At 39.3% G+C, this 60948-nt stretch overlaps 1 protein-coding gene across 1 annotated transcript; it reads left to right on the forward strand.

Moving 5' to 3' along the window:
- Positions 1–33614: 33614 nt before the first annotated feature.
- On the forward strand, positions 33615–49272 carry shisal1b (shisa like 1b; the record flags this gene model as incomplete). Its single annotated transcript, XM_083917513.1, has 4 exons — positions 33615–33681; positions 37337–37550; positions 41059–41361; positions 49003–49272. Coding segments are annotated over 4 exons (585 nt in total). The 3' UTR covers positions 49004–49272.
- Positions 49273–60948: the final 11676 nt, after the last annotated feature.

Genomic DNA, 60948 nt, shown 5'->3' on the forward strand with positions numbered 1-60948 from the left:
TGTACAATGTGCACAGGGGCCTCACCAGATACAGAGGGACATTAGCATTCACTTGGGGTCCTGCTTCGGGCCTCCTGGTAAATGTAAGTCCAATAGTCCTCCAACTCCTGAGGGAAATATCTGGCCCTTTAGCTGCTTAATGCTTCACAATATTCACAAGCTTGTTGCCAACTTTTGTCTGAACCGGTAGTGTACAATACATGAGAGCCAGAAAGTTGTTGGCTTGAAAATCAAAACAACAAAACTGAAAGATGCTGTAAAGCTCCGTAAAAGTAAGGGTAGCTGCAGATAGGGGAGATAATTGTGTTTTGGTTAATCACTACGACAAAGTTATTTGATCCATTTTTATTGTGAAAATATTTATTATATTTACTTTAAAGTAACTTTCGGTTGTGTTTATTTTTCTTTGTAGGATAGGATTTACAGCCAACCGACCCTGTTGAATCTCAGAAAGAGAGTCCAGTCCCTGCTGTGGAGATTTATTGCAGAGACAGCACAGTGCACAATGGAAAGCTCAAGTCTTTGCACATTGTTCGTACTGCTCAACTTCCTGCACAAGCTTTGGCACTCTGACATTCCCTCTCCTCGTGGGTGAAAAGGCATCAACAAGACAGATCTATGTTGTGTGCTCAGGTTGAGCCCGGCCAAGTTCAACGTTCAAGATTAAAGTATCTTTATTGTCCCTTACAGTGAAATTGCTGTGCAGCCAGGAGTCATACAAAACAAAACAACAACAACGAACAACAGGACAAATCTTAGCAACCAAGCACTGTGGGTCCAAGCCTGGCCACCTCCCCCAGGCCTGGCTTCAGAGAGGGACTTTGCTAACCAAAAATCTGTCCTCTTTTGGCCACTTTGCCTGAGACTTTGAATTATTTTTCATATGGCTTCTTGCCTGGGTCCAATTTGACATGGGAGACACATCAGTAGCTACTGGCCCCAATTACAATGGCTTATAAGGTCATGGAGACATTTAGAGCCCTCTGTTATAAGGTTCTGGATTCCCAAAGAAATTGGTGTCTTATGGTCTAAAGCTCCTAAAATAAATAAAAACAATTGAGTAGAAAATAAATTCCACAGAATTAATAACATACTTGAAATTCTTAGTGTAGAGTCTAATAAAAATAAGATAGACTCAACCAAATTCTCATCACAGTGGTACAATCTTATCCACAATCTACCTGAAATCACATTTCTTTCCGCATTTGACGTCAACTGTTAGATTACATCCATTCATGCTATTTGTCACTCTTCAATGATCCTTAATGTCTTTAGCAAAGTTCGCTGCATGCACAGGATTTCTCAGAAAATGATTAAATGATTAATGATAGAGACGGTGAAGAGAAATTGCACTGGTGTGTTATATCACCCACCTCTCAACAAGCCTAATGGATAGCACTTATGACTAAAGAATTTACTTCAATAAAAGAAAGTTGTTTTTCAGTGAGTAAAATGCTTTTATATAAAATAACTTTCTATTTGTGATCTACCTGGCTGCTTGTATTCTGTGAAGCTCAAGGCAGCTGCCAGTGTTTATCCATTTGCTGTCAGCACTCATCTGCCATCAGCCCTACACCATTCAGGTGCATCCGTGCATGCCTGTCAAGGTGTGTTTACCTAATAATACAGTAAAGAATCGGGCTGTTGCCAAGTCCTCCTACTGATCAGTATATGAGATTGGATGAGCTCACAAGGAAGTAGAGATGTAATGTTAAAATGTCCATCCCAGTCCAATGTGATGTCTTCTCAGGAACACTGCACACTGATCAACATTGTGTGCCAATGTTAGCCAAAAGGCTAATTCAGATTGTATATTGGGTTCCCCATTAGTTGTTGCCTTGGTAACAATTAAAACTTAATTTAAATAGATAAAGATAGATATATAATAGCAAAATCAGTTCATCTAAACACTTATATGTTGCAAAAAAGAAACTAACTGTTTGTTAAAACCATTTGTTAAAAAGCAAACTGTTCCGATTAGATACGGCTTTCTGTATTACTGTTTTTCATCGCATTGGTTTTTGGTTGTGGTAGAATAATCTGTATATTGTGTAAATATATTGATTATATATTCTGCCACGTTTTCATTGACTCAAAACAAACCAATGGTTACTGCGCCTGCATCTGGGAGAGTGTTGCTAACTTTGGCTGATGCTGGACAGTATTTACTGTGAGTTTTTAAAATAATAGTAAGTAATACTAACCATTTTTCATTACAGTTTATCATTAAACCGGTAACATCTCTACTTGCCAGAGTAGCAGGCAGTGAAAACAGTTCATTTCAGACCCTGTATACTTAAATATGTATCTGGCACATAAAATTTCATCTGTAGCCACTAAAGAAAAGACGTATCACTCTGTTTGAGCTGTTGGAACTACAATTTTATTTATGTGCAGTGGTGTTACAGAGTAATGCTGCTTGTTGCTAATTAATATGCGTCTGTCATTGTAACTGGCGAGGATGACAGTCAGCGCCGGCCAAACTTGAGAAGTTGCTAGCCGAATGTTCTGTTCTTTGCTAATAGGAAAGGAGAGATGCCAGATTTGTGTTGCAGTTCAGCAAATCTGCAAATTTTTTCCAACATCTGTGTCTGAACTCGGAGTCAAATTTTCACAAGCAAAATGTCTCTCACATATGCAGTGAAAGTTGAACCAACATAGAATAAGCACCAGCAGTGTCAGCATGCTGCTCTCTGTATGCAGTGTTTGTCCATAGCCTGTGCGTCTGTCTTGTGTCATGTTGATTTAATGTTATGTGATTCATGACAAATCAAATTGAAATCACCTTGTCTGCTTTTCCAAGATCTCAGAGAGGGCGAAAGAGTCTGTCTGTCTCTTTCTTCTTCCAGTAGTCCCATAACGACGGACACACACACACACAGACACACACACAGACAAAACACAGACCCTGAGGTGCATTAAGTCTGAAGAATTGACAGATGGAATCAAACAGTGAGAACAGATGAAAGACAAGACACAATATGTCTGTTTGCATCAGCGTGCGTGTGTATACGATCAAAGCTAATTTCACTTTTCCTCAAGGCGATACCAAAAAAATTGTTTCTCTGTTGGCTCAGCAGAGCTTTGAGTGCGAATACGTTGTTGTGATGAGATTTCCAGTACTCTTCAGATCCCAGGGAAAAGCATGATGCACAGCACTCCCAGTCCAAAACATTAAAGGAAATGTCTCATGCTGAATAGATATTGCATTTAAAAAATCAGATTTATGTGATAATAAGGATGTTTACAGAAAAGTCAAACGGACACCTTCACATGCTTGATTTTGACATAAAAACTTAATTCTTGCCACAGTTGTGAAATTTCATCATTTCACTGCGTCGTTTCACAGCTTTCATAAAGCATTTATCACGTAAATAAATGAACAGGATATAATGTATTTGCAAATTAGAATTCCGTTTACCCCCCTCTCAACCATGTAGAGTAATCTCAGGACGTCCCACAGGTGATTCAGGACCAAGGTTGAGGACTCTCGAGCTGTAACGCGTGCGCATGAATGTTACATTTACAGCATAAAAGGAATGGGAAAAGAGGATTGATAATTGCCGTGACTTTACACCGGGCTTATATCATGTCTACGTTTTTGACATTTTTCAGTTAATGACGTGTTGCAGGTCTGCTGAGATCTATACTGCCAATAAATCTCTCGCCCATCTTTCTTCCTCGTTGGTGGTTTCAGAGATACTGGGTTCTTTGCGTTAACAGGTGATTTCCTGAAAAGCAATAAAGTACAGGAGGGAAGACTTAAGATACCAGTGTGTGAGTAGCATACAAGAATTCCTTTAAATCCTTTTTTGATATGATAAGTCATCGTCGTGCCATTTTAACACCCTTTAATTGCTTTTTTCTTTACTCTGTGTTCTCTCTGTGAGCTACTGTAATTACAGACGAAACTGCTAAACTCATGTTTCATCTATTTTGGCAGATATATCTGGTTCCTCTTCCATACAGACAGATTTCGAGCGGCTTGACATTGCACAGACCAATCAACTGTTTATCCCATGCTGTGTGGGCATGATAACTGACAGCGTCACTGTCCAGTCTGCAGGTCCGTTCCGTTTTTCAGGCTCACAAAGCTCAATTCAACATGACTCATTCTGTTACTGTATTGCCTATTTCTCACATAAAATGTTTTCAGCAACAAATTTTAGTGTATAATAGTTTGTGACCTGGCCGTCATTGTTTTTTCACAGAGTCAGCACAGCCGTTTTGTTGCTGTGATTGGTTGTAGGTCTATCCAGTTGCGTCCAGAGGCATTTTGCTCTACACCGCTGATATCTCACCTTGGAAATAGAAAATGAACAGGGAGAATGCCTTAACTAATATGCATTTGCGATTAGTCTGATGATGCCAGGCTACTATAACTATAATGTTGGTTTCAGAAATGGTCCTCAGGCTAATGATTCATTCTCGGATGATGTGACAGCTTTGTCTTGTGTAGCCAAACCCAAACACTGGATGAAATAACAAAGGTACATGATATATATTGATTGTATTTATTTATTTACAAGACTTTAGGCTGGCTACCAAAAAAACTAGAGCTGCACGATCCATTTTTTCCCGATCTAATCCGATACTGATACCTGGGCTGAGCGTATCGGCCGATACCTGATACCGATCCATAACTACTGTTGATTGAATGAACCGTATAGTACCTTGCCAAGTGAGTGAAGGTATCAGGCTTGACATAAACATCTAGCCTTGTTAAAAAAGGTAAAAAAAATTAACACAGATATAAATGTACAGAACAAAGTGTATATTTCTCTAAAAAACCTCTAAAAAAAACTTTACAGTGATCCAGGAATAAGCTAGCAGGCCAAATATCAGTGTCAGGGCAGTTTTTCTCTCTTTCCTGTGGTACTAAATGCTTTTCTGTGAAAGCATATTGATCCTCCCCAATAAGAAATTTTCACTCCCCTGAAATTCAGAAACTCTGGACCTGTAGGGGTGTTTTCCTCGAGGATGCTTCAGGAGAGCAAATGCTTTCTTTAGAAATATAAATATAAAAAGAATTCTTCCATTACATTTATGTTACAATTGTAGTTACCCATTAATATTTAAATATGTGATAATTAGGAAAAAAGAAAAACTACGTTAAGATTTAAAAAAAGATGATCATCAATCAATATGACGCAGTAGATTAAAACAGATTAAAACCATTCTGTTCCAGGAGTGATTTAACTTGTGTTACTTAAAGTACATTTTGCAGATAAATGCAACGTTTACTTGAGCCACTTGCCCACAGGCAAAACTCCTTGGCTAGTGTGCCAGTTTCACCAGTGAGAACTAACTGGTAATGTAGCATGAAGTAGAAGTACTGTTGCTATGGTTACCTGCATTTTAATATACCTCATGAACTGAAAAGTACAGTGGTTAAAGTGCTGACTAAAACTATATTTGAGGGTCTCTTGCTAATAAGAGACACCTGTTACTCAAACAGAAATAAGTATTATTGTGTAGTTGGTGAAAAATTGTCCTAACATTTTATTAAATAGGCTTAAAGGGGTAATTGAATGTCCTTTTATGGGTTTTAATATGTCAGACAAGGTGATTGGATAGCAATTAAATTATCTTATATTTCATTTATCCAAGGTCTTGTCAGCATTACCTCCCATGAGTCACTCTGAAAATTGTCACTCTAATCATGCTGGCTATGATTGACAATCACACACATACACAGACACACACACTCTCACACACTCACACACTACATCTGCAGCGTTTGTCCGCTGTTATCAAAGCTGCTTTGAGATGTCTCAATTTAGCTACTTATAGGGCCTGATAGTTCTAATTAAAGCAGAACAAGGAGTACCTGTTCAAAGACTCGCCCCAGAAGTGCCAATAGTTTTCTAATGCTATCCACTTCTTTTTACAAATTGAGCAGAACCGTTTTTGAAACACCAGAACGTACCATCATTTATCTAATTGGAGCTTGGGAAAAATATATAGGTGTCAGATTTATTGGATCAGGGCAGTGTGCTATTACCTTGAGGTTTAAGTGTGTGAACAGCCTCCATATAGGCAAAGGGATCTTGCAATGCCGTCACACACACAAAGGTCAGAGGTCAACTCATCAGTCATGAGGAGCGTGCTCCAAAGAGCCTCACTAACATTGCCAGGTCATCTGATTTCATGCAGCCAGGCACATACTTACAGACACAGACACACACACACACACAAGGGGCTGTTGAATACGACTGAATAGCTGTCTAACGACCTGGTGCAATCACATCAAAAGGCTCTTATGCTCATTGACTTTTAAAGTGATAATCACCATTCCTCCTCTAATCAACAACAATTTCAGAAACAAGAACTTTGCCACAGGTGTCTACTCTTTGCTGATCTTTTCTTCTAAATGTAACCTGCTTGTAAAAACCTAAAACTACAAAATGCCATTTCAATCAATATTAATAAATAAATACATGAATGACCATGCCTAAGAATGAAATAGATATGGCTATGAAATAAATCCTAAAATAAATAAATGAGGCGATAAATATACCAATGAATAAATACATATACAAATAAATATTTAAATGACTCAATATAGTAAAATAAATAAAGGACCTTCAGTTCTCTTTATACACCAGTGTGGTTAAATTCTACTGGTAATAATACTAATAAAATGGGGTATAGTACCCTTTTTAACAGCGCGGTATTGCAATACCTTTTTAGTATCTGTATACGATGTAACACTATTTGTAGCCTAATGCACTGTATTTTCTTGTTCTCTTTATTAGTATCTAATTATCTAATCACTTATTGTGATCAGCTCTCCATCTAGCATGATTTTACACTATGAATTAAAGGATCTAGGCTGGGATCTAATGATGTGCTCGTAGCTCTCCAGCAGGGTTGGACACCCCCGTGGACCTGCCTGATTACAATTGCTCTGCTATGATTGGACAATAACTGTTCAGGGACGGTATAAATAGACGGAATATTTTAAAACAAACAGCTTCAAAAATAGAGGGGTATACTACACTATACACAACCCACTTTTAATATCCGGAGGGTAAGACTTCACAGTGTAAGGAGGCTGGTGGCAATGTTGTGTTTTACAAGTTACCATTATCTATAAATCTGTCCAGGAAAGACTGCAGTGTGGTGACAGTGTTGTAGTTACAGAGGAAGTTTGAGAGATTTGGTCCAGCAACTGAGCATCCTGTGGCTGTTTCCTTTAGCTATTACATACCGACTAATTTTAAGCTTGTCTGGATAAGTATGTCTCTAAAAGCTTCAAATGTAAACATTATATAAATAGTACTTTGCAGTCTTTGTGTGCCCCTGTGGGATTAAGGACTGGTGGTCAGACATAAGCCTGTATCATTGAACAGATCTGCACTGTTCTCCTGAAACAGGAGTGTAGTGGAGTGATGGCGTATAGTTTAGTTAGCTCTTCAGTAAATACTACCTAAGTTATCATTTTTATATAGCCTTCGGGTTTACGTCGGCAACTTTAGTGTTATGTGCCATCTAAGCATTTTCAATAGTGGTAGCCTTTTAAGTTACGATTGTAATCAAATTTGGTACAGAACTTCATGTCTACCTTAGGATGAATTATAATAACTTTGGAGATCCCTTAACCTTTCATCTAGTGCACCCATCAATCTGTCACTATTTTCACTTTGTCCATTCTACTACTGGCCAAGTTTTTAATTGCAGTAGTCTACTAGTCATTATGTAGCAAAGACGCAGAGAGAGTAGTTCTAGGTAACAATGAAAATTGTATTTTGTAATGCAGAAAGTTGTGTGCCTCAACGTAGGATCACAGTGAACTTGAAAAGAAAATAAATAGTAATTTGGTTAGTCCACGTAGAAAGCATTTTAAGTTGCATTTTTGACGTTCTTAAATTGCAGATGCTTCTGTGGAGTATAATCTGCATAGACACCTGTTTAAATCACACAAATATAACACTTTATATGTGTATCTACATTGTGTGTCACTACAGGCAGATTCCCCGCACTTGCTATGGTCGGCAAGAAAATAAAATCAATTAATCAATATATACAAACACTGTTGATTTTTTCAATGGAACCAACATTAAACTATTTTGGTTCAGTACATTTCGGCTGTCAGTCGGCCTGGTTAAGGCAGGGTAGCCAGCCTAGAGTGATATGGGTGAGTAGTGGACTACAGAATGTTATGCTCCAATTATAATTATTAAACAAAAAAATAGCAAAATAACCCTGTTGTCATTAACAGACAACTGACTTCTATTAAAAAGTTTTCAAGGAAAATCCAAAGAATGTGATGTTTTGGACTTTAACCTTTCTCACACGTTTATTGATACTGATTCCTAGATTTCCATTGTGACTTTAATGTAAAAGTGACCAGGGTTTTTATTTTCCAACATGAAACCAACATGATAAATGTAAAAGGGTGCATGTCTGAAAGGGGCTTAATTTTGTTTATTCACCAAAAGGCTCACTATAAAGACAGAGACCATTTGTATTTTTCTAAACAGGAATCTAAAGGTATATGTGGCAGTGCACCATTTGTGTCTTCCTCTCTGTGGTCAAAATCAGATGAAGGAGGTCATTTCATCAAATGTTAGATCTATTTTTCAAGTCAAGTCAGAGAGCTGTGAATCACCATCTGAGACTAGAGGAGCCAGACTCCCAGATGTGTTAGATTTGACTCGAGCAGACATAACAAAAGCCTCTCGCCATTAAGATTTACAGCTTAAACATTTTTGCATGAACGCCAGAATGAGTTGTATTTCAATTTATTGTCTTGGATGGCCAAGCTCCTTCTCTGTTTTGAATTTGTGGCACCACATTGCTGAAGCTATCCGTGAGGTTGGCATGGTACAGAAGCCTAAGTTATAAAAGTATAATTGGAAAGGAAGAAAAAAGTTCTTGAAGTACTTGATGTAAAAGACGGCACTAAATGAGTTTCAGTTTATTCCTTTGCTTGAGCTAAAGAAACACAAGATTTAAAAAAATGTCATTAAAACCTTTGAATGCAGCACACGATTGCAAAGGAAAATTACTTAATTAATTGGTGCTTTTTTGAGTGAACATTCATACTGCTTCTGCTCTTGAGGCGAGATAAGCATACGATATCATCACTTGCAGTGCCCCTGTAATATTAAGCCTGGACTCCCTTTTGGCCCCACTAACTATTGCAAATATTTTCAATGAATGGCCATTTTATATTCATTAAGGGGTCCCTTGACCTCTTACCTCAAGATATCTGAAAGAAAAAGGCTTCTATAGTTACCCACAAGTTTCCCCTTTACATGCATGCCTGCTTTATGCTTATCCCATGCAGGGATAGCAACAACATTGCTGCTTATGAGACATAATAGAGCATGAAAATGTTCTAAGCCCTTATACACTCTATACACTATACACACTTTATTACAAATTTATGACAAGAAAAACTTGACACAAAGTACTGCGTCTAAAAATAATCTCCAGTTTCTCAGCTTTCAGATTATGCGCACCACTTTTATGTGGCATATATTGTTGACCTGCTACGTCCTCATTTACATCCATGCTGCTCGTGAGCAGCCAGTGCGAGTTTTACAATTTAATGTCCTGGAGCACTGTTTTATTTTATTATCTATGCTGTAACGAAAAATATCCTTTCTAGATAATGGGTCTGGCAGAAAGTGGAATTGATCTCAGTGCTGATAATTCCAGCAATGTTTTGTCTCTAATCATCATGGACATAATCGACAGTGAAGGCATCGATCGTTGCAAAAAAACGGGTTGCTCTTGAGGTGAAAAGTTACATTAAAAAAAACGACTTAATCCCAGGATAGTATTGTTTGTATCACCTTTAATCCAAAACACAAAAGTAATTCCTAGTGCTCCGTGACAGCGTGGACAACATGGACCTCCAGTTTCATCAGTCTGTATCAGTTTGACTGACAGTTGTTCTCAACACTGAGGCTTCATCTTGATAGGTAACAGTGCACTCAGGCTTTCTGTTTTATACACAGGCAAGGTTGAAAAGAGCAGCTATTCTATTGACAGCTGGTAAATATTTTATGGAGCTGTTCTGTGTTGTCTGACAATTCTCATATGTCTTCATCTTTAGAGTATGTTGTACAAAGAAAGATTTTAAGAGCTTTGTTCCAAAATGATTTATCTGCTGTTTTAAAATTCGGACTGTTGGCACACACGTTACGATTTAGGAGCCATCCATTTATTAGATTAGAAATATTTGCCTATGAAAGTGGTACTTTATGAGAACAAAGTCATTTGAGTTATGTAGGTTTTTAAGCATTTTGCCTTTTAAAAATGATAGATACACCTATTCTAATTCAATTGTCCCGCATAAGTTTTCTCATTTCTCACATTTTTTTTAAAGTATAGGGCTGGAATTTACAATTATTTCCATTATGGATTATTAATTCATTCTTTTTATCGATTAAGATTAAAGATTTAGATTTTATGGATTATGGATCAATCATTATGGATTAAGTTATCGATTATTGTTTTTCACATTTTCACACTAATCAACCAATTGTTTTAGTCCTATCAAGTATACTTTCTTCCCCAGTTCATTAATCATTAAGTTTATAAAATATCAAATTTTGAAAAGAAATGGCTATTACAATGTCCCTGAGCAAAAAGTGTCATTTTTAAATAGCTTGTTTTGTCTGACCACCAGTCCTTAATCCAAAAATGTTCAATAACAGAGCAAAGAAACAAATTTCATTCATTTCAGAGGCCGAAATCAGTGTGTTCTGCATTTTGATATGGGAGAGGAGAGTATTTTCGATTGACTAATAGGCTAATCAACTAATTGTTTAAGTCCTATCAATTATTTATTTCCCAATTAACTACAAACAGTAGTATGTTTTGTTGTTTTCTGACAGTCGAAATTTTAGTAATTATATGAGGATGGTGGAATGGTGGTCTGACCTCAGTCTTGGCAATATGATGACGGCTGCAAAGGTCTGAAGTTTGAACAGACGGACTCCTTTGAAAGAAAAGCTATTTCAGTGCGATGACAGGACCGATTTGTCACTTCACAAGGAGTTGGAGATGACATCGATTAGATGCATAACTGATACACAGAAAGCAAAACAAAGTGGAGGTATAACTCAAAACCTGTCAGAGAGATTTTTCATTTCTTCTTTAGTGCAAAGTCGAAAAAGCTCAAATTATAAAAAGCTGGAGATTTTACTCTTATAATAAAATCCATCCCTCAAACAATAATTTGATTTAAAAATGCCATTATAAGTTATATTCTGCAACAATGAAAGCAAATTTCTCTGTGTGTAAGTATGCATATAATTTCACTTTGTAATTCCTTCCAGACATTGATTTTGGTGAGAAATGCAGCTGCTCAGCTCAGAACAACAAGTATTCAGAGGGCAATAAAAACTATCGCCTGTTCAGCAGCATATTAGTGTGTTCACTGGGTTTGCTTGTTCTTGGAGGAGGAAAAAATGACTATCCAAATATTTTTCAGATGACTGAGTGGTTTATGATTGAGTCTTATAATTGCTGATGTTAAGTGACACCCCATTGCTTTCAAGATGGGTTTTAAAGCTTTGCAACTAGCAACACTAGAGGCAATTAGAAGGACATGCTTCCCTGAATGAGGGAGAGCACTCGGACAGCCACTCATCAGGGGATTGGGGGCTGATGTTGTGTCTGACTTTTTGTAAAGGCTGTGTCAGCATCGTATGTCCCAATCACATGAAGGGATCGATGTGGGGCATCCTTACCAGCCTCCCCCGAGTGTAGGCCCACTTTTCAAACGTGTACTTGAATAACAACAATTAAGAGCAGCTAAAAACAGGTAACAGCTCATTTGGGGATTTAACTCTCCCAATTCACCTTTCTTCTTCCTTTCTGACCTTTTGAATTTAACCAAAGCAAAAGAAGAAACTGCACTCAAAAGTGGCATTTTATGATTGGTTGAGTCATTAGAACGCAACAAGATGCACGTGGCTTTAAGCAGCATCCATTTTATGACCAAAGGACATGCAATGATCTGCAGGGATTTGCACAATTCCCCATGCCTCTGCTGACCTCTATAGTGCACTTAATCAGGGCTTCTGAGGATAGCTTGACAACCACTTCCACTCACTGTAGTACCATGGGACTACATGGCACCAGCTGCAGAACACCAATTCATATCCTGGGCTATATTTTTGCATACAAACCTCATTTCATTTTGAAAACATCATTACAAATCCCCTACAATAGGAGGTTTCCTAGCTCTAGAGGCCTGTGCTATAGAAGGGAGAGGGATCTAAGAGAGAAGAAATGGGGGGAAAAATACAAAATACATATACAAAAATACAGACAAGCCTTCTTAAAATGTAGGTATTTTGTATATTAAAAATCACATCTGTATCAGATACCCTGCAGGTTTAATGGTGGACCGATCATCTGAATCTCTGAGAGGAGGGAGGAATATTTAACAGTAACAGAAAAGGGAACTTGAGAAGACATTTATAACCTGTAAGGAGGTAGAGGTATGACGGGATGACAAAAAGTCACTTGTATTATTAATGAGCCCAGCTGCATGGACAGTTCAACTCAATCCATGACCTGGACCTCTGCATGGCCCCTGACAACGTACTCTGCAGTCCACGGACAGGACACACACCTGGAGGTGAAACTCCCATCTTTGTCCAGCCACTGCAAAAAATGAATGATCTGTTTAAAGTAGGAAAGACTGTCTGATATACAGTCATTATCAGAGACATTTTCTTGTGACTAAGTGCTGTCAGCGAACAATCCACACAGCTTCTCTGCTTTGCATTCATTTATCGTGACCTCATTTCCTTAGAACATTTCTAACTACTCAATATTTAATAAGAGTTGTAAGAGAAATGTATAATATTTACTCTCTGGTGGGTGTGTTCCATATTAAAACAGCAATCCTAGCAAAAAATTCATCACAGCTCTTTTCGGCTTTTATGGTTTTGTGATGTTTATTTTCAAATGTATAGTTATTGATTCACATGTAGTGCAAATATGATTTAGTGATTTACTAGCTATGAGTAGTTAGTTATTTCCTCCAAACACTCACTAAGACCACATGCAGACGCACAAACACACTCATTATATCGCGGCTATACATACTTCCTCGTGGCTGATCATAATTCAGCCCAATTCCCACACAACCTTCCTCAGGCCCATCCTCCTTTTGACAGAGACTGTCCCTAATCAGAGCTCCCTCCTCCTGCTGCAAGTGGCCATGTGTCCCAGAGCATCACCTGCCAGCTGAGACGGCACAATACCCATGGTGCTCCACGGGAGCACCTCTTGCTTGCCCGGTCAGCGGGCGAACGTGCATCGTCAAGATGACATGGCCATATGTTCATACCCTTCGTTTCCCCCCACTCCGGAGAGATTCTCTATCACTTCATCCGTGGTGTGAACTGTCATTTTTCCTGTGGTGTGCGTGTCTTTCTGTGTGATTCATGGCATTCTGACACTTTATCAACATAATTGCGGAAGCTGTCACGATGGCCCCTGAATCCCCTTTCAGTGATTGTGTGACCTAATTGATCCACCGCTTTATGTGCATATTGACCCAAGTATGCACTGTACTCAGGGGAGACACTTAGGCTCTTTGGCTGCCATGTAACATCAGGAATCGCCAGAGCAGAGAAGAAAGACAGAGTATCACAGTTACAGCATGCCCCATACACACAAGCTGTGCTGAAACTTCAGTGACAATACTGGTTTGTCTTTATGACTGTAAATGTTACAAAAACAACACAGTTCCGAATAAGTTACTCGCCAGACTTTCAAAATGTCATTGTAGTTTTAACAAACATTTGGACAGTTTTAATTTAATTCTGATCTACGATAAGCACTGAAAGTGTTGCTGAACACAGCTGGGAGGTGGCCATAAAATGCCACAATTCCCAGAGTAGCCTGGAGTAAGCCATTCTGCTATCTGTTGGCACACTTAACCCGGACCTGTCCTTTCAACAAATGTATATAGGAAATGTAATAGAGCTGCACATTTCTTATCAATTAATCTAGTTTTCCATTAATTAGTCTATAAATTAAATTATATGAAAAATGCAGATCACAGTTGCCATGTCTTTAAATAGACTGTTTTTTCAGATAAGCAGTCAGTCAAAGATATTCAGTTTTCCAGTCATGTTAAAGAGAAGAGTAACTAAAAAATTTGTAATTTTCACTAGATAAATTACTTGAATTAGTCGATTTTCTGGAATTGATTTACTTGCATGCAACTGACAACTATTTTTATTATCTATGAATAATTTTCACTGCTAGTTTTATCTAACCAACAGACTAAACCTATAGATAGAAAACTAGACTGTATAAAACATGGACATAGTCTCCATGACATCACCCACAGGTTTAAGATGCATGTGTACTGCATAAACACAGTTTTCATCTCATTCCTATGTGTACAAGGCATGGCATTTTCTCTTGAGCCCATCAGTTCATTTGTGGGATTGACATGACATGGCTGCTGTTTGTCTATTTCTATGTTTGTACAGTGTGTATCCTAAAAGAAACTGCAGGACGTGTCTTGTTGACAGAACAACCTCTGGACAGGCGGTGTAGAGAGGAGATTACATTAACTCTCACAAGGATGCTAATAAATGAAGAGACAGAAACAGAGAGCGAGATTATGTTTAAGAGAGAGAAAGGGACAGAGAGAGAGAGAGAGAGAGGATTTTAAAAGTCATTAAATGCAGGGTAATTTCACCCGTGACGGAAGTTGAGCGGAGAAGTAACAGGAAGTCTTTTCCCCCAAGAGGAAACCAAGTCTTGTTACTGTAAAAGCAACTGACCTTGTGGCTTCTGTCGGGATGGAATGCATGCAGAGTAGTCAGACAGAGAGATAAACAGGAGCTACAGTATAGAGGATCACCCTCTAGTGCATACACACAAGCTCTTCCTCCCTCTCGCTCGCCCACTGACTCAGTATCGCTTCCTCCCTCACTCACTCTCTCTCTCTGTCTCCCTCTCTCTCTTTCTCTCTCTCTCGCACACACTCTCTCTCTCGCACACACACTCTTGCACACACACTCTCAGTCGCTGTGCTCTGACGGACGGGGATACACTGCCAAGGAGGACTTGGGGGCGAGAACAGAAGTGTTTCTTTTCTTCTGTGGTGTGTTTCTTTCTCTTCCGCCTGGCTTCCCTCATGAACTGTTAATTCCAGTCCCGGTCCCGATGATGAGGTGGATCTATTTGTGAGGAAGGCGCAACAAAGGAAGAGGAAACAAGGAGCAACAGGGTGGTAAATTTTGCGAGCAGGAGTGAGCAAGAGGACCCTTTCTTTTTCTCCAGGCTCGAGCAAAGGTTAGTGAGGAAAGCCGCTCATCGTTAAAACAAACACTGCCTCCTGCTATTGTTTCATTCTCTGTTATTTACTTTGTTATCTCTAACAAGACATTTCCTATTTAAAGCTTTTCATATTTATGTGCTTTCCATCCCTCAATGTCTATTAATGCTTAAATGAAATGCCCTCACAGAGCAGTTTTCTAAATTGAGAACAGTTCTCAAAATGAAAAGTTCATTAGTAACATTTATTTTTCACAAGTCCCCAGGTTCGTTACTGAAGTTCGACTCTAGGTCAACCCAGCTGGATAATTTCCCAAAAGTGTACAGTATGGTTCTCAGGTGGAGTCTCTCTCTGGTGAGGTAGCAGCGAGTGAGCTGCAGGAAAAGGCGAGGACAGCTTGCTGTCATCAGCCTTCACTTTACACAGGAGGCAATTAAGCGGAATTGGCAGCCAACGCTGCCGGTAACTTGGAAACAGGAGTGCTGGAGACGCATGGTGGCACATGATAGGATTTAGAGGAATAGAGGAGCAGAAGAGGAAGGAGATTCCCTTTGTTCATTCAAACAAAAGCCTGCTGCTCATCTGTGAAAAAATCCTGCTCTCTCCTGGGTGTCTGTGTGAAAACTGGCCCAGGGGCAGCAGTTGTAAGCTTTTACGGTTTCGCACTACAGTGAAAATTGTTCAGAGTGCGTGCATTATGTGCATAGAAAGTGTGTTAGTGTGCTATGTACGTGGCTGTATGCGTCTTCATGCATGCACATGGAGAATACTCTTGGGTTTTGGGTGTATATTGGAGATAGAGTGTCTTAGTTGAGCCTTCAATTAATTAAGTGGAAGAAATTATTCATGCTTTAAACTAGTCAGAATCAGGAACATAGGGAAACTTCCTTTAAAAAAACATCATTGTCCATACTGTGAATCTTTATTTTGATTCCTAGATGAACCATTGTGTAATTTCTGTATTGAATGGATGAGCAGTTGTGTACACGATGAATGAGCTCCCGAGGGACTCTTTCTTTGTTCAGGCTCTATTTATTTACAGTATGTGTTCGAAAAAATTGTTCATGACCAACCAATGAATACCTATTCTGCTCACCATTTATTATAAAGCCTTCTCGCAGCCATTTTTCAGCGTGGTTAGGATAAGTGTGCCTGGAGACACTGAGGTTGGCCTCTGGCCTCCTGGGAACACAGGCCTCACACGCAGGGTGATGAATGGCAACGTTTTTTTAGAAGATTCATTGTTGGGCAGGAGTGAGGGGAAATTTAATTAAAAAGGTTTTAAAAGGGAAAAAGAGCATTGCTTTCTCAGTGTAAACACAGGTGGAGGCACGTTGGGCAGTTATTCTGAACTGTGTGTATTTTGACACAAAAGAGAGAGATATTGCAGAAGCCAAAGCCTTACTGTCCATTAATTTAAATGACAGCAAAGTGTTGGTCTATATTCAACAGGATGTGTTTATACAAAAACCCCTGAAGTGAAAGATTTGCTTTTTAAAAGGATCATTACGCAGCATATCAGCACGGTGACCGTTGCCGCTTTGTGTTTAGTCTGGAATTTGTTTTTGTCACGTAATCTCAGTTACTTCCATAGCACTGACATTAGCGAGGTCACGACAGTTGGGTCTGGCCATCAGTCATCAGTAGAGGGCTGTTTCCTGTGTCACCTTGTCACACACAAACACACGCATAGTTATAGTCAGTACATCAACGGCTCGCTGACTTTCCATACTGGGAGGAGTCATTGACATTGAGAGGGTGTTAATGTCTGCTTGGTGCACACAATTACTCTTGCACATACAGTATACACACTCACATTCCCCCCGAGGCATATGTACTAATACACATATGCATGCACAAAGGCAGAACAACACACACACTCAAACCAGGGGAGGGGAGCAGGGAGAGGTGGAGCACGGAGAGGCGTCGTGACCAGTAGCTTGGCAGAAGCCCTCAAGGTGAAAATTTTGAGTGAGGAACATTGCAAATTCTAAACAGATAGAAAACTGGTGTCATAAATGCAGAATAGCTGGCGGTACCAGATGCAGACAATCTTTTGGCAAAGGAAGAGTTTTTGGTGCCTGACTCTCAAACATAAAAGTCAGAGGCGAGGAGCTGAAATGAATACAACTGTGGTATCTCACGAATGGGGGCTCGTATCATGGTTCAGATTAAGCAAAAAGAACCCCCCCCCCCCCAAAAAAAAAAACAGCATTCTCAAAGCTGCATATACTGTCACTGCACACATATCACAATCTAGCCATATATCTCAAGAGTGCAGACAGAGCAGGTTATTTAGGAGAGAGCACAAACCGAAACTGTATTTCAGAGTCTATTTTTTGGTCACGGTGAGATTGAAGTGTGTCCCCAGTTCATGACGCACAAAAAGAAAAACATTTTAAATGGATATTTAACGTTTTTTCAGCCAAGTAACTGTATATTCCCATATTTCTTCAAATTAAAAGAGTAATATACTAACAGATAGCTAATTACCTAATAAACATTACCATTCTACTAAATCTGTATATGCCATTTACCAGCTCTTTATCACTTATGTACAGATACACAACAGTTTCACAAACAATCTATTATTTTTAACTCAGCAATAACTCTTATATAAACCCTCCACCCACTTAAATCTGAAACAGAACCAAAGACTGATAAAAAGTGCAAACAAGATATCCATACTCTAAGTGAACAGTTACTGATGTCTTCTGACCCGCGGTTTGGTTGTGTAATGCTTATTATATCAAAGTAGAGCTGAAAACCACACTGCCACCTGTTAAAATGGAGCTCAATCTATAGGTGGACAGGGCCACATGATCGCAACTGAAGGGATGATTTAAAAAACTAGCACACCCTTTCCACTACCCTTTTATTAAGGAAGTTATCATTAGGGCTGTTAAAAAAAATGTAATTAGCGCTGAACCTGTTTTTCGATGAATCAATTACTTTTTTAGTCACCAAAAAAAGTCACAATTCACTCGAGATGCGGTTTTCAAATTTTTGCTGTCCAACCAACAGTCCAACACCTAAAGATATTCAGGTAATCATCATATAAAACAGGGAAAACCAACAAATGCTAACACTTTAGAAGTTGGAACCAGCTAGTATTTCATGTTTCGCCCGATAAATGCCAGTCAATCAATTGCTAAATTGTTGGCAATTCATGTTTTGACAATCGAAAATCGACTTTCAGCATCATTTATCATATGGTGTTTAGTTGGGCTTAAATATTACACATTTATCCGTGAGGCATTTTGTATGACTGTTTCTCTGCTAACCATGATGCGATTAATTATGCTATCATGATATGAACACAAATATTTTCTTCCATTGGAGTCCAGATAACGTACTGGTTGCAGGCCAACCGTATAGTAGTTTCAATCGAAACTCTCAGAACACTGAGTTCAGGTGGACTCAACTACAGTGTCTTGATTTGAAGTTTGAAAAAAGTGTTTACGTGAATAGCTCAACAAACTGCCAGTGAAATCCCCTGAAGACATCGAAATATTTCTTCTAATATTGGTTGTAGGGTTGTGTGCTCTTTGGAGTATTATCCTTTTGTTGTATTTTAAACCAGAGAACCAGTGGTGTTCAAAAACCAGCTTAAAAGCTCAAAGTGCAGCACTGAGATACTTCTGTTTGCACATCTGAACAGAACAAAGGCTTTTATCTGACTTTCTGAGCGCATTGGATCCCCTCATCCACCATTCCCCCTCCAAACAAATTATATTGAACAGTTTCCAACTGAGAGTTTGAACTGATTAATAACACCAACAGCAGCAATGACAGTCGAATAATTACATTTTCCAACCCAAAATAAGCAGCAGCATGTAGTCACTCAGTGTGCTCTGAAGTGTCTTGTTTTCCGATCTGCGGTGTAGAAAACTCTGCATTCATTTACTTTATCTAGTCAGTCATCGGGACATCTCTCTCCGCAGGGTTCATATTGAGTTCCCCGGCCCTGGGCTTGGCTCTGTATTTGTGTGTATGTGGGTGTAAAGTATATGTGTCATTTTATGTCTGTTTAACTTGTTAGAAAGAAAGAGTTAAAAAGAGAGCAAGATTGTGTGTATACTACTGTATGCGTGCATATGGTTACAGCTGTGTGGGTGATAATATAAATGTGTGTCTATAGTTGCGTGAATGTGTGAGAGAGAGAGAGGCTGACAGAAGCAGGTGCCTCGATGAAACATTGACGTTGCCTTTGATGCCGGCTTCTCCGCCGTATCAGATTCCACCAAACAGATGATAATCTAGCAGAGGACTGTACAGCGAACCACGCACACACACACACACACACACACACACACACACTGTCCCTACTCATCAACTGTAAAGACTTGCACTCCCTCCATGTGTCCCCTGTGCACAGTGCTGTAACCATTAGGTGCCAGAGGCAGAAAGCTAGCTTTAGCACTTCATGCTGTTATACTGTCAATGCTAATATCAGTAGCCCGCTCCATGTGGATCCATGTGTCCCGCCCCTCTGGGCGTACTTTAACACCTCTGTAACAGCAAAACAAGCCAAAAATCTCTCTTTGTGTGCTGCTGATAAGCAGCCGGTTAAATGTATTTACTAAATCTAAATGTTGATACGTCGAGATATATTTATTTTCCTCCTCAGTGTGTGTATGTACATTGCTTTGAGCTTCGATCTTCGTTTTTGGGGTTGGGGGGTGGAGAGTATGTGTGTGGGGGGTGAAATCGGCGTCAGGAAGGCATATTTTCTCCTTTTGTGCAACGGCTGAATAACATACAAGCTGTTAAAATTCAGACATAGATTCACCCAGTGGCTGTGTTGAATATTAATGCACTTTTGTGTGTGTGTGTGTGTGTGTTTGCGTGTGTGTGTGTGTGTGTGTGTGTGTGTGTGTGTGTGTGTGTGTGTGTGTGTGTGTGTGTGTGTGTGTGTGTGTGTGTGTGTGTGTGTTTGAGCATGCATTACCAACGGGAAGGAAAATAACATTGATTCAGACTCCTTTAAGGCTTTTGTAGTATTGACCCAGCTGAAACATGAATGATTATTCAGAAAAGGAGAATTTAATACTTGGGGAAATCAGGGGTTGGGTCTATTATGCAAATGTGTGTGTATACTTATTGTTCATTTCCATGCATAAAAAAATCAGCTCCATCTGCGTATTGTGCCCCTTTCAATGTAATAAGACCTTAAAAATGTTTTATTGAGAAAGGAAAGTCAAGGGTCTTTTCTAAAGGATGATTTTGAAAAAGGGAAAGCACTCAGGATAACCATAATATTAACATATTGACATTGAAGTATTTATGCATGACCCCACTCTGTCAATTCTCATTATTCGGTGTGTGACCTATGACCAGAGCAACTATTCCACATGGCCTCCTCTTTGACTTGTGTTTGTTGATCAGTGCTGTGACTATGTGTGACTAATAATGAGTGGACAATCAAGTACGCATATAAATCTTTGTTGTCGCAGAGGAAATTTTAAATATTTTGTCATGTGTTTGAACCTTTATAAACATCACGACTGTAACAACAAATATTGTCTGCTGGTCGTGATGACAATGTACTAGAAAAGCAACCAAACCTGCACAAATCTAAACTGCTAAGATGTGAACGAACCTCATTATATTTTAATCTTTTATTGTGAATTCACACCACATAGAGCAGCTCACACACATGCATAACAAGACTCCTTTCAAGTGTAGGATATTATATAGCATATACTGCATCAACATGAGACCTATGACCAGAGCAACTATTCCACATGGCCTCCTCTTTGACTTGTGTTTGTTGATCAGTGCTGTGACTATGTGTGACTAATAATGAGTGGACAATCAAGTACGCATATAAATCTTTGTTGTCGCAGAGGAAATTTTAAATATTTTGTCATGTGCGGAGCCAATTCTAATGACTTGTATGTAGGTAAGTAGGGATGGGAAAATAATGATTTGAAAAAAAATCTGAATAAGTGAATTGTGGTAAATTCCCATTATCGGAATAATCATGAAGGGCACAAATATCCTCACGAGGGACTTGACCAGCAGTTGACTTTTTCCTCTAACTGTAACATTAATTTGGCCACAGCCCATAATAGTTAATAATCAAGTAATATTTATTTTATCTTACAGAAAATTCATCTTCTCATTTGATGTAGCCTATTAAAAGAAGAAGCAGAGAGTGAAACTGAAATGTCCGTTGCATGGTCGGGGGAGCAGTCACTGTGTTAAATTGCCTGAAACCAGAGCCGGCTGCTACAGTATAACCACACAGATAATCGTGATGTGAAATTTTCATATCGTTCCATGTCTATACTCAAGACATAGAACAGGATTACTAGTTAAATTGTATATAATGTAAATCGGGTGCTTTTAGTAAAAATCAAAACACAGAAGGTACAAAAAAGCAGGACAACATCAGTGGAGTAAGCTTTATGCCTGTAAATCCAAAGCAGACTAGACTAACTGAATCTTCTGCACTCAACAACGTCCATATAAAGCCATATGACTGACTGACCTCCCTTGCTGAGGTGTAGGAACAGATCAGATTCGAGTGACAGCAGAGATGCACAGTGAGTGGACGAAGGGTTAAACAACAGTGTCAGACACTGGCTGTTGATTTCAGAGCCGGAGGTGCAGCAGAGCCTCTGTCACTTTAGCTCAGCCGTGCAACATAGAGAAAAAGCTTTTATCACCAGATAAAAGGAGCATGTCAAGGTAATGGCTTAAATGCATCTACAGCATCAACAAGAAGTGGCAAGTGAGAGGACTGAAGGAACAGCTGGGTATGCAACCTTTGGATGAGCAATAAAGATGCTCCTTTTTAAATTGCAGGAAAAGTTTGTATATAACAAAATAACTTAATGGCCCAATATGGACTCTTTTTTTAGCTCTTTGGGTCTTCTCCCAAAGGAAATATCTGGCGCTGTAGCAGCTAAATACTCCAGTATGTTCACCAACTAGTTGCTAGCTTCACTGAGAGCTTTTTCACTGAAACAGTTGCCTGCTGCAGTATAAAAACGACGATATAGGAGCGAGAGTGAACTTCAACAGTAAAGTTGGGGGGCAGACAGCTAAACAATGAGTTGAAACTGTGTAAAGCCAAGGGGCACTACTTAGTTTGTAGACCTTTAATTTGAGATTATTTTGTCACATTGATCTGCGTTAGTTTAGGCATATTCATATGACGTTCTGAATGATTTGACTTGTAGAACAGAATGAGGGACAAACCTTTTTACAGCTTTAAAATGCACATAAAACCTCTGTTTATTCAACAATATTTGTATCAAACAATACATCTTCCACTTAAAGGGTCTGATAGACGACCAAACTATGTACAGATGAGGCCTCTGAGCTGAGCAGTCATGGGCATATCTCTAGGGTTTGTTGTCATGCATTATTTCTGTTTTCTCTTTTTAACAGTGGTACACCTCATTGTTAAAACAGAAGATACAGTGATGCTGCTGTTAGTACGAAGCAAGAAAAGCATTAATGTGGATGAAAGCTGTGTGTGTCTGTGAGGGCATGTGGAAGATTGGGCTTTTGTCTCTTAAGTCAGCTACCACAGACTTCTGCTTTGCATACTGTAATGGCACACATCAGAAAGGTCTCATTACAGGGACCGTAAGCTCAACTGCTGTGTGTCTGTGTGCTTGTGTGAACATTTGTATACATTGTACCACCAAACATATACATTATGTACCCAATGTGATGACAATGTGTTTTTAAAGACACTATAATCCACAAGTCATTATGGGCTCAAATGACTGTAATTTTTTTTTTATTCACCATGTAATATAATGGCTCACTATAATCCCTCTCTCCACTAATGACTAATAATTTAAATAGACACGATAATCACATCCACATATTATCTGTGAATAACAGCAGGTAACTACATTCTGCTTCGTTTTCCTAATAAAAAATCATTCCAGTTACATAAATCAGCTCAATTGAGCCTTTTTAGTAGAGACTTCAGAGCACTTAGCACAAATGTATAATATTAAAGCTTTCAGGGAGCTTTTCAGGACATAAAAGGAAGTTATTGTTCACAGGAGATCCGCCAAACATATGCAAACCTAAACTGAGTTCATTCTCTGTGGGTCAAAACCAGGACAAACTCATTAATGAGGTGCAATCCTACTACGACGGCCAGTCAACCAACACTTCCAGTAATGATTGCTGGAACGGCCTACAAACCTTGCATTTTAAGTTTTTTTCTAACAGGCTAACAGGCTGCCAAAACACTATTAGTGTTTGGAATTGGGGCAGTGTGGGGTATTATCCGTTCTCATCTGGGGTATTCTTGGCAGTACAGTGTGACCGCTGCCCTCTGTGACCTCAAGGTGTTAGAGAGCTCTTAGGGTCTCTGGAGTGTATCTGCCATGGCTATTTTTGGGCTACGTTGCATGGGGTTTGGTCTGGGGTGTTAAACCTCTTAAGACAGACTATTGTTCAGGAGTGTTATCTGAGAGTAAACTCACACCCTACTCTGTTTTCAGCCACTTTTGGATCTGACACGCTCAAGTTTTTTGATCCAACTTTTATTTCTATTGATATTTTCAGGCGGTGTGGGTTGACATGGACGACATAATTCTTAGAAAGAAACAGGGTCTTCTAATGAAATATTATAGGTTCAATCTTATAGGTGCATATACTTTTATATACTATTTACCTTTTTATAATTTTTCCAGTATTTTATATTTATTTTATAATCAAGTCTTAAAGTAAAATGTAAGCTTCCTCATACACTATATTATAGTCGTGTTGTTGGAGGTTTTGTCTGCAGCCAGTCCTTTGTGTATTTTTGAGATATTCCTGTCATCTGTGTCATAAATGTATCCAGGATTTTACCCAGTTAAAATGTGGCAAAAGGACAATCAACTTAATGTTAATGAACAACGAATAATGTTCATTATTTCTTTTTACCTTGCATGGCAGTTAATTTCTTGGGAGACCACGCGACAATTGTGGGATCATGTAATAACACAAATCCGTCTTGTCAGGCAATGGCAGTCATAAAGAGGTTGGTGTAGATGCTGCAATAGCATCAGTTATATAAGAAGAGGAGAGTATTTCTTCATTAAAAGAAGAGCAAAGAACAACATTGAAGGCTTCCCTCAATGGAAAAAGTGTTATCTCTCTCCTCTTCTCCCAACTAAGCAGCAGCCCGTGAAAGAAAGATGGTTCATCCAGTCACCTGCCTGGTATGTTCTGAAAGTGCTTCCCTTCCCAGTTTCCAATGACATCTTCTCAGGTGGTGGTGTGTGACAAGCCAGGTTATATAAATATAAAGGTTTTCCATTTTATTATACACCGAATTAGAACTAGACCTCACATAAGTATTTTTACTATATAAGGCGTGTTTATTGTTGGTTTATTAAATATTGCAAGATAACTGTTGGATCACTCAGAACATTATATTTTTGCCAACTTTAGGTGTGGTGTTGCCTCACAACTGTGGTGGTCGGTTTAAACATAGAATATTTATGCACACCATAGGGGAGACAAAAATTACTGTGTCTAAGCTGCAGTTTTATCATGCATAACTGTCCCATGTCATGAGTTTCTCATTCTTCATTTTTTAAATTCCCACCAGGCTATTTGTTTGTGGGTAGAAGCTATTTTAAATCCCGGGTCAGGCGCATGATGACGGGGAACGTTTCCAAGAGAAACCAACTGAGCCCAGAGTGGGGTGTTAAAGCAAATCCAAACAAACAATGCTGGCTTGTGTCTGGGAGACACTGTCCTGTCTGTCTGCATCACAAACACCCAATAGTTGATAGGATATGTCTCCCAAACCCCAGAGCCAAAACAAGTCCGGTTACTCTGTGTGAGTTACTGTCCCACGACCAAAGGAAAGCTGTATTTGAGTGCAAAAGTGCTGATGCGTTGACAGATGAGGTCTCTGTGTAGCCTGCAGGCAGCTCAAACCTTGATGGAGCTGTGAATGTTGGGAGCTGTTGTGGAACAATTCCTGGAAGGTTTCCTGTGACCTTAAAAGTGATTTAACTGTGCGACGGCTACAGTATCTGTAGCATTTAGCAAAATTGAGTCGTTTGATCAAAGCAAAACTCTGAATAGTAGAGATGCTGTTCAGGGCCAGCCAACTCAAATCAAATGTAGGGCTGCAACTGAACCTTATTTTCATAATCAAGTAATACACTGGTTCACAGGGATTCATCAATGAATGTTTAATCTATAAATATCAGAAAATTGGAACAAATGTCCAAAGCGACATCCTCAGATTGTTTGTTTTGTCTGACCAGCAGTCCAAAAGCTAAAGGTTTCCAGAAACACAAACATATCCAGAACAGTTACTAAATGATCCTTTTGATCAGATTTGTTTGTCAACTGCTGTTTCAAGGTCAAGAATGAACTTTTAATTTCAACTTTTACGTTAACATAGGTGCGAAGTGCTTAGAAAATTGTTAACTACTATTCAGTGGCGTCGGCTGATCTGCGCAGAATATTCCATATATATATTTATATGTACTCAAAATATTCTGCGCAGATCAGCCGACGCCACTGAATGCATTTGCCATGAATGAATGAATGAGTGCACTACAGCTGTAGCATTGACTGATTTGACTGCAGAAATGTGGGTGGCCAGCTGGCTTGGCCGGTTACGCACATTGGCTGGTTACAGTGAGCCGGTTACCATGGTCCCTCACGCCCCTAGTAGAACATTTCACAATGGCACACAGTGGCTTGTGCTTGGGCGAAGCACAGTTTGTCCATCTCCGGCATACCCTTTCCTCTGGCAAAGTAAGTTAGTTTTTCACAATCAAATATATATATTTCCATCTTCAAATGTCTGTATTTTTTATGTTTGAATATATAATTAATTCAAATTAAGAATACTCATTGACTAATGTGACCCCTACATTTGCAGCATTGATACTTGTAAAACCCTGGTTGAATGTTTGAGTTATGATATTCCCTTCTCCCTTCTTTTTTATTTGAGTTTTTTTGTGGCTGAAGAGGCAAAACTAGCATTTCGCAAGAAAATACAAAAAAATTAGAGTTTCTTCTTGTGGTGAGATTGTTTTGTCAACTAAATATATTCGATTTACAACAATATTAAACCAAGAAAAGCAGCAAGTCTTCACATTTGAAAATCTAAAACTAAAGAAATGGTTGTTGATTAATTTCTTTTGTCAGCTAATCGATTCATCAGCTAATAGTTTCAGTGCTAGTCAGAAGAGACAGAAGCTAAGCACTCCAGTTGCTTTTCTTGTTATCTAAGAGGTATAATTTATTGATAGTTAACATTAAATATCCAGTCTCACATCAAGTGAGCTGGATTCATTCATACTCCATCACATGGAAACACGACCTTTGTAGATCTGCATTCTGCTAAATGGGGCTCCAAAGGAATCCATCCCCCAACTGACTTCGAGACTCTGATCGTATAATGAATTCAACTTATAAGACTCCAGTAGCTGTCTCATTAAGTGTCTCCCCTTCACTGCATGCATATATTTACTGCCAAGCAAAACAATACTGAGGAACGGATTGCCCCTGTTAAATTCTCATTTGGTCAAAGATAAACTCTTTCCTATCAGCTGATGTATGTTACTAATCACTGGGGTCGGTTGAAGTGTTATAATTACCCTTTCACCCTCTATATGTGTGGTCAAAACTTGAAAAACTATCAGGTTTCTTTTCCCATCAGCTCCATAGTTTTAATATTAGTTGCTTGCAGGCACATCAGCACAGTAGGCCTTTACTTCTACATTAGATTGTCCTAAAACAGGGGTGCCCAATTCTGGTCCTGGAGGGCCACTGTCCTGCATGTTTTAGGTTCTCCCTGTTCCTACACACCTGATCCTAACTATGTGCTCGTTATCAAGTGGCTGAAGCTTGTCACAGGTTTGAAAATTGTTAGAATCAGGTGTGTTAGAGCAGGGAGAAACCTAAAACATGCAGGACAGTGGCCCTCCAGGACCGGAATTGGGCACCTGTTTCCTAAACAATGTGACGCTGTGTTGCCACTACTACCAGGTATTGTGGAAGGTGCATATAAAAAGAATGTAATTAGAGTTATTTTTCTGATTAGGTCTGAGAATATTCTCAGACAGTCACCTCTATTATTTCCCAAAATGCCTTTGTGATCCAAATTGTTGATGAATTTAGGATGTGAGACAAAATAAAGCAGGAGGCTGAATGGTTTCCATAAACATGACAGCTCTCAGCAGGTGAAAACACAGCAAGACATATGTAAGTTACACAAGTTCCTCTCTCATCTCATCTTCTGTGTTAAGACAACAAACCATTACCAAGTAAAAGCAGAAAAAGACCACCCATGCAGCAAGGGGGCTGCACTGCACAATAGCTGAGCCCATTACTTTGCCGTACTGAACAAACTCTCCACAACAAGCTCCATGGCAACCCTACTGTTTTATTCTCCCTTTTAGATTGACTGTATTAATTTCCTGTACACTACATTGAATGCTAATTACTAGATGTTATATTCTTCTCCGTGTTTTCTGTGACGTAAATGTCTCCCAAGCAACATCAAGCAGCCAGACCAAAACATGTTGCTGCCTCTGGGCTTTATTTAGAATATTTGATCTGGAATATTTATTCAGGTGACTGATTATATAAACTAAAGAGGAACCTCTATTCATCAGTCAAATTTATGTGTAGCTCTGCAGCTCTGAGTTCTAATGGAAAGATACACTGTGCCTGTTTGTAGCATTTGTCCATTATGCCCTTACTTTTTATGGGTAGCTGTAATATGTTACCTAAATAATGAATTGACATTTTTCTTGTTACTTTAGCTGAGTAACTTTTTATGCATCTGTTTTGCTATTTAGATCATTGAAAATATACAATATGACATATTTGGCACTGACTACAGTAAGTTAAATTGTCTTATAACCTACAGTCACTTTGGTGAATTCTTTTCAGCTCCAGCTGTAGAAAAAGATGATCCTCCCTAGTGTTAGACATTGGTTGTGCAAGAGAAAACATTTTGCAGGGTTTTAGTTACATGTTAAGTTTGTCACAAGTGTGCATGGTTTATGTTCGTTTGTATACCTTTGTGTGGGATATACTGGTGTATCAGATCACTCCTCAGCATGGCATTCCCTCAGTTTAAGTATCATAAAGTTATAGGGCCAGCTCAGTACATCCCTATGAGTTTGAACCCTACCTTTTACCCAGTACTTACTTGATAGGTATAATTAATTATTGGAAAGGTCTTAATATTATGATATTTTAATTTTAAACAGTTCGGAATTGTTTTTATGTTGCGATGACAGTAACCCTTTGTCATGTAACCCCCCCCCCGCGCGCGCGCCGGTGAAAACGAGTACAATGAGTACAAATTTGATTACATTTTAGGAAATACAAGTAATATTTACATGTTTATTGATCGAATGATGGCAGAAAGATGACAGAATGATGTCAAAAAGATGCAGTGAGTTTGTGTGTAATTGAACCTTAGGTGGACAAAGCCTTGGCTGTTTTGTTTCACATAACCTACTTAAACGACAGTATATTAACGACATAGAAAGTGATCGTTGGGGTATGTGCTACTCTAATTTATGGCCAGTAGTTTCTCTGAAGGTGTGGCAGTGGTCTGCAGTCATGCAAGACTGTTTTAACATGTAAATACACAACTCAAACATCTGATGCATGCTGTACTTCATGTTTACCAACCATCCAGTTCACAGCCTCAGGCTGCCACTCTTGCATCATTGATAATTGCATAGCACACAGTGTGCCAGTGATGATCATTAGATCAGACTCTCCCAACATGGGCTCATACCCTAATGGAGCGTGATGGGGCTTCTGAATGAAACTCTTATGTCATCAAAAGTGAATGAAACCCAATTTATTATGATGACAGTCAAAGGGAGCATCAATTAGGCACAAGGCTAGTTGCAGCAGAATACCGATCAGTATTTGGAAGCAAGCCCATCAGCAGATTCAGATATGAGATGCAGCCACTTAGCCAACGCACTCTCATTCTCTATGTGAAGAGGGACTCTCATATCTAAACTGTACTTCACTCCGGATGCTCACAAATTTGTGTCTTTGAGGGTGATTGATAATGCACGTTAACACAGATTAATACCCAGTATAGCAACAGAGAGTGTATTTGTGTGCTCTAAGGAAAACACAAACCTAATCTTTAAGTACAAAAGGTGCATAAATATACAGCTACTATCATCCACAGGAGGATAAAGGTTATGTGAATCCTCCAAATGACAGACCTAAATGTTTCACCTAAAAATAAGCTGTACTTGAAAACATCTCAGATAACAGATACAGCAGGCCAAAAATAAATGATTAAATTATTTTTTAGAAAGCATGATACTGTGTCACAGACAATGTTTGAACAAAAGTAAGACTTAAACAAGAATGTTCATGAGATGAGGCACAGTGTGTAATCTCCAAATGGCCCAGAAATCTTCCACTGCACTTTCCCTCATCAAACCTCTGACAGATTTAGGTCTCCTGCTGAGTAGTGATGAAAAGTGTGCCGTTGGATTCACAGTGGTTGCTGCAGTAATTGGTCACTTACTATTTCCTTCTTTTTTCGTGCAACAGCAGTGAGTAACATGTAGACAAATAAACAAGCTCGGTGTGCTTTTGGTCCATATTTTAGATATTTCCTCACACTACTGTAACAGCCTTTACATTTACACTGAGCGCCGGTAACACTAGGTTGTCATGGTCTTTATGTATATTTTAGTTTGATCTCAGACAAACAGCGAGTAGCTCCATCTGTGTTGCACGCCTTATCAGCTGGGCAGTATGTTCTATTTTCAGTCCCAGGGAGTTAAGCACTGTGTACTATGTGTATTTACAGTCGATGTTCTGCTTCACTACCATCAGGCTCATTACACTAACCCTTCACATTCACTTCCTCTTTGCAAACAAGCCCGGCACTGCGATGAAGTGAACCTGTACAGCACGAGGAATGACAATGATTTGACTCAATGGGGTGAAGAAATAATGTACTATCAAACCCTTGTAAAAGACATCAGCAGTAGAAAGGAATACAAGTCGGTTTGCAGGGGGACATGATAGGATGGGAATCCCTCGTCGTACAGCATGTTGTCATCTGACAGTACACGAAGCACTCACGAGAAGTAAAAAGGGAGGGAAAAACATTTAAAAAAAGCTACTCTAACAAGTCTCCTGGGACCTCAGCTGCCTGCCTTTCTGAAGAGAGAACAGCTTGTCTGATCAAAATGTTTTAAAAGGCTCCTACAGAAACAGCCTGCTATGCTCCACATACATAATCTTTCCATATGGCCCATAGGAACGGCTATGTGTATTGCTTTGGTCATGTGCAACCATCAGCCCGTGCTGTTTGGGTTATGTAAGCTACATGGCAACAAGTAGGAGTATGAACAAGTAGAACAACAGCAACTGACAGGGATTGGGATGCCCATGGTGTTTAAATTTTAACAGTTTAAATTTTAGCTTCCTCCAATACATTTGTTTATCCACAGAGGCTCAATTAAACAGGCACATATTTTTTTTAGTTATGCCTGACTTCAAATGCATGTAGTTACACACCATATTCATAACCAGCTAGAGGGTAAACACAATTATACATATTCTCTTTGTGGCTGACCCAAATGCTTCCAAGCTTCTACTGTTGCAACGATAATCAATGTCCAAATCAGTATTAGTTGCGACCTGGTTTTGTTGGCTTCATATCCCACCAGGAGCGTTTCAGATGTGGAGCGTTGGGCCTGGCATATTTTCTTGACTCGATATGTATAATTTATATGAAGCCTAAGTCAGTAGGCTACGTAGTTAAATGGTTTCTTTTTTTTGTCTGTTGTGTTTGTTGCTATTTCTTATTTGTTGTGTTATAGCCAATAGACAAAGTCAAATTTCCAGTTATGAACCACATGGATCAAAGATTTGTGGCAGTGTTTTTGGTTGTTAAAAATACACTCATCTGCATAATTATTTTGTATCTATATTTCTACTCTGTGCAAGCAGTACAAACATTGTCCAGAGTGGCTCTGTCGGTTGTGATTGATGCAGCCGAAAAACTTCACAACTGCATGAGTACTAAAAATCATTAAATGACTGATGTTCTCTGATCAACTAAAAAATGTGAATTCTCACATTTAAGAACCTGGACTCGTCAAATGTTTTTTTGTTTTTTAAATAATTTTTTTTAATTGATTGACTGTTTTTTTGCACGTCTACTTTGAAAAATAAGAGTGCAGGATCAGGTTCTGAACTAGTAAAACAAACACTTTCCATTCTCAAACAGTTGTTATAATTGAACGCATAGCCAGAAATGTGGCTCCCGGTGTGCAACCTGTTAAATACAATGTATCTCATTATTGATCTCTTTCACCACAGACTACTTTAACGTGTCCTTCTCACTATGAAAACCACATTATCACCTCTGCTTCAAAGGTAGCTGCCCCATAAAAAAATGTATGACTTTGCATTTCTAACCTGGAAAATGACCAGTGTGTTCTTGTGAAACAAAGTGATGCCTCAAAACAAAACTCTCCAATCTCCAATCTCCCTCCAGATTTCCCAGCGGCACAGTTGGCGGCTTGGAGTGTTCATCACATTTTCTTGCAAATAGTTTGAGAAAAAAGACAAACAGTAGATGGTGGTGATGCAACATTAAACTGGATGTGATCCACCATTACATTCTTTTTCATCACAAAAGAGGAGAATATTGATGCTCGTCTTCTGTTCTTCTTGTTGTTGCTTCTTATATGTGGTTTCAATTCTGCTGTCAGCTCCTCTTAACTTTTCAATAATTCAACATTTGAGTTTTGTCACACTTTCCATGCAGCTTCGACAGAGAGGACATTTTACTTTCCTTGCACAAACTTGCAACTAAAGCCCTTCCATGGACTTGGAGTCATTTTCAAAGGCAAATTCTGATAGTTGAAATGTATGTCATAAATATGGGATGTGTAGATTTTATGGTTTTGAGGAGCAAATACATTTTCCAAATCATTACTTTGTATAAATCTTCCTCCTTTAATCATCATCCTTTATTATTTATGTTTTTCAGTTCTTACACCTGTCACTTGTGGCTGCCACTGATAAAAGCTTCAAAGTCATATTCAACCGCAAGGTGTTTCTCACATTAACTTTATAAAACTACTGCTAAGTGCAAATGGTTAATTGATCAAGTTTGTAATAAATTACCATTAACATCACCCTTAACTAATTCATGGACAGGGACTGTTTATTATATGTGCAATATCCCTAGGTACTATCAAAGGAATACATTTGCCAAAGAACAGGAACAAGCATGGCTAAACAAAATCTACCGCCACCACATTAATCTCACTTAGCATCCATGGACAGATGGCTATGATGCAGCTTTGAATGGTAACCACATAGTGATAGAAGAGTTCATGAATTCCCACGATGCATCATTTACAAACAACCTGGCTCTTCAGCAGTTCTGCAACCCAAACTGTACACTGTGCTGAAAGAGCAAGTGAACTGTGCTCTGGAGTAGATATAATGCATCAGTAAGCATTTCAGTTTGTGTTCTTTAAGCCCAGTCCAGATCAAAGAGTCGAGACTCGACAAAATTGTTTAAGAACGTAGTAGGTGAAAGTTGCAGCGGTGTGAACTGACCCGTCTCCTCTGGACTCAAACCGGCTGATGTTGTTGCCAGCAACTGGTTTTAGAAGGTAACACACGTGACTTGTTTCAACAGCCAATCAAGTCACTTACAAACTGTCAGCTGGTTGAAAAGGCCATTTTGGACAGCGGCTCAGCTTGTGTGAGAGAGGAAGGAAAAAGAGACGGAGAGAGAGAGATGGGTGAGCAAGCAGTACAATGAATAAAGAGAGGGAACGCCGGCCGTAATCGAGAACAAAGCTGTGAATCAGGGAAATAAAACATTATTTTCGCCGTTTTATCACAACCAGATATGCAGCTGCATCTCTGTCCTCATTTATATTTTATAATGCTACAAATTATATCCAGCTACGAACAAAAGCCTGAAAAGTCGGAGGTTGAAAAAAATCTTGTTAGAGCAGAAAAATTGTCCCTGTAAGAATTTTCGGCAAGTTTCAATTGAAATGAATGTCCAAGCCATCTACTTATGTAAACCATAAGGACACATTTCAGAAAGCATCATGGGAGCTCACTGCCACACAAGCTGTCCGCACAGTAGGGTGGAACTTCCAGAAATCCAAATCAAATCTCTTAATCTTTCCTCTCTCTGCTTGTCTTGTTCCCATCAGGAGTCCTGACTCTCAGCAGCAGCCATGTGAGAGGAGCTGTCAACAAGCAGAGGATGCCCACACCCAGCTAAAGCAGAGCAGCCTCCCCTCCCTCCAGCCCTCCCTACCTCCTGCTCCCTCCCTTCTTCCCACATGAGGACGAGAAGATGACTATCACCAGCCGGCAGTCCTTCAATGTCCTGACGGTCATCTTCCTCCTGCTGTCCACTGCAGGTCTGAAAAGTCTAGTGCGTGCTTATCAATGAATCTGACCCTCGGAAGTTCATGTTTATTTACTTACACGAGTCCTATGATAATCATACAAGAGTTTCTGGGTGTTCGCATATTATATAGGAATGCTCAGAGCAGTTCCTACAAACTTTGGATGCTCCAAAATGTGGGTCTCTTACAGTCCGTTAGAGTGAGACACTAAAGTGGCGTGAACTAAATAAAGGAAACAACCCCAAAAAACACAAATGGATAGGAGATAAGGAGATAATGTTGACATTTGAGAGCCAGACATTAACACTCAGAGACACTTCACTTAGACTTAGAAGCATGCTTTGCCAAAACAAAAATGTACTTGGCAGGAAAAGCTCAGGGTGCTCTCTAAAAGAGGTCTTTCTACGTGATGAGAGCACACTATGACCCCAAAAGATAAAACAAAAAGAACCCAGCCAACACGTATCTCTGAGATATGGATATACATTATGCACAAGGGAAACGATGCCAACTCAAGTTTCAAAATGACAAATTAGGGCAAAAGGAGGAGGGAGGAAGAAATCATCAGAACAGGCACAGTAACAGGAGCACAGAGCAGGTTGGAATTAAACATGGTCTGTATAAATTATGGATGTAGTCTCTGTGACATCACCAATAGCTTTCTGAAGAGCTTAAATTAAACCCAATGTGGGTGGCGCCAGCCATCGCCATCTTGGCAGTAGCTGACTCCGCCTGTTCCTGGCTAATCTAAAAATGGGCAAAAAAGGGGAATTGTGGATGCAGCTGAGGTGGGTTAATATCAATTAATCTGCCGTTTTCTTTTGTTTTAGTCTTAGAAATTTCCCCAAAAATAGTAAGAATTTTCCTAGAGGGCAATGTGACATTATCAAAACAATTTTGTTTGACCAACAATCCAAAACCCAAATAAAATAAATGTACTATGATATATACCAGAGGGGAAATAGCAAACACTTACACATGATAAGCTGGCACCAGCATATATTTGGCAATGATTGATTGCCAAAATTGGTGTTGTTCTACTGATGAGCTGATGGTATGCAGTATGTGTCAGAAGAAAGACAACAAACTGTAGGTCCGAGTGTAGCCATGAATAAAGATGATGTGTGAGCAAGGATTGATATTGCTAGAGAGAGAGAGAGAGAGAGAGAGAGAGAGAGAGAGAGAGAGAGAGAGAGAGAGAGAGAGAGAGAGAGAGAGAGAGAGAGAGAGAGAGAGAGAGAGAGAGAGAGAGAGAGAGAGAGAGAGAGAGAGAGAGAGAGAGAGAGAGAGAGAGAGAGAGAGAGAGAGAGAGAGAGAGAGAGACCACAGATGTAAACCTACTATGATGCTAAGCCAAGCTGTTAACTGTCTCCTGAATTTCAAGATGTGTTAATGAATTTAAGCAGGTGGGTGTGTTTACAACTGCATGGTTTCCAGAACCTTATTCATTTGAGAAGCCAGAGACTTGCCCTGAACTCCTCTCTTTCCAAAACTTCAAGTCTCGCATCATTGGAGGAGTTTATGGTCCACTTCCGATGTTGAGGGCGTCAGTTTCCTCATTGCCAGTTCATGTAAATGCAGACTGCTGACTCCTCCTTTATGTGCAAAGAGTTATGGGATATAAATAACATGAGTTCATTGCAGACCCATTGTACAGCAAATCCAAAGGTCAAATGAAGAGTTTTCTCTCACTACATAAGCCACCCTTCACTTGTAACCCTATTGTGTCCTTCAGCACCGCTTCATTTCATCTCCTCTTCTGCTTCAGGTTGTCGAAGAGAACATGGCCTGCCACAGCGAGCTCATTATAACCTGAAAGAGCTCTTGCCTTTCACATGCTGATCTGTCCCTGCCTGAGATTACAAAAAGACTTCTATAACTCCACAGCATAAGTGGACCTTGAACTAAATCACAGCAACAACACTTTGCTGATAGTAAACAAACAAGATAAAGACAAATCATTAACAATAAAATGTATCTGGATGCACTTCACATGAAACTGCATCATTTGGTTTTCGCTTCGACAGAAAATAATCAAGTAAAAAGTAATCGAAGAGGTTTCGTTTATTGCAGATTCAGTAGATGACACAATTAAACAGAGCCAGATTCATACATCAGCACGGAAGATATCTTCCAATTTTTACTTTAGGCACCTGAAAATCAAATCAGGCTATAATTTCTTGCTGTAAATAGAGGCCAAAGATATATTTACGGTAATTTAGAAACAGCATAACCATTACATAGAGTGGTCCATCAGAGAGCAGACCCTTTTATTTTTTAACTGTAAAATGTATCCTATAGTAAATATATTGCTTACAATTTTATTTACTATTTATGGATGTTTTAGGATCTTGCTGTGTAAGTCTATTTAAGTTGTTTTAGATTGGTCTTTATTTGTATGGTATTAGACAACTCTTGTTTTAAAGTCCATTAAGGTTGTTTCCAGCATTTCTTTTCTTCTTTCCTTTTATTTTCAAAATTCAATTTTATTCTGATTTGTTTCTCTGTAACTCACTGTTATTGTTGCCAGAGCTGAGAAGAAATAACAAGGCTTTTCTGGTTAAATAAAAAAGTAAAAAGAATCACTGTAGCTTACAACTTCTGTCTCTAGGCAAATTCTTGGTCTTATTCCTGGTAATAGAAAGTGAAAGGATGCTGAAATGCTGATAGTGATTAGTTATGAAGGTATTGAGTTTGTGGGTATGTCCTGGTCAGTCGTGATGTGCATTAACTATCATCAGCCCCCTAAACTGACACTAATCATATCTTATTCATTTCTCTGACTCTGACAGATTGGTAATTTGTTATTATCAGATGAGGTCTCAGCTGCTGCTGAAGTGGATTTCTGTGATTTAATTTTCAAGCAAAACTTTATTGGTTGCTGGATTCTATAATAAAAGCAATATTGTTTTTTCCCCTTGTGGCCACAATGATGCACAGATGAATCGCATATCTCCAGATGAATACAAATGCTACAGAATATGATTTATACCACATCTTTGCGTTACTCCATAATAAACTTGGGACTCTGTCATCTCTTATCACTCAAGCTGCCAAAAACAAGTAGCAGTATTTTTTAGGCTCAGGTAATCTTTGATGAACAGGTAAATAGACTGGTGTTTCTTTCATTTGGGTTCAATTTATGTCATACTGGGGTGAAAAGAAATAATATTCTGACAAAACAAATTCTGTAACCGGCATGTTTAGTGTTTCCATCCAGAAGCACCGAAACTAATACATTAGATATACGGGATGTTTTCTGGGTTCAAGAATAAAAGGTGCCATCAGGGCCTGAATGTGAATGTTTTTGCTAGTACACTGTTTGTTTTCTGTTCCTGGTCCTACACCATTATTATTACATGCACTATCTCTATGTCTTTTCTGAGGTTTCCAACGAAAACAAAAAGCACTCAGTACTTTGCTTTGTAGTCTCCTGCAGTTTCAAAGGTGTGTACTTGACAGCTGTTCTCCATGAATAATTCTAATACGAGGATGCCAATTTTAGGAGTAGGAAGACAAACACAACCTCTGCCTCATGTGCCAAAGGTCATGAGTCACATTTTACTGAGTGATTTGTTTTTGTCTCCTCCTGTCATATTGAAATACCTCCTGTCTGACATTTCTGAGTCATTTTACATCCAAATCTTTGTCTTCTCTAAAACTGCAGCCCTCTCGGCTCATTACCGAGTGTGTGAACCCTACTCCGACCACAAGGGGCGTTACCACTTTGGCTTTCACTGTCCACGCCTCTCGGACAACAAGACCTACATGTTCTGCTGCTACCACAACAACACCACCTTCAAATACTGCTGCAACGAGACCGAGTTCCAGGTGATCATGCAGATCAACCTCACTACCACCACAGACGGTTATGCACACAAGTAAGTGAATAATAAAATCACACTGCCATTCGACCCTCTTTGATCTCTTTAAACACCTGCATCTACACCAGTTCTCTCATTCACAATCAGAAATGTATATATTTTCCAGTTTAGGCCAATATCCTAATCCAACATTGAACCATCAATTAATTTTAATTCACTTTATTTCATTTCCATCTCTAACATACACTCGCACAACAACTGCTGTTACATATGCACTGATGACAGCAATAGTATTCTATTATTTACTTTTATGTTGGCACGAGGTAGTGATTACATTTTAATCTCAGCTCGTTTCTAGGGGTGACCCCAAATAGTCGACTATTCGACAATTCGATCCGAGGAGCCTGATTCGACTGCCAATCTCATAGTCGAATTGATGCGAAATGGGATTATGAAACAATGGATTATTCCATTCTGACTCTGGGGGTGCTGAATGTCTGACTTTACATATAGATGCTTGGTTTCTCCCAATAAACCATGATAAATAGCCTATTTGGGTATAAATATAAGCCTTTTAATAAATACTGTTGCTAAAAATGTGAAAATAACTCATGTGCTTTTAATCTATCTCCTTAGTGTGCGGGATTAACCCCCTCCCCCTCTAAAACTAAGTTGTACTATCCAGGATCCGGCACCGTCAGAGCGCATCTTGACTGGACTTTAAATCTATCTGGGCGCCAGAAATATAACAGTCTGCTACTGATTAATCATCAGCATCATTTCATTTGAATATTTGCCTATTTGTTGTTTTTCATTATAGACGTTCAATCTGACACAGTCTAACACAGCGCTGTGAAATTGAAACTACAGTTCTAAATATACCGTCAGCTATTGTCAAAGAAAGATACAAACAAACATATTTGTTATAACAAGTACTTTTAATAAGATGCTCCTATCAAAAATCAGAAATCACATGATGACCGCGAAGCGCTGGACTCACGTGCACCTGCCGCTCTCTGCTTTATGGCTCGACGGCCCGGATCAAAGTATTTTTCATGAGCAAAAAAAAAACAACAACTGATTCAACTATTAGTCGACTATAGGCAAGACTTGACGAATCAGATCGACTATGAACATTTTTAGTCGGGGACACCCATTAAAAAAATTTAAAAGAGACCCCAAAATTTTATTAAAGCCCCGATTTATTTTAAACTGAGTGGAAAAAGGGAAGCAAAATTTGTTTCTGAAGACACCTACTATAGGGGGATCTACCATAGAGGTTGTTTTGAGTAGTTTGCTAGGTGTTTCTGTGGACAGATTTTCTCACCACAATAGAAAGGCGGGGTGGAATCTTGGGGTCCCGTCTTTACACCCCTTGCAAGATACAGTCACAAAACTTTACAGGTATGTAGTGAAGATCCAAATGAAGGCAGAGTTCATATTTGGGTGTGGTCTGAGCCAGTGCGGTGAAAGTAGGGGGGTAGGAAGTAGAGAAGAGACCAATAAAAAAAAAAAAGATGAATCAATTATTAAAATAGTTACCGATTATTTTTCTGTCAATCCACTTATCGTTTCAGGTGAAAAGCAATACAGGAATAAGACAGGATATCTACTTCTATGACTCTCAATTCAGAAGCAATGTGACAAAATATTAAGTGTTTTATAATGGCCACATTGTGGCGCTACCCACATCAAAAGCTAATCAGTTCTTGTTTGGGCATGATCGAACTTCCCTTCAAATTACATTGTAGTTTTTGAGTTATCCTGCAAAATACAAACAAATGGGAAGACAGTATAACCTTCATGGCTCGGTGGAGGGGTGGAAAATGGGGAGAAAAGGGAAAAAATAGGTTGCAGAACATCTATGGTGGAACAAATGGTTTCCTTTAGATCAGATGAAAACAGCTGGTTTTAGTGTGCATGCTCACAAATGCTTTGCTCCCTCAACAGTATTGCTCTCATTGACACAGTTTGCCTCTTACTCATGGGGTTCATTGACATTGATCCACACCTACAGAAACCACCACAGAGAGAAGCAGATGCTGAAAGCAGTTGTTATGTTGTGAGTGGCGATTCCTCCACTCGATTACTCACAAAGGCAGGTGTTAAGTGCTGGCTTTTAAGTATCACTATGGTGTCCAATCCTACAGTAGTACAGTTATTCATGCAAGACTCATCGTTAACCAAACTACACATGCCAAGATATGACAGTGTATTTTCACAGAGGACACATAACCCTGACAACCCACTTAATTTGTTGCAGGATACACAGGTTTAGAGAGAAATACACAAAAAAAATAAGCCTCTTGTTCTGTGGGAGCTCTCAGCTCTATGTACTAATGCCCTCCCAGCATGCCTCGGCCTCGGGTAGTTCACACTGCCCTGCAGCAGGTCATGATATTTCATTTTAGTGTCAGATGGCCTGTTGGGCCCCTCTTTCATCCTGGCTCACTGGGTGATAGCACTGCAGGTCTGATATTTACCGCTGGCCAAGCGAGTTAAACTAACCATATATCTGCTCTCTACTCACAGTGCCTGGAGAAAACTGTATCATACTTTGAAATTTACTGCAGCTCAAGGTAAAACTAAAGGCGTTGTCCTCTGAGGGTTTCACGAGTCAATACTTTGTAGAAGAATAGAGTCAGAATAGATTTAGCGTAGAAGAGTCATCTGAGAATAACATTTTAGAAAAGCAACAGAAGCAGCTAGAAACCACTGACAGATAATCAATTGCATCTGCTTTCCTTCTCTGAGGAAGCCGTGTTAAATATTGAATAACATTTGTTTTAGTTGTGTAGTCATGACTGATCCCTTCAAGGACAGTTTGCATTTTTTTTTGAGTAGAAACACAAACTAAATCATAGGTACATGTCTCTGATCTAGAAGCACGTGGCCTTGTATGTAAGGGCTTCAATCATTGCAGTCACACAAATAGCAAAGTGTGACGAAATGACATAAAGGCTGGGTTTCCCTCCAAATAAATCTCTATTTTGAAGTTTTATTCTGTGTCATCAGAATATAGCATCCTATCAAAGTCTGGAATTTAGTATCCCTGTTTTGGCAGAATGCTGCATCTCAAATTACTCAGGAAGCTATTTCATTTATCTTGCTGTACTTTATGGATGAAAGTTCAAATGTGCCACATAAATCTAGCTGGATCATGTAAACCATGACGCAGTTTATGAGGTGAAAACTGGGAGCAGAGATATTTGGAGGCACCATAGAGGAGCAAATATTTGATGGATTAAAGTGTATTATTGTGCTAATGAAATTCTTTGTTGTGTTTTTTGTTTTTAAGAAGCAGAATTTTAAAAACACAGCAAATGCAACAGACGGAGGGTTTTTTAAATAATACATGTGTTTGTTTATTTAACTAGTTTTTATCAAGGAACGTCATGTTCTTGCCACACGAACAGCTCACATTCACACCTGGCAGCTCTATCATAGCTTTCGGGATTTAAGGGCCCAGCTGAAGGGTATCTGGATGGTAGCTCTGAGCGTGTGAGTGTTTATCATATTTCCCAGATTACACTGTGCTAATACTCCCAATCTGTCTCTCCCACAGTAACTATACAGCCCTGGTTGGCGTGTGGATCTACGGCTTCTTTGTCATGGTGCTGCTGGCGCTGGACTTTCTCTACTACTCAGCCATAAACTACGAGTTGTGCCGGGTCTACCTGGAGAAATGGGGTCTGGGAGGACGCTGGCTCAAGAAGGCTCGGAGTCAGTGGCACAGGTCAATGCAAGAGGAGAGCGACGCCCAGACACAAGTCCAACCCATGGTCCCCAGCCACTACCAGCCCCGACACAGCCTCAGAGGGGAGAGCCACAGTCCCACACTCCTGCCCTACAACACATCCACCGCATGGTGAGTCACTGTCTGTCACATTACGTCAACCAGCTTGAAGTTTGGCACGCATAATGACTGTAAAGCTGCAAGAATCAGCAAATCATGGACTAAGACTCACGTCACAAATCACCTGGGTAACCACAGCTGGTGTCTTCATGGAAATATCTCCATGGGAGCGTTGGCAGTGTGTAAATAATAATTTATACAAAACAGAAAGACAGCAGAAAAAGACTGCTGACTTTGTCCCTTTGGTTGGTTGTCAAAAGGTCATCAAGGTATAGCTTGACAGTAGCTAATTCAGTTTTGACTGATTGAAACCTTTATGTAAACAGTAAAGGTCATAGAGAGCAAGCTCTCTTTTACAAGAATGCCCTGTACATGTAAAACAATAAAAACACACAAAAGTTACAGTATACATTAACAATTTATACAACAAACAGACCAAAGACATCAACATAAGAGGCAACATCAATTTAAAGAAAGCATGCAATTAAACTGCACTATGCCAGTCAAAATGGATTTTAGTTGTTTAAAAGGGATAAGATTGTCTCATTTTACACACTTGTTCCACTTGTATGGAGCTTAGCATTTAAGAGCCACTTTCCCAATACCAAAATTAACTTGATGATTTTCCAGGACCAAATAATCTTGGGACCTACTGCAGTGTGAAAAATTATCAACAGTGTATAATTAAAAAGAGATGTACGTAAGATACCGATAGTACTGACAGTGAGGTGCAGACCAGTGTGCGCTTCAGTGCAATGTATATTCAGACACACCCTGTTTACTTGAACTCCTTATTAAGAGTGCAGTGCAAAAAGATATGTATACACACATGCTTACTGTCTACAATTGATATTGCTGACTCTGATCTGTCAAAATCGTAGCAACACACTGGTAAAGAATCTCAATATGGTTTCCCTCTGACTAAGGAATACAGACTTCAATATTTTAGGATTTCTGCCCTTCCCGCCCACTAATAGATCATTTTCTGAAAGCATCTGATCTGTATTTGCCTTTCATCTCCAAATAGCTGCTGCACACTGACTCAACATTAACGTCTTTTTAACAGAGAAATTTGGGTTTTAAGTGTGACCAGCTCATTAGGGAGCTGTCATTATTAATGAGTAGAAAAGAACAGAATAATGTACTGCCCGCCAGAGGCCCCTAACTCTTATTTAACCTGAGTGATTTAGCTCTGAGTCACATTAGAGACCTTTCATGGAGTTTCTGTGACAAAACACCATCTGCTGTCTTTTCAGTTTATCTTTTTAATACCTTTGAGAGCAGTCACAGGAGTTTTGAGGTGTGTTGGGCTGCCTGTGACTGTTGTTAAACATACAAGATGATTTACGATGCCAGGAGTGAACTGTAACACATAACAGCCACAGGGAACGTTTTCTTCTTCTGGCTGATGTTGCTCAGACTCTCATAATATAGCTACACAATCATAGAGCATAGTCTGAACAAACCTACATTTTTGTGTGGTCAATTTTTCATACAGTTCTCGGTCTCCAACACTGTGCACCCTATCTGTCTGACTGGGGCTCAGAGTCTCTTATAAGAGGAAGATATCTCTCTTGGGTCATGATAATTTAATGTGAGCAGAGGTTTGACAAATGGCTTTGAGAAGCAGTGTGGACTGTGCGAGTCTTAGATAGGGAAGCTGGGATGCTGCAGAGGGATCCTGGGGCTGCTTTGCTGGTGGAAACAAGGTTAACTAACACTGGACATACCCATGGAGCCTCCTCATTAGACATGAAGTCAGTTCAGTAGGATAGGTCTCATCAATCTTACTCTTACCAGGGTTGACCTGTTGGCAGCTCTCCAGCTTTAAGCCAAAGGATGTCTATAGAAAGGTGTTTGAAATTGCATCAAAATGCTTATTAACAAAGTGGGCCTGGATATTGAGAGCATGCTAAATTCATGATAATCTGGAATGTAGAATCTGTAGGGGACAAGATTTAGATATTGGGAGGTGGCAGATGGAGTATCAGTAGATGATGTGGAAGGCTGTGGTACCTCAGTTATCATCTACGGAGCTGCATTTACATCAGTGGAGTGAGAAGATGTCCCTGAAGCCTCTGACAATGTTCCTCATCAGTAATGTTAGATGGTCATGGTGCAGCAGAGGTTGCTCCAAATATTACAATAACATCCCTGAAAAGATTACACATACAGGGATGTTTTATGTATCTTCCAGGTCTATTTATTAATTACACAACAAATAAAATTTTATGCAAACCTGCAAGTTATGAAATTATCCAAATCTGCCCAATATGTTCATATGATCTACAACATTTCAATTTAACATAGCTGGAAAACAAAATATTTGTCTACAACTATTTGGGGCAATGTGAACATTTAATATGTAATATCAAAAAGTTAATTATAACCTCAAGAAAAACGTCAGATTCATTCAGTAAGATTCAACAAACTCATAGTCTAACTAACATACCTTTATCCTGCGTTCTTTCTTCCATCTCCCCATTTTTTTCCTCCCATACAAGACTCCTTTTTTCTTTAAGCAGTCTTGATGGTTTATTGAGGCATGGCAGTAACCACCGATATATTACGAACTAGGCTAACCAGAAGACTCACATCGCCTTACTGTATAACAACAAGACACTTAGTTAACATCGTGATGAGAGCGGAGGAGAGAGCAACTGAAAGTGCCACTGATTATGTGGCCCCTTAGTGGTTGTGACCCTAAACAACAGCATCTGGCAATGTTGTCCATAGTGTTCAAGATATGAGAAGTCTTCAAAGCTTTTTTGTTCTTTACTTTACATACAGAGTCATAGAATGCCTGAAGAATACCGTGAATCAATTTTGGTGGAAAGAAACTGATGAAATCTGGCCTTGTGAATATGATATTCACATCTCTCAACTCCATCTCCGTTCTTGCATCTCAATTATAGCATCGACTGAATAATCATTTTACAGTCTATGGTCTCAAGTTGCTCATCGGACCGCAAACAATGATTGCCGCTCGGAAGAGGAGGTCTTGGCCCAGATATCGGCTGACTACACAGGAAAGCCTGAAATATTAGCTGTTGCCCCCAGAGGCTAAATTGTCTTCAGAAGGGTTCCAGAATTGACTTCATGATAATTCATGTTGACAATGATGGGAAGTACTTCAGGGTGGATAGCAGTGTGGGATAATCTTGTGTATCTTTTTTCTGTAAAAAGTGTAACCGCTTTTTAATGCAGGGCAGGTTTTACAAAGAGACACAAGTATTCTTAGATAGTCAATTACATCAGTAAAAATAAATGGACAGATGCTGGGAGCTAAATTCAGTCACACAGTGTCTGGGGCAAGATTAGAATAGCCTGTTTGCAGTTTCACACAGTGAAACACTTCTCACAATCTAGATAATGCTTACACGATTTGTCAAATGTGTTAAGTAACCATGGCTGATACTGTATGTACACCACAACCATGTTGCCTACACAGTGCGTCATCAGATGCACTGTGTGGCCCATGGTTTCTTTGCGGGGGTACAGATCTTTATCCCCAGAGAAGATTGCAGGGTAATGGCTCAGAAAACTGGGTCCGCTTAGTTGAACATCTGTTGGCCAAATGTAAACAAACAGAGATGGGGTCAAGTCCCACAACTGGCGCAGCGGCATCTAAAAACAACCCAGTCACACAGCAACTCAGGAATCCAGCACAAATGGTTACCAGTGCAGCGGAGCAATCCCCACAGCAAGTCAAATTATCAAATAATTTCTCCATGCAGAGATCTATTTCTTCAGAGAAAGTGCAGCTTGGCGTCCAGTGTGTGGGAATATTTACCATATCGCTACGTGAGCGGGCTGGTATATACTGCTGCAGATCTGCTGGGGGTTTAGTGTGGGTGGCCTGGGAAACTGGTATTACTTTCTCTTCATGGATACCCTTTATTAAAATATCCTATTCATCTATTCAGACCGGTTTGAACAAATAAACAACAAGTCAGTCTTTACTCCAGAATCTTTCTTCTACAGTCGAAAGACTGTGGAGTAGCTCAGCTAACTTGAAAAAAGAAAAAAAATTGATTTGGTAAAAACTAAATATATCCACATATTTGTGTTTAGGGGGAAAAAAGCATACAAAAGTAGCATTCCAATTTAGTGGATGTATTGTCGCAACTGCACAGGAGACACCTCCAACCAGTCAGTCAACACTTCAACAACACTTGCGACTGAGAGAACTTTAAAAAGAGTTTGCAGATAAGCCTTTGGATCACTAAATTAATGGATAATTCACAAAACATCCACCCTCTTCCACTCGGAGAGGTAGTACAGATGCAAATTTGAACCGTCTGAGAAAAACAGAGACCAGGCTGAAACATCGTCAACTCCAGGTCCCTATGTGTGAAAAAGATATTGTACTATATACCACATGTATAATTAACATGTAAATCAGTGAGCTAGAGATGCTGGTTGGTGGATTTTGTATCCTTTAGACAGAGCCATGCTAGCTGTTTCCCTGTTTTCCAGTCTTTAAGCTATGCTAAGCCGCCGCTGGTTCGAGCTTCATATTTACCATTCAAACATGAGAGTTGAATTAATCTTTTTAACTAACTCTGGACACGAAAGTGAATAAGCGTATTTTCCAAAATGTTGAGTTTATGCCTCTAAATAACATTCAGTTTAAAATGCACATTTGGTGTCAATGAAGTGATACTTGAGCTCATCTGACAGGGTTGTGGGAGTACATCAGATAAAAACTACTAAGAACCACTGCACTAAGCTATGACATTGCCACAGGAAAATATTTTGGCATTAAACATTCTCCCGGAAACAGCAATAAACTCAGCTTTTCCTGGAATCACCTACTATATCCCCATAAAGTGCTCAGCAGCATTAAAGCACCCATTGGTTGTCCACTCATGGCAATTAGGACAATAAAAGATCCCAGTTTGTGCCAAACCTCTTCATCCAGTAGTTCACCTCTACCAATTAGTAGTACTGAGCAGCAGCATCATATGGATATCTTGACACCAGAAGAAAATTTTAAAGGAGCTGGTAGTGAGAATCTCCTATATTATCACTGCTCTGACACTCTCCTCTTTCAGAACTGCAAGAAGTCTGGCTTTACTGCATATTTTAAATACATTAAGTTTGGTCTTTAGTCAGTGCCGATCAAGACATCCTGTGCAAAAAATAGCTGTGCAATAAAGATTTACCAAAAGCTGCTCCTTTGCTCATGTTTGATGTCAGAATTAAAAAATACGACCTGTCCACACTGTACCCTGCCTCTCATCCAATGTCAGCTAGGGTGGGCCCCCAATTAACTCCTTCACAACCCTCAAAGATAAGTGGCTAAAGCTAATTGTCAAATGGATGGATGATTCAGCCTTGGTTTAATGTGTGCTGAGCGTCAGCCAGAAGTGCCAAATAAAAGTGGGAGATATTAGATGTTGGGCAACATCAAATCGCACCACTGCGCATCAACAGAACAAGCCAAAGAGGTTCTTGTTGATTCATAAATCACTTGTTACAGCCGTGCCTTTTGCCAGTAACAACCCACTCCCTCAACTTGGTAGCTTACTGAGCCAGCTGAGCTTAGCCATAGATGGAGCGATGCATGTTCGGTGACTTCTGTCACATTCATCATATACCTGACTCACAAGCAATTGTAACACTCACTTACAGTGAGACCTCAGTGACTCAGCGTTATCACCCAGTCTAGTAGACTCTCTAGTAAAGTCTCCATCACTCAGCTCAGTCCGTCTGTTAGATCACTTTGGTCGTATGTAATCATTGCTAACACCAACATCTGCCGGTCTCTCCTCTGAAGAATTGAAGAATTTCACATCTTTTTATTGAGGTTTTTTTTTTTTTTTTTTTTTGCCAGAGTGTGATCAAAGGCTAGTCTTGCCTCCTGCATATTCACATCCATCTTTGAACTCACTGGTTGACTTTCTGCGGTAATAATAGAATTGTACATTATGAAATTATTCCTGGCCTGTCTGTCCACAGAGCAGCATGCCAAGACCTTGTCCAATTAAAGCAACGTTCTCCATGTGGTGTGAGTTAATTAACATCATAGATGCTACAAAGGCAGCCAGGCACAGAGTTGTGCTGCAGGCTAAAAGGAAAGAGCAGGAGAATAGGTTCGGCTCCATGAAAGTTGCAGAATGACTTTTGGCCTTGCCGATGAGCAAGAGAGGTAGCAGCAATTTTATTTTTGGGTTGTTTGTGATCTTTTATTATATCTGTTGTCATTGACTTTGCATTTTAGTCATTTTCACTTGAGTTCATTAGAATAACCCTCAAATGGAAAATTTTATTTTCTCAGCAACAATGTAGCTGCATTATTTTGGGTGGGATGTGATTCCTAGAGGTGGGGTGGGCTGAAAGTCTTTACAAGAAATACAGACTTGTAAAAGTAGCCTGATTGTTTTTTGAAAGCAAGGTTGCATAGTTTTATTAGATTTTTTTTCAAGCCTTGAGCTGATTTTCAAGCCAGTATGTAGTTATATAAAGATCAACGTGGATCGTTAAACACACACATTGTGATCTGAGACAATTTCAGTCATGCAGCTAAAAAGCTATATCCGTGTTGTTCAGTAGGATCCAGGAGTTTTTTTTTCCAAACAACTCATGTGGCAGCTTACTGGAATCTCATGACGCAGACATTCAGTTTGGAGAGTAGAAAGCAATACACCCTTTGTTTCTTTTCTTCCATTTCCTTATAGCTTTCACTCTGTTGTATGAAATCTTTGAAATGTCTATGTGATTCTTAAACCTTTGTTTTTCATTTGCTTGGTTTTCAGAAGCGTTCAACCACATTTGACGATAACAGATGTTCACATACTGGTCAACCTTTGACCTTCCCTGCCCTCTGTGACTGGCTTTGGTCCAGTATTCACGGTAGAGGTTTTCACAGGTCCACTTGGGTTTTGTATGTCATAATCAAAGCCGTAGAAAATATTTTAGAAAATCAGTTCCATTAAGTAAAAGATGTTAAATGATCATTTAGTTTCACTGATATTAAATGGGTAGGCAATTATCTGTATATTATGTTTATCTATTACCCGAAAGCAGCTGCTTTAAAAGGTCCACATTTTAGACTTGAGATGATCTGTGGTGGGGTTGGTCGGTCGGACAAATATATAGACTAGGGATGATGGTTAAGTGCATCGCAGTTTGTTAATGGTCTGCCTTTGAAAGTATGAGCCACTGCTCCACAAAGTCAGACAGCTGCTCATCAGGTTGCAGGGAGATAGGTGGGAGACGGTGGGGAAAAACAGCATGTAGAGCTGGCCTATTTTCACATTTTTCTCTGTGAATTACGGATTTATTCCAAACAAACCAGAGTTGTGATTGTTGGAGCAGTGCAAAGATTTACTGTAATGGTTTTGGTGAGTTTTATTTGAGTTTGTTCACATCGCAAGCAAATGTCGCCCAGATCCGATGGACACAAAAATCTATTTTTTTCCCCCAATCAAATCCAGGCCCCTTTCGTATATATCGCCAAATTCAGTTCAGTGCCGATGAAACAAAAACCATACACCAGCCCAAAAGGTCACAAGTAACAACTGGGCAACTCTATCTGCTGAGAGATATTCACAAGATTTGGTTGAAAACTTCGGAAAAACTAAGGTAGCCCTGGTGATAAGAATTTTTGAACATTAATGCTCAATTTCTGTATTTCTTTCCGGACAGAATGATGCTGCAAGTGGACAAACTGAAGAGTAGCAACACCTTGTTTCCTACTGTAGTATGGAGAAGATGCCCCTCAGATGTCCCCTCTCTGGACCACAGACACAAACACCAGTGGTGGGCTAGACATACTGTAGTAGTTAGAAGTGACTACTGCCCCTTTGTAATGAGCACAAAACACCCATGGACTGACAGAAGCAGGCTGATATGGCATCTATATGGTATGGAAACTCATCTGAACAAAGGCTACCAGGAGAGACAGAGGACTGTACTGCTACCACATTGGAGGAGTGTCACATTCAACTGCTTACAGGTGCTCAGTGATCCCCTGAAATGGCTGCCAAGGCCTGGAGTATCCTACCCTAGCAGATCTGAGCTGAACTGGATGAACTGCACTCACAAGCAAGGAGGCTTGCCTGTTTTTAAAAAAGAAGCTCATATTTCTAGATATAAAATGTTTATTACACTGCTGTGTCAGTTTGTGTTCAGTAGCAGTTAGACACAGTTGTGGGTTATCTATTTGGTGATTTATTTATGTGAAGTAGTCAGAGAAATATATGAGTGGTTAACATTCGGAACATGTAACAGCTTAGGTTGATGCTGAGCATCTCACTTAGACTAGAATGTTTTTGTTACCTACTGAAACCAGAAACAAAATGTATCTGCAGCCATTTTGAAAAACAATATCTTGTTTGAAATGTTTTAGAGCTCCTTTCTGCAAAACAAGTTACGTGTCACACACAATGCCATACAGATAAACTGCTGTAGATCTAAAGGTTTTTACATTAGGTCATCAAGATTTTGCTTTTGATTTAGTAATGCTGAAGAAAGGGATCTAGACTCTCAAGAAGTTACTCACCAAAACATTAATGAGGATCATAGATGCCTTCACCACAGCAAAGAGATTTATGCTAAGTTAAACATGACCTTAATCCTTGGCTATGAGCCTACAAGCCCATTTAAGACCATTAGCTACTTATAAAGTTTGTGTGAGACAGTTGCCTCGGTAACCACATCCATTGACTTGTTTGCCCTTCCTCATTACCGGAGCTGCCTGACAAACAGCTCCATTAGCAATATGTTGCAAATGAATATCCATTTGGTTCCTTTATAAGGAGTGAGTTATATATCCCACATTGGTAGTAGACAATTGTGTGATTAGTGAAAAGTGATTAGCCATAATAGAAAATGTAAAAAAAAATGTTTTAAAAATCACTAAAATCCCTTTCACTCTCAGCAATAATGTACAGTAGCTTAGAAGGATGACATGGTATGTAAAAGTCAGAGGCAGCAGCCAAATGAGCACTGGGTAATCACTGGGGTGTATCGTCGAACTTTCAGGTCAGTCTACATGTAATAAGAGGGTGAAGTCAATGAAATGGACATACAGTATTTCTTCATAATTAATTAATTCAATTTGAATGTGTCAGCTTTGTAAGAAGAAAAAGTGAAAACAATTAGCATTTTTGAAAAAAAAACTTTTACTTTAGAGCTGCAATTGATGATTACTTTCATTATTGATTCATCAACATGATTATTATTCATTTGCTCTAAAAACAAATGTCAGGAAATAGCGAAAACTTCCCGAGGCCAGGCATTTCAATTGCTTGTTTTACATACCAGTCCAAAACCCAAGGATTTTCATATGATATATAAAACAATCCCCACATTTGTGAAATCAGTAAAAGCTTGAAGATAAATTGTTAAGCGATTATCATATTTCAATCATCTAGGGATGCAACTAAAGAGTCATTTCATTATTGATTAATCAGGCAATTATTTTCTAAATGAATCAATGAATTGTTAGGTCTATGAAGAGAAACAGTGAAACATGTTTTAAACATTTTGGTTGTGTCTTCCACAACTATACCAAAAGTCCATGGTCCAAAGAAATTCAATTAACTAGCACAGTAGCATGCTTGTTTTAATTACTAAACTAAGTAGTTAGTTTGTTAGTTAGTTAGTTACTTACTTACTTACTCACTTAGTTAGTTGGACTAATAGATAAATTGAGTAATTGTTTCAGCTCTACTATCATCACATCTAAGGAAAAAGCTATAACTTCATGTACGAATCTGAATAAACTATTGAGATCAATTCTCTTATCCATAAAATGCTACAACAGATAAAGCAGCTGTTGGTGCCAGATAGTATATGAGCGACATCATGTGAAGACCAGGTGGACAGATGGTAGATACATTAGGAGAGAGGTGCCTGTTCAAATTCTGCATCTGTAACTGGCACACAGGCAGCTGCAAAGCCTGTGCATTTGAATCTCTGGTCCGTGCGACCACTGCAAAGAGCGTACAGGAGACACTGTTAATGCTTTCAGAGTTGGCTAGAAGCCAGCAAAGAGACTTGGGGTCTTGCCATAATATTTGTGATGTTAAGTGGACCCTCTGAACAGAACTTTGTCATGTGCTATAAGTGGTGCCTGCCGACTTCATCCTCAGCTATCAGCAATAATATTCCCATTTGCTGAGTTGTTAAAGGAACTTAATTCCCATTGCAGTGGCTAAAGTTTAATGGCTTATGCGCCCCAGTAGGCTCACACTTTCTGGGGCAGGGAAGAAGGATGTGTCCAAGTGAAATAATTGGCGGAGAATTTTCTCTAAATTATGCTCTCTTGCTCTCTTTCTGTACCTGTCTCCTTACTCCCAGAGTGTGAACTGCAGCAGCAAGCAGGGAGACGTTTTAACAGGTGCGGCAGCACAAAGGGGATTTAATTATTCCCTGATAAGTGGGATAAATCTGATATATTAGAGAACATGTCACTTTTCAGGGCTATATAGGCTGTGTGTTCTGACCTGTATGAAAGAGGTCTGTTCTTATAGTGCTGGGTGGTATACAGTACCGGTACTTCTGGTATGCCAGTATCAATTTCATATACATCATGAATTTTTCATTCACTGCCAAGTCAGTCCATAGCCACAAAGAGCTACGGTCAGTCCGGGCATGCAGTGAGTGGTGGGGAGCTCTATTAACTGCGTACACTTATCAAGAATGATTGTAACTTTATTACAACAATTACTATCCCGCAACTAACTCTCTTTAACAGGGTCATTTGCCAAACCTCATACTGGGTAAAGTTATAGCTACTAACTAGCCAGGTAGAATACTGTAACATATAGTTACACCCAGTAACACCCAGGGGGGGAAAAAGTTCATTTTGCTCCGGCAAGCAGTAGCAGGGTCAAAAATGTATTACTCTACCCCTCCCAGCACCCCCCCCCCCCCCCCCCCCCCCCCATCCTTCATTACTTAAAATGTTACAACTTGGCTTTGTGATGTTTTCTGTTTTGTTTGAAAACAGTCTTGACTCTGACCTGATGTGATGTGGTACTGTGAATTGTATCCGCTCAACCCTCTTTCCAATTAAATAATTTTAAAAAAAGGATGGGAAGAGAGCACACATCTGTTTCAGTCTCTCCAGGTTGTCATGGTAACAGTTGCCTTACAGTTGAATACCCACCTGTATAAAGAAGCTTTATAGTGATTGATACCTCACTTTTTGGGTGTGGTGATGATGATAATGTGCACCAAGTTCTGTCTATGTATTTATTACTAGATAGAATGATCAGTACCGTTTTCAGCTAGATTGTAATTGCACTTGTTGACTTTGTATTGTCACCACAGGGAGAAATAAAGTTTTATCTTTTCCAGTGTGTTTAAATCCCTCTGTGTCAGGTGCTCTTTGGGGAAAAAAGCTATTTTATTTCATTAAGCCTTTGAAGCCAAGTCTCCATTGAGGCCGGAAACAGACAAAGCTTGGTAAACGGTTATCAGAGTCAGAAGTCAGAAAAATATAACTGAATTCGTCAATGAATCATATGGTTATTTTTTTATTTAAATGGGTGGGAAAAGTTGGTTAGAAATAGAGATAGGAATTTTATTAATTGTGTCCTTTAACTCCAATAATTTGCTGTGACACATTTTGTTTGCTTTCACCAGCTAATTCTATTTTTCAGCTCTTTGGCTCCCCTCCTTTGGGGGTATTGACACACATTTCACCATTTATCTATTTCATATGTTCCTCACCACATTTCCAATTCCTCTAGTCTAACAACAGCTTATTGTTTTTATAGTGCAGTGTAAAGATAATTAGGCCTAGTATTAAAAATATGATCAGGATCAAACTGACATTTTTACATTTTTATAACATAACCTTGTCTGGATGCCTTGATTTAGATTGATGCCTTACTGTTATTTTCAAATAGCATATTTCAGGTTTAAACTTTCCCAGAGAAAAAGGCTTGGAGGTTGTGGACTAACCGATGTGTTATGCATACGTAATGCTCATGTAATATTTTGGGGAAATGATTGGCTTGGGTCCAAAATCCAATAAAGAACACAACAGAGCTGCTTAAAGCTGGGGTAGGTAGTTTATTTTTGGCATGTTGGTGCAAAAATTCCGTAATAATCTTTCATAATATTGTAATTCAAGTGTTTTGAGAGAAAACTCAGACTTCTGCACCTCCTCTTGGCTCTGTTTACAATCTTTAGAAAATCTAGCCTGTGACGGGAAATTTTGATCACAGGTCATTTCAGAGAGAGAGAGCGAGTTCCTACTGGCTGTTACAAATGCAATTGCTATTCATGGTAGGCTAAAGGCTAATGCCAGCTGCACAGCTACTACGTGAGAGTCGCTGCAACATTGTTTAGAAGCCGGTTTCGAAATTCCAGCAATGTTTGTTTGCCACAGACATATCAGCATTAGATTCAGCAATTAGCACTGTGTTTATCAGACAAAGAGTGGCCACTGCATCCATGCCCGCTGTTCAGCGAGCCTAAAGATAGCAGGCTAAATTAATAGCAACATCTCAATTTCTTAAAAATACTGTCAGAGTGTAAAAGACAGAGTCTAGAATCACAGTATGCCATCTCTAAGAGCTTTACAGGCCCAAGATTTATAAAGTTTGCAAAGAAAACAAGACTGTAATTACAACAGCCAACTGCAAGAAGAGATCTCACGCTACTTCAAATTCTGCCCGTTTCTTTTGCCTTTTACCTACATTACTACAGCTTTGAGTTTCTGACTTTGTGTCTGACAGTGGTATTTTGTAACGTAAACCGAGACCCCACGAAATAATGTAGCTAGCTAAAGATATGCTAAATCTCAGAAGTTATGGCCTAGATTTCAACTTTAGTAAACTAGTCAGCCCAACATGCTAACATTTACAGTTAACGTTAGACCAGATAAACAAAACTGACTGTTCTTGCAACTATGAAAAGGAATTCTAAAGTCATTAAATCCTTTTTTTCCTTTCTCTTTTTTAGTTTAGAAAGCTAAATCAAAAGACACCACCGTTCAAACTACTTAGTATTTAATCCAGGGCCTTGCACACTACTGCAGCTAAAGAAATTCAAAGCTAAATAGGTGTGCCGTGCCCAGTTATGGTTGCTAATATATGATTGGACAACCTCTTTTTGTGGCAGGGTGTTGTTTTATTTATTAACAGCCCTGATCTGAGGTAAAGGAAAAAACCTCAAACATATTCTTTTTTTAACCAACTGATCTGACTGAGGGAAAATCTTTATCATATTGATTGATAACCTTTACTGCCTTTTATAGTTTTATGGGGGCTATAAGGCCTCTGCTTTAACTCTGTTTTCTTTTTTATGGTCAATCAATACACCATGATGATTCATCCAGCCTCAAAGCAGTGACCCTCTCAAGCTGACATCCAAAATTGGACCACACAGGAACGTCATTAAAGCAGAGAGGTGATGGCACACAAATGAAGGCATCGACAGGCCGTATCAGACCTCAACACCTTGCTTTAAATCAGACACCTGCTTCTGCTTGCCTGTGTCAAAGGCCCCCGGCAACTTAGAAGTTTGTTACCACGTTGTCAATGTCAAGGTCCCTTCGAGCTTTCCTAATAAGCTCTGACTTCTACTTTTACCCAGCCCTCATCCACCTCTGTCGATCATCCTGCCCAGTTTCTGCTCTTCAAACTGCTTGCTCACTCACTACTCACTCCATCTGTGTCCTCCTTCTTACAGTATGCCAGCAACCCACACTCTTCCCATCTGCACATTTGAAACCAATTGCTTCCATCCATCACCATTTAAAAACCATTGTCCGGATTTCCACATCCTGCTGTTATTGAGGAGCCCGAGATACATCCTGCCAACATTTATCTATTAAAACACCATTAGGCCTCGTCTCCCCAATGGCCTGTCTGCTCAGGCCGGATCTTCTATGCCACTGACACTGCATTAAGATCCATCTGAAGTAGATATTAATATTATGGTTTCATGATCTCCATTTTAGCCATTGTGAGTGCTCAAATAATACTGCCACACCTAACTGATGCCAAGAAACATGAGAACAAAACAAGATAGAGCAAGATGTATGGCTAATTTGTTATATGATGTCAAAGTGATGTTATTGTCTACAATAGAGAAACTGAGAATAGCCTCCTTAAACAGGTCATTTGAATGGTGAACTTACTGAATGGTGAACTACATTTTCAATATTAGACAAAAGAGAAGACACAATCAAAATTTACATAACAGAAATACTACCATTCTACTTTTTCTCTTTATATTTCTTGGTATTATACTAATTAATATTTTCACAGTAATTGATAACAGATTATGCAAGATGGGATTTGTAGTTCTCATGAAATTAGAGTTCAGTCAGCTATCTCACATGGAACAGATATAATATGTAAATACAAATTATCTACAAAGTTAATATTTGTTATCTATGTTCTCATCACTCACCCACAAGCACACACCAAGCTCAACACAACTGAGAGAGGGAGAGTGACAATAATAAACTTTATACCCCTAAAACCGCAGGGAATATACGACAATCACAATCAGTACACATGATCTGTAGCTGCAAGACATCATCTGTGGAGCAGATAATTATTGATAATAATATTAAAATCACAGAAAAAGAAGAAAAATAATGTCACTGCCAGGGACTTCAATAAGTTAATTTAATACAATACCATGAAAGTAGAAAAGCCCGCAAATGCAAAAAAGGGCCAACATGCAGAGAATCTGCAACTGAGAAAAAAATAAAACAGTTTCATAATTAATTAATTAATTAATTGATAATCCCAAGCACTATAACACCAACAACAAAGCCTGAAAGGCTGAACTGATGGATTATCTGACCTGTCAACCCTACAATGAATTGTTCCTTGTTGCTGCTAATAGGGCTACAAGCTAGGATCATCATGTTTTGTCTGATCCAAACCAATGCGCATAACGCGTCGCAGCGTAATATATAACGGAACCATATTCATCCATATCATTGTATTAGGTCCATTTCAAAATAAAAATGGGAAGGAAAGAGAAAACTTTATTCATCCTTTCATTTTCGAGTATAAGGAGAACTCAGAGCCCCTTCGGTAAACCCATACTTTATTTTCAATCAAATTATTTGTATGTGTTGGAAGTGTTGCAGTAATCCAGATCACCCGGTGTAAACACACACACTTATTATTTTAACCTGCATGTGATGGAGAGTGGCAGGAAACTGGATCACCCAGCCTAAACCCACGCTAGCTGCTGCTTCTTTCTGTGATGCAGACAATCATTTAACCCCCATGTCGCCGTGGGAGAGTGGGTGGGTGATAGATGGATGGATGGATGGATGGATGGATGGATGAGGGGATGGATGGATGAATGGATTGGGAAATCTGGGGGCAGAGAGTGAGGAGTTGGGGAGAGACTAGTAGGGGGTGAAGTGGTGAGGGTGAGGGATGAGGGGAGGGGAGAAAGGGGAGGCGCGTTTCCATTACAGTCGAATGCCCTGTAAAAGGCAGGTCTCCCTTGTCGAAACACACCTAATTTGAATGTGAGCCGCCCCTTTTGTTCACCCTGTCGAAGAGCAGTTACTTTTTTCTATCCTGAAAAAAACCTGGTTGCTGATTAAATATAACTCTAGGCAGGATGTGACGTGGGTAGTACTCCACGGCACAACAACACGGGCCGACGAGGGCTCCTGTGCATAAACACAGCGACGAGAAACGCAGCAAGCTCTGCTCCTTCCATCTCGGCATCTTCTTCGTTGTTGTTTACATTTGGCATGCCTCACGTGTCAAATGCGTTTTGTATGGGATGTGTTGGAATAATTGTACATAAAGTAATCCCATATTTACTCCAATTATCTTTACATTTAAACTAACATTACTTGGTGTGTGTGTGTATAGCCAATTCGTGCTGAGTGGATGCAGGTCAAGGAAATCAGATAAGCGTGACTGTTGAGGAGTCACCAAAAGGGGGGGTCTGTGAAAACACAGACCCTGCTCAACTGATTAATGACAAGACATGTTTTAAGGCTTCTTTAGAGTTGTAAAGTCATAAAGACTATGAATTTTCCATATGTCTTGTGTTGCAGCTATGTGACCCTCACCTTAAGAATGGTAATTCATTGTATACATTGTAACCACCAAAAGCCAATAAAATCAAGGGGTTTGGCAGAGAATACCTCAGAGCGGTAGGAGACTGTAGCTGAACACATCTCTGTCCGTTCTCCTTGCAAGTAAAATAACTCTTGTCTTTCTCTCTTTTGTTAAGTTTTGGGTGTTTTAGGTTGCTTAAACCTGACAGGATGTTGCGGTCGAAACTGTCACTAAACGATTATGTGACAATCGAAACCCATTCAGAGTGATAACGTAACCTCCAGAGTCTGGTAAATCCATCTGGGGTACTTTTTGTAATGGAGAAACGTTTAGTGAGAGGACATTTGAGAGGGTGTGCCCTGAAACTTTTCCAGCTACCACATTTTACCTAAATAGAAACGCGACTGATGCTCCTCTTTCTCTGTTTTCTGAGCTTATGTACCTGGAGGTCAGTATTTTGCTGCGTCAGGAGTTTTATCTTTTCATCCATTCGGCTCACTTCTTTACACCACTCCACTTCCATTTTCCATCTTCCTGAACTGTCTTTGCACCTGTCTTTGCACCTCTTGAAGCTCTCCTCCTTTGCAGCCAGCATGACTTTAGCTGATCTTCCAGAGCCGCAAGTTTTATTTTTCACTCAGCCCCGCTCTCCAAATTCGTAATTTCAAGAGCCTTCATTCCAGTCGTTACTTTGGCAATCAGATCGTCCTTTTCCAGGACAAACTGGCTCAAAAACTCCCCTTGCAGAGTTTTAAAGTTGGCATCCATCAAGGTCTTGTTGTCCAAGGAAAGCTTGATATTGTTAATCTCTTTCTCCCAGGTCGCTGTGATCCTCTCCTTCACCTCTTTTCAGAAAGCAGAGGCCCGGTTAAACTCTGCACTCCAGTGGATTTTCATTGTTATACTTTTTTCACACTGTCCTTCATAGAGAGGATCTCTTAGTCTTTCTCCTTCCTCTTAATTTTTGTCCTTCTGTGAATTTTTCCTCCTGGTTCACGTTGACTGTAGAGCAGTCAAGATTTTTCTTTTTTCCTCCTGCATTTTTTGCAATAACCAGAAGGCTAACGTTAAGCTATAAATGAACAACACCGTCCACCACCTTCTAACTCATTTCACTGTACAGTATGATGACGTTTGTAGTCTCATTCAGCTGCTTGTTAGCAACCGCCTTCATAAAGACACGTACAAGCTTAAAAATTCACAAGTGGATTATTTACTGGCTTTTATTTTAAAGAACAAAATGTTAATATTTCTTAAGCCTGTGTTAACCACAGACATGCAATGTTTATTATAGTGTACCTCTCTGGGCCAGACAAACGGTTTTATTATAAAAGACAGGTCTGTCTTAACTTGGCAAAATTATTTTCATTCATTAGCTGGAAAGAAGCTCAGTACTATACCTGGCAGGTGGTTGAGCTTTAATCTATCCCAGAAATTGTGTTATTTCAAAGTTTAAGCAAATTCAAATTAAAACAAATATCTTTATCTCAATTATTATCTCAATTATTATGAAGGTATGTGTGAGGCCCATCAGGGATCTTTTTTAAAAACGCCTGTGTTTGGTATCAGCTGCTAAAGCCCAGGCTCATAAATACTAAGGATGGGTCAAATGCAGAAGACAGTTTTCCCCCAGGAGGATCCGTAGTTTGTTGCATAAAAAAATGATGGTAAACAGAATCACTTTTTTATTATTATATCCTCCTGGGTCACAGCACTAGAGAGGGAGTGTGGTTATTCAGAATAATTTATTTTCAGAAAAATAACAAGCTGACTCTCAGGAGAAAATAATAGGCTGTGTGTTTGTTTGGCTGCATTCAAATGCCACCAATGTAGCCTACTCCCTTTCTACTGGAAGAAACTGGTGATGATTTTTTTCAGAGATTCTGTATAAAATGGCATCAATGACAAGAAATATTTTAGGATCTCATTACATTCAATATATTCAATGGAAATAACTTTCAAAGATTTACTTTACAAGATGTCTTCTGATACAACTTGGTTTAAGCTTTTTATATATATTGAAAATGTAATAAAATACATAAAACCCGATTGTAAATAACCACAGTTCTTGCATCAAAAACCTATTTTACTTCAAAATACACATATAACACCACAAGAGTAGAGTAGAATATTGACATGACTCCTCCCTTGCCTCCTGCTCTTCAGTGAGTGCATTTGAAACATAATGATTATTTAGTGTAGCACAACAGAAACAACATGCTTGTTATTCTTTCACACTGACGCAAGACCATCAAGTCCTCCAGCCCATACGACCACATAGGTCGTTTGTTCCTATCCTCAAACACAACTCAAAGGAGCATTTACTAAATTAGCGCCCCTACTGGTAGCAAGTGATATGCCACTTCGTATGTGTGCATGGTGCATTGTGGGTTTTTAATCTACTTGATGACATTGTTTTTACAATGCCTGATGTACTAATAAATGTAAGAAGATTGTACATAGTGCTAAAAACAATTTGAGAATAATTCATTCATCTTCAACCGCTTGTATCGGGGTCACCGGGGGCTGGCGCTGATTTTTTTAATCCCAAGATCATGATTTAATTATCTTGATCTCTTGATAAAACAAGCTTTGCCATCTAACAATAACAAGATACATATCTTGTTATACTGAGAAGAAAAATTTCTCTTTTTACTAATAAGTTTAAATGGGTGACAACGTCTGGTTTTCAAAAAAGGTGTTGACAAGGAATAGGGGATATAATAAGATCGCTTGAATTATATTCCCAAGAAGAATAAAATGTGTCACCTGTGTCCCTTATGAATAAAAAATAAAATACCACTTAAATGTGAGAAGAATTCTTTGATATTTGGGTTGCTGGAAAAACAGTTGAGGCTAATGAATAATTCCTGACATGACATTTGAGTTGTGAACATCTGCAACTATATACAGACTGTATCAATTTAGAGATATTGCAAGGTAAAAGTCCCATCAGTCATTTGGATGCATTTACTGCAACATAAGTTTATATGTGTGCATTACAGTTGAAGCAAGCATCGGCTGATTTGACCACAGATTGACGGCTGGTTTGACTGCAGTGCATGACTCCTAATCTCTCTATCTGATAAACAATATGCGCAATAAGAGGAAACAATCTTTTGGGGTTTTGTGAGTTAATTATCTTTTTCCCTCTAGATAACGGTATTAAGAAAATGATTGCAAGCATGGCCGTTCTATGTCTCCGTATATCTGGACGAGCTGTTTGGCTTCATTACAACAGTAGTGTTTTTCCATGTCACCTAACTTAAATTTACGTACATTTATATAGTACAGCAGCTGAATACTCCTGATGATACTACTTTGTTAGCTCTGCTTTCCTTTTCAACCACAGAGAGATGCATCTGTTCAGTGTGACAAGTTAGGCAGACATGACTAACGCTTCCTGTGAGTCCAATGGGTTTACATAGGGCCATCATTTGTTTTCTCCAAAAAAAAGTTTATAAGAAATCCTCTGGTGTAGTCACTTTAAGTACACTAGCTGCATAGCAGTAGCCTCAAAAATGGTAGGCCTAGTAAATTATTTATAACATTCTCAGCCCTTACTTAATAAGCAATTAAAGTT

The sequence above is a fragment of the Echiichthys vipera genome (assembly GCF_963691815.1).
Source record: "Echiichthys vipera genome assembly, chromosome: 7".
Taxonomy (NCBI): domain Eukaryota; kingdom Metazoa; phylum Chordata; class Actinopteri; order Perciformes; family Trachinidae; genus Echiichthys; species Echiichthys vipera.